The sequence below is a fragment of the Arachis ipaensis genome, chromosome B4, assembly GCF_059453495.1.
Source record: "Arachis ipaensis isolate K30076 ecotype BB chromosome B4, ASM5945349v1, whole genome shotgun sequence".
Taxonomy (NCBI): domain Eukaryota; kingdom Viridiplantae; phylum Streptophyta; class Magnoliopsida; order Fabales; family Fabaceae; genus Arachis; species Arachis ipaensis.
Window position 1 is genome coordinate 80,657,889 of NC_142439.1, and position 72,089 is coordinate 80,729,977.

General features: G+C 39.0%; 3 non-coding genes across 3 annotated transcripts; 2 read left to right on the top strand and 1 right to left on the bottom strand.

Annotated features, from left to right (window-relative positions):
* Positions 1-22,182: 22,182 nt before the first annotated feature.
* On the bottom strand, positions 22,183-22,254 carry TRNAD-GUC (transfer RNA aspartic acid (anticodon GUC)). Its single transcript has one exon. It is a non-coding gene; the product is annotated as a tRNA-Asp (tRNA).
* Positions 22,255-29,581: 7,327 nt separating this feature from the next.
* Positions 29,582-29,685, top strand: LOC148568102 (small nucleolar RNA R71). The gene has a single exon (XR_015881975.1). It is a non-coding gene; the product is annotated as a small nucleolar RNA R71 (small nucleolar RNA).
* Positions 29,686-47,814: 18,129 nt separating this feature from the next.
* On the top strand, positions 47,815-47,918 carry LOC148568103 (small nucleolar RNA R71). Its single transcript, XR_015882809.1, has one exon. It is a non-coding gene; the product is annotated as a small nucleolar RNA R71 (small nucleolar RNA).
* The last annotated feature ends 24,171 nt before the right edge of the window (positions 47,919-72,089 follow it).

A 72,089-nucleotide genomic window follows, 5' to 3' on the forward strand; every position in this document is an offset into this window, starting at 1 on the left:
GGAAGCTATGGAGCAGATAATAAAACAACAGAAGGAACACAGTCAAATGCTGACCCATATGCTTAAAGAACAAAAGGAGCAGGGACGTGACTTAAGGGAACTGAAGCGCCAAAAGTCTTCTGTGATACCAAGTCTCCCAAGGATCAGAGGAACCCCCATACCCCCAGAATAAAGGTTGTTAATTTCCAATTTCTGCCTTAACTCTGTGACAGTGTCCTTAAAAAAGTACCTTAGAAGTCATATAGTAGTAATTAGTATCTATTTTGATTTTATCTCCAATTAAGCTATAGTTTATTTTTCTCATCATCATTAAACATGAATAAAGTAGTAGATCTTTTGAATAAGAAGCAATAAAATTTCGAGTTTAAATAAAACAAATTCTAATTGGTTAAATGTGGTGGCAATGCTTTCTGTCTTCTGAATGAATGCTTGAACAGTGCATATGTCTTTTGAATTTGTTGTTTAAGACTGTTAAATATGTTGGCTCTTGAAAGAATAATGAACATGAGACATGTTATTGATAATTTGAAAAATCATAAAAATGATTCTTGAAGCAAGAAAAAGCAGCAAAGAACAAAGCTTGTAGAAAAAAAAAAAAGCAAGCAGAAAAAGCCAATAACCCTTAAAACCAAAAGGCAAGGGCAATTAAAAAGGATCCCAAGGCTTTGAGCATCAGTGGATAGGAGGGCCTAAAGGACTGAAATCCTGGTCTAAGCGGCTAAACCAAGCTGTCCCTAACCATGTGCTTGTGGCGTGCAGGTGTCAAGTGAAAACTTGAGACTGAGCGGTTAAAGTCAAGGTCCAAAGCAAAAAAAAAAAAAAAAAAAAGAAGAGTGTGCTTAAGAACTCTGGACACCTCTAATTGGGGACTTTAGCAAAGCTGAGTCACAATCTGAAAAGGTTCACCCAGTTATGTGTCTGTGGCATTTATGTATCCGGTAGTAATACTGGAAAACAAAGTGCTTAGGGCCACGGCCAAGACTCATAAAGAAGCTGTGTTCAAGAATCATCAAACTAAACTAAGAGAATCAATAACACTATCTGAATTCTGAGTTCCTATAGATGCCAATCACTCTGAGCTTCAATGGATAAAGTGAGATGCCAAAACTGTTCATAAGCAAAAAGCTACTATTCCCGCTCATCTAATTAGAATCTGAGCTTCAATCAAAAACTCTGAGATATTATTGCTTCTCAACCTATTAGTCTTCTATTTTATTTGTCTAGTTGCTTGAGGACAAGCAACAGTTTAAGTTTGGTGTTGTGATGAGCGGATATTTTATACGCTTTTTGGGGATAATTTCATATAGTTTAGAGTATGTTTTAGTTAGTTTTTAGTCTATTCCTAGTAGTTTTTAGGAAAAATTCATATTTCTGGACTTTACTATGAGTTGTGTGTTTTTCTGTAATTTCAGGTATTTTTCTGGCTGAAATTGAAGGAGCTGAGCAAAATTTTGATTTAGGCTGAAAAAGGACTGCTGATGCTGTTGGATTCTGACCTCCCTGCACTCAAAGTGGATTTTCTGGAGCTACAGAACTCGAAATGGCATGCTTCCAATTGCGTTGGAAAGTAGACATCCAGGGCTTTCCAGCAATATATAATAGTTCATACTTTGCACAAGGATAGACGACGTAAACTGGCGTTCAACGCCAGTTCTCTGCCCAATTCTGGCGTCCAGCGCTAGAAAAGGATCAAAAACTGGAGTTGAACGCCCAAACTGGCATAAAAACTGGCGTTCAACTCCACAAATGGCCTCCGCACGTGAATTGCTTAAATTCTCAGCCCCAGCACACACCAAGTGGGCCCCAGCATACCAAGTGGGCCCCAGAAGTGGATCTCTGCATCATCCATCATAGTCCACTCATATTTTGTAACCCTAGGCTACTAGTTTAGTATTTAAACAACTTTTAGAGACTTATTTTGTATCTCATGACATTTCAGATCTAAACTTTGTATTCTCTGACGGCATGAGTCTCTAAACCCCATTGTTGGGGGTGAGGAGCTCTGCTGTGTCTCGATGAATTAATGCAAGTAATTCTGTTTTCCATTCAAACACGCTTGTCCCTATCTAAGATGTTCATTCGCGCTTAATTGTGATGAAGGTGATGATCTGTGACATTCATCACCTTCCTCAACCCACGAACGTGTGCCTGACAACCACCTCCGTTCTATATTCGATTGAATGAGTATCTCTTAGATTCCTTAATCAGAATCTCCGTGGTATAAGCTAGAACTGATGGCGGCATTCATGAGAATCCGGAAAGTCTAAACCTTGTATGTGGTATTCCGAGTAGGATTCAAGGATTGAATGACTGTGACGAGCTTCAAACTCCTGAAGGCTGGGCGTTAGTGACAGATGCAAAAGGATAGTAAATCCTATTCCAACCGGATCGAGAACCAACCGGTGATTAGCCGTGCTGTGACAGAGCGCGTGAGCGTAGTTTTCACTGGAAGGATGGAAGGCAGCCATTGACAACGGTGATCCACCAACACACAGCTTGCCATAGGAGGACGTGCATGCGTGAATCAGAAGACAGAGGAAAGCAGAGATTCAAAAGACAAAGCATCTCCAAAACTCCAACATATTCTCCATTACTGCACAACAAGTAACCTTTAATTTATGCTCTCTTGGTTATTCACAATTCAACTGATAAACATAATTGACTTCCTGACTAAGATCTACAAAATAACCATAGATTGCTTCAATCCAACAATCTCTGTGGGATTCGACCCTTACTCACGTAAGGTATTACTTGGACGACCCAATGCACTTGCTGGTTAGTGGTACGAGTTGTGAAAAGTGTGATTCACAATTCGTGCACCAGCATCCTTTTCATGGCTCTTTGGGTACAGAGTCCCCTCCTTCTCACTCAATTCAGCAAGGTTTTGAACCAGTTGTTCCATCTGCCTTTCAAGTCTTCTGAGTGAAGCCTCCTGGTTCTTTCTTATCATCTCTTGATGTTTCTTTATTTCTTCCCGCTCTATTACCATCATTTCTTGAATTTTTATGGACCTCTCCATCAGCATTTCTAGAATATAGATTCTTTGAAAGGTTGGAAGTGGTTGTGGCTGTGTCAATTGTGGTGGTTGATGAAGGTCATTTTGAGCGAATGGTGAGGTAGGACGGGGTTGGAAGTGTGTGTGATTGTTGTTGTGGGGGTGTGTTTTAAGTTGGTTTTTGAAGCTGAGATTGTTGCAGTTGAAGTCCCTTGGTTTTTGGTTTTGGTTCTCAACCCCCCTCCCATTAGAATGAGTTCTCCAAGGTGGATTGTACACATCATTCTGAGGCTTGTGTTGGAGCATGCTAGAGTGATTGCTTGGAGATTGTAGTTGCTCATAACTCTGTTGCTCATGGTTAATGACCCCAAAACTGTGTTCAGCTTGATTACTCCCATATGAGCTTTGAGTCAGGTTGTATGTATGTATTACAGCATGTCTCAACTCAGTGATTTTCCTAGCCATCATGTCCAGTTGTTGTAGAGTCTGCTGATGTATCTGCTTGTTTTGGCTTATTACTGCACGAGCACCTTCAATTTCTTCTTGTGTGAATGGATGCACTTCTACCTCTGGCTTAACAATTCTTTGTGATGGGTTCAATTTGACTAGGAGCCCATTCATCAGTTCTGCCCATCCGATAATGCTTCCTTGTGGAAAAGCTTCAAACCATTGGGCAACATCATTCATGGCTATGGATAGTTGCTTCGAACTATGGGTTACATTATCATCCAAGGTGGGGATATTACTCTCATGATTGCTAGAATTTGTTGAGTTCCCCTCCATGATCTGCACAGTCACAAAAATTCAAGTGATGATTGAATATTTTCAAGCTCAGAATGTGATTCAAAAGGTTAGCTAGCACAAAGTATCAAACAGTTGATGGACTTGGGAGATTAGTGGCAGAAATTGCTTCTCTTGTGTAAGCAAGAGCATTTCATAGAGCCAGAAATTTCCCGGAAAACTTTACTTTGATGCTAAACCGAAGTTTCAGTCATCTCAGGCAAAAATTCAAACAGTTAGTGGGTTAGTCGAAATTAGATAAAAATAAAGGGAAAGTGCTTGATCTAGATCACCACCTCACTTAATCATTGTCAATCTATTCAATCCCCGGCAACGGCGCCAAAAACTTGATGAGTATTTTGGTGGAAAAATGAATTTCTCCCAAAACACACAAATCTAACCGGCAAGTGTACCGGGTCGCATCAAGTAATAAAAACTCACGGGAGTGAGGTCGATCCCACAGGGATTGAAGGATTGAGCAATTTTAGCTTAGTGGTTAAATTAGTCAAGCGAATCAAGATTTGGTTGAGTGATTTGTGATTTGCGGAAATTAAATTGCATGGAAAGTAAAGGGAATGGGTAAATTGCATGAAGTTAAAGAGAGCAAGAAATTAAAGTGCTGAATCTTAAAGAACAAGAAATTAAATGGCAGAAACTTAGAATGCAAGAAATGTAAATTGCGGAATCTTAAAGTGCAAGAAATGTAAATGACTTGAATTGTAAAGGGGATTGGGACTTGGATTTGCAGAAATTAAACAAGGAAAAGTAAATTGCATCAAACAGAAAAGTAAAAGAGTGTTTGGGTTGAATCGGATCTGAAGCAAAACAAGTAAATGAACATGAAAAGCAAAAACAGAATGTAAATTGGAATTTCAGATCTCAGGGGTCCAGAGACTAGAAAACCAGGTCTAGATCTCACTACCTTCCTTGATCCAACAAGAACAATTGCAAGGGAAATGTAAATTGCAAAGAAAGTAGATGAAGAACAATTAACCGAAACTGAAATTCAATTAAGCAGTAAATAAACAGAGAGATCCAAGGATGAGATTGAAACAGAATTTCTTCAATTCTTCAACCCAAGATCCAAGACAATTGTAATTGAAATTAAAAGCAATAAAACTAAGAGGAAGAGAAGTGAATTCTCCTTCCCCAAGACTAAGAAATTAAAGATCACTCAATATCCAAAGCTCTCCGAAAACTATTATGAAAATTCAAAGGGAAAGCTCCCCGAAGAACTTGAATTCTATCCTATTTATACACTTTCTTCAAATGATCTTCAAGCCTTGAGTTGGGCCTTTGCTCTTGGTGGAATTGGGTTGAAAGAGGCCTTGGTTGATTGCTCTTGGAGTTTGGAGAAGAACCAAAGTGAACCAAATGAACCGGGTTGGAGTTTTGCAAAAGTTGGAGTAAAAGTTTGAGCAAAAGTTAGGGGTCTAACTTTTGCTCCAACTTTTCATATCAGCTACCATAATCTGCTGATACCAACGTTGGTGCCAAAGTTAGGGGTCTAACTTTTGCTCCAACGTTGGCTTTACCTTGTGCACTTATGGCGCCAACGTTAGCCCAAAAGTTGGGGGTCTAACGTTGGCGCAAACTTTCGCTCCCCCTTTGTATTTCCCATGTGCCAACGTTAGCCCAAAAGTTAGGGGTCTAACGTTGGCGCAAACTTTTGGTGGTCAAGGGGTATTTTCATGTGCCAACGTTAGCCCAAAAGTTAGGGGTCTAACATTGGCTTAAACTTTTGGTGCCCAGGGAGTGATTTTCATGTGCCAACGTTAGCCCAAAAGTTAGGGGTCTAACATTGGCGCAAACTTTTGGTGCCCAGGGAGTGATTTTTAAGTTCCAACGTTAGCCCAAAAGTTAGGGGTCTAACGTTGGGGCTAACTTTTCACCCAAAAGTTTGTGCAAAAGTTTGAGGCTAACTTTAGGTCCAGCTTTTTGCTTCCTGGTTCAATTTCACTTATTCCATTGTTACTCCTAGCCATTCCTTCTTGCTTCAACCTTTCTCCAAGCTTTCTTCACCTATCATAATCAACCAAACACATCAAAGCTATGCTCAAAATCATGAGATATTCATTTTATCTTAATATGTAACAATTATGGCATCAAACCTCATGAAATAGCATGAATTCATACATGGTTGATTAAATCAAAGGAAGCATGAAAATCTACCTAATTGACTTGCTTGTGGCTCAAGAAAGTGCATAATTCAATTGAAAACTAAAGAAAAAGGCTAGTGAAACTAGGCTAAGATGACTTGTCATCAACTATTCATCTCAATAACCCACTAAATGTTTGATATATTGCATCACTCACACTAACAGTAATTCTGACAGATATACTTTCTGCACCTATTCTCTTTGCTTGTACTTGTTGGTTGTATGACAGGGAGAAGAAGCGGGGCTTCAACTTTCTTTGATTCTGAACCTGAGAGAACCTTCCTTAGACTAAGGAGGGAGGCAAGAAAAGAACGTGTAGTTGGTGCTGAAGAAGAGGAGGAACACTTTGAGGAATACTTTGAACCAAACATGGAAGAAAACATGGAAAACCATCATGAAGAAGAGGCTCACAACCATGGCAGAGGAGGTCGAGTGTAACAACCCCGGTTTTCGAGAACGCGAAATCTTTTCTGAAAGTACGGATTTCTCTGGAAGATCAGTAAGGGGAAAACCTTTGATATATCATCAAGTATCTCAATCTTCATTGTCATTATGTCATCTTTAAGTTAGAACCTTTTCCGAGACAAGCTCGATAACGCGGTCACGAAGAACCTGGTTTTTGAACCGTATCGGTTAGAAGTTTTGATTTGGTTTTTTTGTAAATAGTCTCAGTTTGATGAACCGGACTCGATTTATGAGAGAAGAGAGATAATAGGATGATATTATCATTATATTAGTATTATAAGCTTCTTGAATAATATTATAAGGTTACCTGGTCAGTTTTAGTTAAAAATAGAAAATCGGTTTAACCGGGTTTACGGTTTACTGGTGTAGCTTAGCACCAACACTCTCTGATGAATTTAGCAATGCTAAGGCCTCATTATACATGTACTATTCTCATAATAAATATGTTACTAGTGTCATTTATGCTAGTAGCTCAGAAAATAATTTTTAGAGATGTTTTTACGAGTGTTCCGATACACCTAGTTTTAGTAGTTGTACACCAGAGATATTTTAATATTATTTTAATCCACCTCCAAGCCAACCAATCACAACTCACCTTACACCCCCAAGACCTCCAAGGCTGTCTCATTTCTTCATTTTGGCCGAAAATAACAAGAGAGAAAAGAGAGAAACTTTCATGAACACTTAATCTTCAAAGCTTGATTTCTTCTACACTAAAACTCAAATCAAAACTCCGATTTCACCAAAATGATCCTCTCTTCTTCCTCTACATAACCATGTGACTTATCAAGGATGGAAATAAGGTGATATGGCTGTTTCCCTCCCATTTCAATTCGGTTTTCAAGGAAAACCATGCAAAACATGTGTTTTCTTGATGTTCTTCCTTAGGAATCATGCTTAACTTGACTTGAGGGCTAAGAAACGTGAATTTACAGCAAGTCTAAGGTGAGATATCTCTTTCTAACATACTGAGTGAGATTTGGTCAGTTGAGAGTTTTTGGATTTAAAGTTGTTCTTGATGTGATTTAGGAGGAAAAAGTGCTTAAGGACCACCTGAAAGTTTAACCGAATTAGGAGCAGCAAAACCAGGTAGGGTGTCACGAAATTAATCTTGATTAATTGTGTTTGAGATGTGTGAATGTTGTATTATTTGGCTGTGCTAAAAATTGGTTGCATATATGATTGATTTTTGGTGAAAATTTGGTGAAATTCTGATGAAATTTGATGAAATTTAAGCTTTAAAGTTCATGTTCTTGGGGCAGCTGGAAAAATGAAACCCTAAGCTTAAATTGAGATTCAATTTGTGTTAAAATCATGTAGAAAAGATGGGGTTTTAGTGGCTGCTAATTTATTATGAATTATAGTAAAAATCGGTTGTTGAAAAGACTGAAAAACGGGTAAAAACAGAGAAGGAATCTGAAGAATTTATGAAGAACATGAAGAACACTTTGAGTGTGATGAAGAACAATGAAGAACAGGCCTTAGATCTTAAAAAGGGCAAGGAAGTAATTATTTTGGTGTTTGAGGGGTTATTTAGTAATTTCTGGAAGTTAGGGTGGTAAAAGTAGAAATATTAAAAGTTACGGGTGGTAAAAAGTGAATTTTAAAGGTTAAAAGTAAAAGTAAGTTAATTTTCGAAAATTTAATGGTAAAATAATAAAAAATAATAAAATATTAAATAATAATATTTAATTAAAAATAATATTTTAATAAAAATAATAAAATAATGCGAAAAAGGCAGTTTTTTGTAAAAGCTTTAGAAAGACAACTTTAAGCGCAGAATCTCATAATTACCTTCATAAAACACTTAGGGAGTGGTAAAAACATATTAGTGAGGCAAAGATAAAGAAAAGATAAAAAGTTGAAGAAAAGATAAAAATCGAAGAAAAAGTCTGTAAAATTTTAACAACAGAGAAACAGACAAAGACTAGTGAACAAACTAGGGCAACATAGTTAGTTCTTGATTTGCGAATAGGGTTAGGTATTATATGAAAAGTTAAACTGTTTCAGTATAGACTTAATGAACCTATACTTGGGACAGACTAACTATTCATACCGAAATTTACATAAGCTTTAAATACATATGTTAAACAGAGAAATCAGAGTAGAGTAAAGAAACACAGAGAACAGAGTAACCAGAGCAGAATAAAGGAATACAGAAAAAAAAAAGTAATCAGAGCAAAGTAAAAAGACAAAGAGAAAAGAGTAATGTGATAAAGAGAAATGGTTTGAATTAAGATGTTGTAAAAGTGAAAGATGTAAAGTTTGTACAGTATGATTGAACAGAGAAGGAAAGAGGTACTGCATAAAAATGTGAAAATGATGATGAATAATGAGAATGATGATGAATGATGATAATGAGAATGATTATGTGATGATTTGTTGCTTGAGGCAACCCAAGAGATGTGTTTATTCATTTGTTGCGTTAAGGCAACTCCAGATATACTTGTATGATCATCTGCTGCAGTGAGGCAGTCAGATAGATAATGGTGTGATCACTGAGAATGCTTTCCTACGGTATAGATCCATATTTTATTTCTGTAAGGCAGAGGGGTTATTTCCTGCTACAGAAGTACCGTGACCACCTGTTCCATTTCTGTAGTGGCAGAGGGGTTATTTCCTGTATACAGAAGGTGTGTCGGTGTACATCCCTGCAGTGGCAGATGTGTTATTTCCTGCGTGCAGTGGACCCTGTGGTGGCAGAGGGGTTATTTCCTGTACACAGGGGTATAGCCAATAGGAAAGCCTTATCCAGACAGAGGTTGCTGGATAACGTCGGGAGCGGGTTAGTAACCGACAGATGAGCTCATTACCTGCACTAGGGCTAGACATGCATCATACTTGGTTGCGCATTTCCTTTGTTATGTTTGTGGTATGAATGTATGCTTTCCTTGTTTGTATTCCATTCTCTGCGCTTGTGATATTTTCTTGTATTCTTCTGTTTGTGTTCTGCTATCTTTTTTCTCTATCTTCTTTACTTATCTGTGTTTTCTAATTATTGCTTCCTTGTATTCTGCTAATAGTCTGCTAAACAACATAGAATTAATGAACGTAACTAATAACCCCGACCCTACTAAGAACTCCCCAGTTCTTACCCCTTCTCTCTCCCTTCCCCCTTCAGATGGAAGTAAGAGTACCTTACCATAGTTCGCTGATGACCGTTCGCAAGAAGAGGATTCAGCTTTAGATAGTCTTCTGAGTCTAGGGTGAATATCGTTCTCTGATTATATGTAAATACTGTGAGACCAGCTAACGTCTGCACCCCTTCGTATGCGCACTTTAACCTAAATCCTGTGTACGAGATTCCTATTGTGTGGCTACTTCATGAGGTACCAGAGAGACATCCTGTGGAAAAGTCTGATCGTGCAGAGGAGTAGCAGATGATGTTCTATCTTTTGATGACGTTCCACCTGACTTGAATTTTGAAGACCTAGAACGTACTTTCCCTCGCTTTAGTAGTTTAGAGGGACTAGGTGAGTATAGAGTCTAGGCTAGCCTAGGTGCCAGCTTAGGGACCTCTTGAACAGGTCAGGACCTAGGATGTTGTATGTACGTATATGTATATAGTTATTATTTAGCTATATTTATGGGCATTCTAACTAAAGGTCTATACTCTAATAAAGGCTGGATAACTGAATGTTGCTAGCTACTTGTGATGTATTTATGTGTGGTTGCTTATAACTGTTTTATCTGTTATCAGCTGTGAGTTGATTATGAATGATTCCGTCTATTGATCCAAATATTTTCAAAAAAAAAAAAAAGTACCTCGCTAACTAACTACGCTTTTAACAACGAATCAGGCTCATATAATAAATAATAGATAATAATTAGGATGACAAATTGGTAGCACTCAGTTTCTGGTATGTCCTAGGTGTACTGAAAACTGGGTCGTTACAATTTGGTATCAGAGCAGTTTGTTCCCAGTAGAGCCTGGGGAGTGGACTGACTATGCTTCATTGCATACTCTGCTTGTGTGTCTCACGCCATTAGGGTATCTTTAAGATACATTTGGCATGAATGTCTATGAGTGCTCATTTTGGGAATGTTCGTGCCTTACTTGAAATATTAAGACTGATCACCTTAATGTTGATTGTTTGGTGCGGATAGGACCTTAATGACTGCAAATAGACATAGTTTAATTGAGTTCCGAATGACGAATCGATGCGAGGCACAGCTATCCTCATAGCTGTTATGATCTCCATGGTTATGGTTATGTTATATTTGGATGCTGTAAGGAACGAACGCTTATTTTACTTGTGAGGAATCTGGACACACAGCTAGGATGTACCCAAGAAAGTTTTTTCGGAATCTAGTGCGAACCCAGTAACAAGGTCGAGTGTTTGCCATGACTGCTGATGATGCTATGCAATCAGACGCCCTGATCCAAGGTCAGTGTATTGTCAAAGATCGATTTCTAACTGTACTGTATGACTCGGGTGCATCGCATTCCTTTGTTTCTTTAACTGTTGCTCGTGAGTTGGGACTAGATTTCTTTGAGTTGAACTTTGATCTGATTGTCCATACACCTGCATCCCAAAATGCTTTGACCAGTTTAGTGTGCCTGCAAGTACCATTCGCTATTAGGAACAGGACTTTTATACATGATCTAATCTGTTTGCCACTATGTGGTTTAGAAGTTATTCTAGGGTTAGATTGGTTATCTAAGTATCATGTTTTCCTTGATTACTATGAAAGAACTGCTATTATTCCGTCTGATAGCTTAGATATTAAACCATTTCTGTCTCATACTTTATATCGGAATTCTGTAAGAGTTGCATTAGATGGGAGTGATTGTGAGGGGTACGTTCTGTTAGCGGCTAGCTCGAATGATAGTGAACTAAGCTTAGAACGAATCCAAGTGGTGAAGGAATTTCCTGATATTTTCCCGGACGACATACCTGAGTTTCCTCCTCAGCGAGAAATAGAATTCAGCATTGAACTTGTACCTGGAACCGGACCGATTTCCATAGCACCGTACTGGATGTCACCACTGGAACTTGCAGAGTTGAAGAAGCAGTTGGATGAGCTACTTGGAAAAAAATTTATTCGTCCCAGTGCATCACCTTGGGGAGCTCCGGTGTTGCTAGTAAAGAAGAAGGATGGTGGAATGTGACTTTGTGTAGATTACCGACAGTTAAATAAAGTCACTATCAAGAACAAGTACCCACTTCCATGAATAGATGATTTGATGGATCAGTTAAAAGGTGCAACTGTGTTTTCGAAGATTGATTTGCGATCGGGCTATCACTAGATTCGAGTGAAAGAGTCAGATATACCGAAGACTGCATTTAGAACTCGATATGGTCACTATGAGTATACGGTTATGTCGTTTGGACTAACTAATGCTCCTGCGATTTTCGTGGATTACATGAATCATATTTTCCGTCCGTACCTTGATCAGTTCATAGTAGTCTTCATAGATGATATTCTCATCTATTCGAAGACAGAAAGAGTGCATGAAGAGCATCTAAGGACTGTATTGCAGACACTGAGGACTCGGAAGTTATATGATAAACTATCAAAGTGCAAATTCTGGACAGCGAAGGTGGATGGAGTTCCTGAAGGACTATGATTTTAAGTTAAGTTATCACCCAGGAAAAGCGAACGTGGTGGCAGACACTTTGAGCAGGAAGAATTTGAATATCTCTTGGATGATGATAAAGGAAGAAAAGCTACTCGCGGAATTTGAGGACCTTAAGTTGGCTATGACTGAGACGTCAAGTGGAGTCCGTTTGGCCCAATTGCATATAACACCAGATTTTAAGATTAGGATTCAGCAAGCACAAGCAAAGGATTCAGAAATGATGACGATGCTGAGACGGATGAAAGTAAAGGAACCAGAAGCTGTAAGACTAGATCGTAGCAGCCTCTGGAGATGTAAGAGCAGAATTTGTGTGCCTAGCTCTGGAGATTTGTGGCAAAGGATTCTTGCAGAAGCTCATCAAAGTATATTTTCTATGCATCCTGGAGTAACAAAGATGTATCAAGGATTTGAAACAAATGTTCTGGTAGCCGGGCTTGAAGAAAGAGGTAGCTGATTATGTCTCAAAATGTTTAACCAGCCAGAAGGTGAAGGTGGAACACCAGAAACCGTCAGGAACCCTGCAACCCTTGGAAATACCATAATGGAAATAGGAGCAGATCACTATGGATTTTGTCACGGGATTGCCAAGGACCTCAACAGGACACAATGTTATTTGGGTGATTGTGGACAGGTTAACAGAATCAACACATTTTCTTCCGATTCGAGTTGACTATACTTTAGAAAGGCTAGCACGAATATATATTCAAGAAAACATACGACTACATGGGATACCTTCGTAAATTGTCTCAGATCAAGTTTTGAGGTTTACTACTAGATTTTGGGGAGCTTTTCAGAAAGCGTTAGAAACAGAATTGCACACGAGTATAGCATACTATCCTCAGATAGACGGACAGTCAGAGCGAACAATCCAGACATTGGAAGACATGTTAAGATCTTGTGTGATGGATAACCAGGGCAGTTGGGATAGGTATTTTCCATTGGTCGAGTTCGTCTACAACAACAGTTACCAACAAAGTATCGGGATGGCACCATATGAAGCTCTCTACGGAAGGAGATGTCAGACACCATTGTGTTGGAATGATGATGGGGAAGCTAGTGTCTTAGGTCCAAACTTAGTGTAAGAAACTACTGAGAAGATAAAGGAGATTCGTCGAAAGATCCAGACAGCACAAGGCCGACAAAAGAGCTATGCCGATAATAGACGTAGACCCTTAAAGTTTAGAGAGGGATATCGTGTCTTTCTAAAAGTAACTTTGATTACTGGAATAGGTAGAGCCCTTAAGACTAAGAAGCTTAACCCACGATACATAGAACCTTTCCAAATACTTAAAAGAGTCGGTCTAGTAGCTTATCAAATAGCCCTTCCTCCTTATTTATCAAACCTTCATGATGTTTTTTTTTATGTCTCGCAACTTAAGAAATATGTTCCCGATGATAGTCACGTTTCACAACCAGAAACAGTACAGTTATAAAATGATTTGACATATCAAGCATCACCAGTTCAGATCGTAGAAAGAAGTGATAAGCAGCTAAGAGGCAAGACTGTTCGCTTAGTCAAAGTAGCATGGGAACCAAGAGGAGAAGAAGAGCACACTTGGGAATTGGAAGATAAGATGAGAGCTAGTTACTCGCATCTATTCTCAGGTAATTGAAATTTTGAGGGCAAAATTTTCTTTTAGGAGGGTAGAATGTAACAACCCCGGTTTTCGAGAACGCGAAATCTTTTCTGAAAGTACGGATTTCTCTGGAAGATCAGTAAGGGGAAAACCTTTGATATATCATCAAGTATCTCAATCTTCATTGTCATTATGTCATCTTTAAGTTAGAACCTTTTCCGAGACAAGCTCGATAACGCGGTCACGAAGAACCTGGTTTTTGAACCGTATCGGTTAGAAGTTTTGATTTGGTTTTTTTGTAAATAGTCTCAGTTTGATGAACCGGACTCGATTTATGAGAGAAGAGAGATAATAGGATGATATTATCATTATATTAGTATTATAAGCTTCTTGAATAATATTATAAGGTTACCTGGTCAGTTTTAGTTAAAAACAGAAAATCGGTTTAACCGGGTTTACGGTTTACTGGTGTAGCTTAGCACCAACACTCTCTGATGAATTTAGCAATGCTAAGGCCTCATTATACATGTACTATTCTCATAATAAATATGTTACTAGTGTCATTTATGCTAGTAGCTCAGAAAATAATTTTTAGAGATGTTTTTACGAGTGTTCCGATACACCTAGTTTTAGTAGTTGTACACCAGAGATATTTTAATATTATTTTAATCCACCTCCAAGCCAATGATGCCAAGGCATCTTAGGCTAGTTTCACTAGCCTTTTTCTTTTATTTTTAGTTGTTTTATGCATTTTCTTGAGCCTTAAGTAATCATTTGGGCCAAATAGTCATGCTTGTCTTAAATCATTCAACATGAAGATTTTGATGCAAATTCCATGAGTTTTTAGTTATATTACTTGAATGCTATGAATGGAAGATTTCTCATGAAATTTTGCAAGACTTTGATGCAATTGTTTGGATGATTTCAGGGAAGAAGAGGCTAGGCAAGGAAGCAACAAAATCAATAAAGGAAGCTTGAATATCACATGTGGAGTTTAAGTTCCAGTTTAAGCTTAAACTGGAACTTAAACTACCAAGCCATATAATGCTGGAATTGAAGTTTAACCTCCAGTTTAACCTTAAACTGGAGGTTAAACGCCAGAAGTGAGAATCTCACCAGGGGAGCATTTCCACGTTTAACCTCCAGTTTAACCTTAAACTGGAGGTTAAACGCCAGAAGTAAGAAAGGCACCAGGAGCATTCCACGTTTAAGCTCCAGTTTAACCTTAAACTGGAGCTTAAACGTGTTCGACTATTTTTCTCCTCCAGGGTTGCTTTCTCATTTCCACGTTTAAGCTTCAGTTTAACCTTAAACTGAAGCTTAAATGTGCTCGAGCTTGTGCCTCCAGGGAGTGCCAGCGTTTAAGCTCTAGTTTAAGCTTAAACTGGAGCTTAAACGTGTTATATGGAACAGCTTGACCATGCCTTCTTCAAACATAAATAACTTGAGCTACAAAACTCCAAATGAGGTGATTCAAAATGCATTGGAAAGAAGACATCTAGAGCTTTCCAAGCATATATGGCATGCATGGTGGATACTAAAAATTGAGGGAGAAAACAGCCCCGTAATGTGCATAGAAGAGCATAGTACCAACATGCAATCAGGCCAGCTGACCTCTTCACCTTCCATGGAGTATAACTCGAGTTGTAGAACTCCAAATGATGCGCTTTCAGTTGCATTGGAAAGTAGACATCCAGAGCTTTCCAACGATGTATAGAAGTATGGGGTGGACAATGCAACTGAGCTCCCAAAATTGGCATTTTCGAGCACGTTTAAGTGACTTAAACGTTGGCTTAAACGCTGTCAAACCAACCAGCAACCTTGTCACCTTCAATCAAGCATAACTTGAGCTATAGAGATCCAATTGAGGTGCTTCCAGTTGCGTTAGAAAGCGGACATCCATAGCTTTCCAACGAGGTATAATAGTCTATATTTGGCATCAAATTGGCAAGGTTGACAAGAGAACAAAGTGACGACTCAAGAAAGGGGGGGTGCAACGTTTGAGTGTAGTTTAATGGATCATTATCCTTTTTGGATCAATTATGTCACTCTACCCCTCAAGCAAGCAAGGCCCATCAACAACACCAAATCAAGGCCACAAGAATCATCTAGAATAGTTTATTTTTATTTGATTGTAATTTGCTTTGAATTTCATTTTCATTTTGTAATTTAGGGAGCCTATTTAAAGGCCTTAGTTTCTGCATTTGAGACACGGGAGGATTGAAGGGGAATCCAGCCCCTGAGGGGGAAGACTTTTCGACACACGGGAACTTTGGATCATTTTCCTTTAGTTTTGTAATTGAATTCAGAGCTATGACTCACTAAACCCCTTTCATTGGGTTAGGGAGCTCTATTGTAATTCAATGAATCAATAATAGTTTTATCTTCTTCTTCAATCTTTTCTCTTGAATTTTGTTAGAAAGCTTCTCGATCTAATTCCATTGGGTAGTTGTCTTGGGAAAGAAACTACCCATAATTGGAATCCTTCGGAACCTTGGGAAAGGAATGGAGGATTCATGCTAGAGAAGCTTTCTCACAGTGAATTGGATTGGGGTTTGGATGGATATTGTGACATGTAATCCTACCAAATTGTGGTTCATGAAACTGTGTGGTATAATCAGTGATCGAGCATCATCTCTTCTTATGAACATTTAAACCAAGGGATTGGGAATTTGTTTGTTTTTAGAGAGAATTGGTGAGCCAAGGGATTGGGATCCAATCATATAAGATTGCCAAGCAAAATTCAATGAATGCATTGGTTGAGGAAGGGATAAAAGTTGTTTTGATTCGGAGATCTCAATATCTCCTAACACCCAATGAACTCCCCATTTCTGATTTACCAATTTCTCTTTACATTCTGCAATTAAATTCATGCAATCACCCCCATCCCTTTTAATTTCAGCAATTTAGCTTCTCGCTCTTTAATTCATGCAATTTTACATTCCGCAATTCTCATCTAAATCTTGATTCCGCTCAACTAGAACATACTTCTAATCCGAATTGCTCACTCAACCAATCCTTGTGGGATTCGACCTCACTCTATTGTGAGTTTTTACTTGACGATAACCGGTGCACTTGCCGGAAGGAATTTTGCTGATCGTGCAATTTCCTAAATCGTAGCATAACAAGTTTATGCGCATCAAGTTTATGGCGCCGTTGCCGGGGATTGGTTTTCGATTGACAATTCTCCAATTGGAAGTTAACTAGATTGAGCAATTTTTCTTTTCTTTTGTTAATAGTTTTTGTTTCAGTTTATTACTGCTAATTTCTGCAAATTTTAATTTGTTTTCTTTGCTTATTCACTTGTTAGCATACTAACCACTAGCTGTTTGTGATATTGCCTCACTATGGAATTTCCACTATCTTTGGATGAGTATTGTTTGAGACTGAGCACATTGCAAAAAAGAAAGGAGTATCCATCATCTTTTGGTCAATCAAAATTCATGAGAAACTCTCCACCACCACAGAATGATTCATGTTATTATGCTCATGGTGGGTGGGAGTATCAGGAACAGGAAACGGGGTACTTCCCAGAGCCACAAAATGGTGCATGTTTTGGTGAATTTGATCACTACTCAAGTTGTGGCTGGGAAGATCAAAACCAAAGAGATTTCACTTATTCACACCCCATTCATCAAGAGCCATCACCTCTGAATTATCCAACCTCACCTCCTAGTTTTACATATCCAAATTCTTCATCACTTGAGCATTTCTCAGCACAAAATTCCTTCTCAAATTCATACAATTCATTTCACTATCCACAAGACTCATTCCACTACACACAAGAGTCATACCACTACCAACACTCCAACCAAAGACTCTATCAGCCCACACAAAACACATACTCCCAGCCACCATATCACAGCCAAGATAATCAACCTCATCAACCCAATCCGAACCAACAATTTCAAGATCAATTAAACAGGATAGAAGGAATGATTGCAACTATGGGCAGAGATGTGGCCGATTTGAAAAGCTTTAAGGAAGAAGTGATATCCAACTTACAAAATCATGGTGCTGCCATTCAAAAGCTAGAAGCACAAATTGGATATCTATCAAAGCAAATCCCTACCCACAATTCTTCTAGTGATACCATGGCAAACCAAAGGGAGGAATCAGAAGAACAAGAAAGGGAGAAAGTCAATCAAGGGAGATCACACTCCAATGACACAGAGAGTTGCAAAGAGGAAGGGTTCATTGAACCACAAATTCAGGAAGCTTTTGATGAACAGGATACTCCAACTGTCCAACAACAACCAAGTTCTGAGATCAAGGATGTGAAGGCAGTAGAAACAAGCACCAAAATGAGGATTGTGACCGAGAAACAAAGGATCATATCCATGAAGAAGAGAAGGTCGAAGAACAATCCAACTCCTGAGCCAACAAGCAAGTTCACTCAAGCCAATCACAAGGGAAAGCTTGCTGGAAAGAAGCATTCACAACAAGGGGCACTAACTAGCTCCTTTATCCACTTGAAGTCATTCCTCTTAACAAACTGGAAGAAGAGGAAGAAAGTCAGGAACAGCATGTCAAGCTAATGACGTTAAAGAAGCGCTTGTTGGGAGGCAACCCAACCAAAGGTAGTTTTTCTTTTCTAGTTATTTCAATAAAAGAGTTAAGTAGATTTATCTGTATTGCAAGGAGCTAAGTTTGGTGTTGCACACCAAAACAATTCAAGGGTGAATGTGAGATTCTAAGTTTGGTGTTCCACCAAAAAAACTTCATTAAAAGCACATTTCTACTTCAGCATGACTAGTCACTAGCTCCAACCAATCAGGGAAACTACTTAAACAATAGTTTAATTTCTAGTTCATAGTTTCTTTTTCTAGTTCATAGTTATTTTCTTAATAAAAGCACATGAGGTTTTCTGCATATGATCCCAATTGCTGCATATGGCAAGGAACTAAGTTTCGTGTTCACACACAAATCTAAGTTCAGAGGCCTACAAACATCCATGCATGCTAACCAATTCTCAAAGTGCTTGGGGAACAAGCAACTTCTAATAGCTTTGCAGGAAGACAATCAATCTCATGGAAGGAATATACATCATCATCAAAGAGAACACCAAGGCTAGGAAGGATGATGAACAACAAAGAAGATGCTAAAAGGTTGTATTGTCACTTAATTACTTGTACTTTGAATTGCTGATATTTGAAGTTTGCATGCACCCCTGCTTTAAGTTTGAGTCATTGCAGTTTTTGTTTGTCTGTTTGTTTAATTTCCAAATAAGTGATAGTCTAAGTGTCTGGATAAACTTCACTTGCTTAAATGTATGCTTGCCATGCTTGTTCTGTTTCCATAAAATAAAAGAAATGTTTGAACAAAAGTAACTCAATTCCATTTAGTAAGAAATCAAATAAGATTAAGTGGTGGTATGCATGTTTGATTGAATAGTCAGCTCACTAAGAAATAAAGTTAGAATTGTCACTTTTAGTGGAAATTAGGATGCTGTCTATGGATCTTGATGAATAAATGTCTTTGGCCATGAAAAAGAAAGAAAAAGAAGAAGAAAAAGCCACTGAAAAAGGGCAACCAAAAAGCAAAAAAAAATTGAGAAAATAAGCTAGGCACCAATGGTTTGAACTTCTGAGACAAATGCCTGTGGTGTTTATGTATTAAGGATATGCTTGGATGAATAGGTTCTGAGGAGTGTTTCAACACTTGGTAACTTGGGTTAACTAACCCGGGATTATCAACCAAAAGTCCATTATCAAGAGCAACCTAAATACAAAACATTTAGTCACACAAAGAGGTGCTGGGCACCAATGTCTCAAGAAGAAATGTGAACTAAAATGCCTGTAGTGGATATGTGTAGTGCACTGATAAGAAAAAGAAAATGCCAAAGGCTTGTGCAACACATGACACTGAGCAACAAGGAGCAAATAAGCTCAAAGAAAAAGAAAAACAAAGAAAAGAAACTTGCCAAGGATATGTGAATAACAAGAGGCCATAGCAGTGTTTTAGTGGAAACATAAAAAGTGACATTCTTACCTAAGAAACAATAAAGTGATGCTGCAACAACTTTCTGCATGAACACGCCATTAATCAATGTCAATTACTTACTGATATGGCTAATGAATTTACTTTCTGTTTCATTCTTTCTTCTCAATAATTCAGAACTTGCTTGGGGACAAGCAAGGATTAAGTTTGGTGTTGTGATGCCAAGGCATCTTAGGCTAGTTTCACTAGCCTTTTTCTTTTATTTTTAGTTGTTTTATGCATTTTCTTGAGCCTTAAGTAATCATTTGGGCCAAATAGTCATGCTTGTCTTAAATCATTCAACATGAAGATTTTGATGCAAATTCCATGAGTTTTTAGTTATATTACTTGAATGCTATGAATGGAAGATTTCTCATGAAATTTTGCAAGTCTTTGATGCAATTGTTTGGATGATTTCAGGGAAGAAGAGGCTAGGCAAGGAAGCAACAAAATCAATAAAGGAAGCTTGAATATCACATGTGGAGTTTAAGTTCCAGTTTAAGCTTAAACTGGAACTTAAACTACCAAGCCATATAATGCTGGAATTGAAGTTTAACCTCCAGTTTAACCTTAAACTGGAGGTTAAACGCCAGAAGTGAGAATCTCACCAGGGGAGCATTTCCACGTTTAACCTCCAGTTTAACCTTAAACTGGAGGTTAAACGCCAGAAGTAAGAAAGGCACCAGGAGCATTCCACGTTTAAGCTCCAGTTTAACCTTAAACTGGAGCTTAAACGTGTTCGACTATTTTTCTCCTCCAGGGTTGCTTTCTCATTTCCACGTTTAAGCTTCAGTTTAACCTTAAACTGAAGCTTAAATGTGCTCGAGCTTGTGCCTCCAGGGAGTGCCAGCGTTTAAGCTCCAGTTTAAGCTTAAACTGGAGCTTAAACGTGTTATATGGAACAGCTTGACCATGCCTTCTTCAAACATAAATAACTTGAGCTACAAAACTCCAAATGAGGTGATTCAAAATGCATTGGAAAGAAGACATCTAGAGCTTTCCAAGCATATATGGCATGCATGGTGGATACTAAAAATTGAGGGAGAAAACAGCCCTGTAATGTGCATAGAAGAGCATAGTACCAACATGCAATCAGGCCAGCTGACCTCTTCACCTTCCATGGAGTATAACTCGAGTTGTAGAACTCCAAATGATGCGCTTCCAGTTGCATTGGAAAGTAGACATCCAGAGCTTTCCAACGATGTATAGAAGTATGGGGTGGACAATGCAACTGAGCTCCCAAAATTGGCATTTTCGAGCACGTTTAAGTGACTTAAACGTTGGCTTAAACGCTGTCAAACCAACCAGCAACCTTGTCACCTTCAATCAAGCATAACTTGAGCTATAGAGATCCAATTGAGGTTCTTCCAGTTGCGTTAGAAAGCTGACATCCATAGCTTTCCAACGAGGTATAATAGTCTATATTTGGCATCAAATTGGCAAGGTTGACAAGAGAACAAAGTGACGACTCAAGAAAGGGGGGGTGCAACGTTTGAGTGTAGTTTAATGGATCATTATCCTTTTTGGATCAATTATGTCACTCTACCCCTCAAGCAAGCAAGGCCCATCAACAACACCAAATCAAGGCCACAAGAATCATCTAGAATAGTTTATTTTCATTTGATTGTAATTTGCTTTGAATTTCATTTTCATTTTGTAATTTAGGGAGCCTATTTAAAGGCCTTAGTTTCTGCATTTGAGACACGGGAGGATTGAAGGGGAATCCAGCCCCTGAGGGGGAAGACTTTTCGACACACGGGAACTTTGGATCATTTTCCTTTAGTTTTGTAATTGAATTCAGAGCTATGACTCACTAAACCCCTTTCATTGGGTTAGGGAGCTCTATTGTAATTCAATGAATCAATAATAGTTTTATCTTCTTCTTCAATCTTTTCTCTTGAATTTTGTTAGAAAGCTTCTCGATCTAATTCCATTGGGTAGTTGTCTTGGGAAAGAAACTACCCATAATTGGAATCCTTCGGAACCTTGGGAAAGGAATGGAGGATTCATGCTAGAGAAGCTTTCTCACAGTGAATTGGATTGGGGTTTGGATGGATATTGTGACATGTAATCCTACCAAATTGTGGTTCATGAAACTGTGTGGTATAATCAGTGATCGAGCATCATCTCTTCTTATGAACATTTAAACCAAGGGATTGGGAATTTGTTTGTTTTTAGAGAGAATTGGTGAGCCAAGGGATTGGGATCCAATCATATAAGAGTGCCAAGCAAAATTCAATGAATGCATTGGTTGAGGAAGAGATAAAAGTTGTTTTGATTCGGAGATCTCAATATCTCCTAACACCCAATGAACTCCCCATTTCTGATTTACCAATTTCTCTTTACATTCTGCAATTAAATTCATGCAATCACCCCCATCCCTTTTAATTTCAGCAATTTAGCTTCTCGCTCTTTAATTCATGCAATTTTACATTCCGCAATTCTCATCTAAATCTTGATTCCGCTCAACTAGAACATACTTCTAATCCGAATTGCTCACTCAACCAATCCTTGTGGGATTTGACCTCACTCTATTGTGAGTTTTTACTTGACGATAACCGGTGCACTTGCCGGAAGGAATTTTGCCGATCGTGCAATTTCCTAAATCGTAGCATAACTAGTTTATGCGCATCAAGTTTATGGCGCCGTTGCCGGGGAACGAACCCGGGTCACCCGCGTGACAGGCGGGAATACTCACCACTATACTACAACGACTGGTTCAGCTCCATGACTCCCTTAGTGTTGAATTACAATAGAGCTCCCTAACCCAATGAAAGGGGGTTTAGTGAGTCATAGCTCTGAATTCAATTACAAAGATATGAAAACTAGCCAAATGAAAAAGTAAAAGTCCTTCCTAACTTAAATTCTATCCTATTTATACACTTTCTATATTGAGCTTCTGTTATGTTTCTTGGGCTTTGAGGCCTCTCCCTGCTTTCCTTTTGCTTTGGGTTTATGATCCATAATCTTGATGAGGCTGCTGATCCAAATTCTGTAACATTCATTGAGCCAACTTAGTGATAATCAAATAATAATACATGACTCAACAAATTGAAATTTCAGACTCATCAATCCTTCAGGCCCAATCCCATAAACCATGATATTCAATTGGGTTTCATGCCAGAGTAAGTTTAAGTTAATGTTTGTGCTCAAAGACTAACTTAAACCGCAATATTTTTGGCCCAGAAACCTTTTCCAAGAGTGGCGTTTAAGTTGCAGTTTAAGCTTAAACTGTAGCTTAAACGCCAGACACTTCCAGTGATGCCTTTTGTGGAAGCACGTTTAAGCTTCAGTTTAAGGTTAAACTGAAGCTTAAACGTGGAAATGGAAGAAGGCAGCCCTGGAGGGTAACTTAGTCGAACACGTTTAAGCTTCAGTTTAAGGTTAAACTGAAGCTTAAACGTGGAGATAGAAAAGGCAGCCCTGGAGGTCGAACACGTTTAAGCTCCAGTTTAAGGTTAAACTGGAGCTTAAACGTGGAAATGGAAGAAGGCATCCTGGAGGTCGAACACGTTTAAGCTCCAGTTTAAGGTTAAACTGGAGCTTAAACGTGGAAATGGAGAAAGCAACCCTGAAGGAGAAAACTTGGTCGAACACGTCTAAGCTCCAGTTTAAGGTCAAACTGGAGCTTAAACGTGGAAATGGCTCCCTGGTGCACTTCCCATTTCTGGCGTTTAACCTCCAGTTTAAGGTTAAACTGGAGGTTAAACGTGGAAATGCTTCCTGATTGGCATTCTCATTCTGGCGTTTAACCTCCAGTTTAAGGTTAAACTGGAGGTTAAACGTGGAATGCTTCTTTGGTGAGACTTTCATTCTGGCGTTTAACCTCCAGTTTAAGGTTAAACTGGAGGTTAAACTTCAGTTTCAGCATTTCTTAGCCTTCATGATTCTGGCGTTTAAGCTCCAGTTTAGGCTTAAACTGGAACTTAAACTCAACATGTGATATTCAAGCTTCCTTTATTGACTTTGTTGCTTCCTTGCCTAGCCTCTTCTTCCCTGAAATCATCCAAACAATTGCATCAAAGTCTTGCAAAATTTCATGAGAAATCTTCCATTCATAGCATTCAAGTAATATAACTAAAAACATATGGAATTTGCATCAAAATCATACTGTTTGGATGGTTCATTGCTTTGTTCTTCTTTTAACCATTCTTGGTTACTTTAAGCTCAAGAAAATGCATAAAACATCTAAAACTATCAAAAAAATGCTAGTGAAACTAGCCTAAGATGCCTTGGCATCACAACACCAAACTTAATACTTGCTTGTCCCTAAGCAAGTCCTGAGTTATTTGAGAAGAAAGTATGAAACAGAAAGCAATTACATTGGCTATATTAGCAAGCATTTGAAGTTCATCAAAAGGGTTTTATGCAGAAAGTTGCAGCATCACTTTTCCATACTTATCAAGTAAGATCATCACTTTTTCATTGCATCCATCAAACACTGCTATGGCCTCTTGTTATTCTTATGTCCTTGGCACTTTTCTCTTCTTTGTTTTTCTTTTCTTTTTCTTAGAGCTCCTTTGCTCCTTGTTTGCTTGGTGTCATGTGTTGCACAAGCCTTTGGCATTTTCTTTTTCTTATCAGTGCACTACACATATCCACTTCAGGCATTTTAGTTCACATTTCTTCTTGAGACATTGGTGCCCAGCACCTCTTTGTGTGACTAAATGTTTTGTATTTAGGTTGCTCTTGATAATGGACTTTTGGTTGATAATCCCAGGTTAGTTAACCCAAGTTACCAAGTGTTGAAACACTCCTCAGAACCTATTCATCCAAGCATATCCTTAATACATGAACACCACAGGCATTTGTCTCAGAAGTTCAAACCATTGGTGCCTAGCTTATTTTCTCAAATTTTTTTCTTTTTGGTTGCCCTTTTTCAGTGGCTTTTTCTTCTTCTTTTTCTTTCTTTTTCATGGCCAAAGACATTTATTCATCAAGATCCATAGACAGCATCCTAATTTCCACTAAAAAATGATAATTCTACACTCTATTTCCAGTGATCTGACTGAACAATCAAGCATGCATACCACCACTTAATTCTACTTGATTTGTCACTAATTTAGCCAAGTTACTTTTGTTCAAACTTTTCTTTTATTTTTGGAAACAGAACAAGCATGGCAAGCACTTGTTTAAGAAGGTGAAGTTATATCCAAACATCTAGGCATTCACTTTATTCAAAGCAATAAACAGACACTCATACTAAAAAAAAAACTCCACATGACACTTAAATGACTTATGATGAAAGAAAGCTCATAAAGACAATTCACCAATTATCATTTGATTATTAAGGAACGAGACCACCTCTTATTTATTGCTTGGTTCTTCTTAATTCTTGGGATCCTGCTTCTTCTTGCTTCCTGCCTCTTTTTGACCACTTGTGCTTCCTTTGTCTTTTCTTATGAGCTTTTTCCAGAATCCAGCCTTTTTCATCGTTTCTTCCACTCCTTTTTCAAGGATCATTGCCTTGTTTATTTCTCCTTCTTTCCTCCCTTTGAAATACTCATCAAAAGCTGGGAATGCTGGGTCCATCTTGTGTAGATGTTCCCCTATGTAGTTAAGCTTGATTTGCGAACTGATGTTGTAATCAGCTTGGACTGAGTATCTTGCATTCTGTAAAGTGGTGGCTTCCTTGATTGCCAAGACATTGGCATCTTGGTGTTGGCATATGTGGCTGAAGGATTCCTGTAAGTGCAAATTCTGTTCCCTTTGCAGATCTAAGAATCTTGATTCAAAGTTCCTTTGCATATCCATCATTTTTAGGTGAAAGTCCTCTTGTCTCTCCTGAGACCTCATGTATTGTTGAGACATTCCTTCCATGATTTCCTGCATTCTGCTCATATCCATGGGGTCTCTGGGAATTCGTTGTCTTCTTTCTGGAATTGCTTGCTCTTCTTACTCTTCTTCTCTGTCTTCTCCTTCCTGTCCTTCTTGTTCTGCTTCTTGCTCGGCTTCCGCTTGTTGCCTTTCTTCATTTCTTCTTCTTGTATGTCTTGGAGCAGTTGGGCCAAGAGTCATTCTGTACGCAGTTATGGCCAATCCAGGATATAGCCAATTAGGTCTTTCATCTTCAAGTGGTACTTGGGCATCGATGCATAGTCTAATGATAGTGCTAGGGAAGTGGAGCCAGGATTCAGGGTCACTTTTCTCACTAAACTCTTGTATCTGTTCAGCAATGAGTTTATGAACTTTGATCTCCCCTCCCACCATAATGCAATGTAGCAAGATGGCTCTTTTAGGGACTATTTCTGAAGAGTTTGCAGTGGATAGGATAGATCTCCTAACTATTGCATACCACCCTTTAGCTTCAGGTGTTAGGTCTCCCCTTCTCAAGACTCTTGGAGCCCCTCTTGTTTTTCTCACCCATTCAGCTCTGATGGCACAAAGATCTTCAGCAATAGTCGTGTAGTCAGGTTCTCCTATCATCCTTTCCTCATAACTTGCTTGGCTGAAATGTATGTTTTTCAGGCCAAGAGTTTTCATGATTGCCTTGGGGCTGAAGTCAACTTCCACCCCTCTCACATAGCTTTTGTATGTGGGTTTCTTGGTTGAGTCTTTCCTCACTGCATTTGCATAGAACTCCTTCACCAAGTTGATGTTGATTTTAGTGATTGGCTTAGTCAGGAGCTCCCACTTCCTCTTTTTGATCTTCTCCCAAACACCTGGGAACTCATCCTTTTCAAGGTCAAAGGGAACCTCAGCTAGTACCCTTTTAGGTCTCATCCATTCGGCTTGAATCTCATGGAAAACTGATTTGTATCTCCTTGCATCGAATTCCCTGTTCTCCTCCATTGGTTGCTTGTCTTTTCTTCTTTTGTGGCTAGATGAAGCTGCCATTGGTTCTTTAGTTTTGGGGTAAGTGACAAGCTAAAGTTGACAAGGTGAAGCAAGAAGTGTCGTTGGAAATGTGGGAGGTTGTTTTCGGCAAGAGATAGTTTATGCTATGATGAAGAAAATGTGCATGAAGGAGATTTGGTGGTGTTGAACTCGTTCCCCAAGTGGTTCTTTATAGGGCCCTTAAGTGAAAAATGGACGGCTAGGGTGGTTTGTGAAGGGTGGCTTGATGGTAAATATATGAATTAGGGAGAAGGACGAATTGCTTTTCATTTTCTTGGAAGTATTCTGGGTGCATTAGGTTGTACATGTAGCAATCTTTTCTTGCAGAACTTCCTCTTCCCATGTGTTAGCTTCAAAGACTTGTGAACTTTCTTTTTGACCAAGCACCGTACCTCCCTTTGTCTTTTTCCTCCATTTTTGTCTTTTCTTTTGTACCTGCACAAACAAAAAAGTTTGCTATCATTTTTCGGTCCATGTGAATGATGAATAGTACTTGCACATGTAAATCAATGATTGACTCCATGAGCTTATAGCCGTGACTTTTGTATGTATGCACACTTATTATTGGACACCAAACTTAGTGTTTGGTAAAGTCTCCTGATGACATGAAATCCATATTGGTTGTCCTTAATGAATGTGCATAATTCTAATAAATCATAGTCACTTTGGCTCTTTGATTCTAAACAGAGTTACTACCCTAAGTAATTGAAACCAAAGTATTAAAACATGCTAATGGTCTACTTGTCATGAATTTCGAAATCCAGAGGAACTTCTTGCTTTTCATGAACCGTGTTCAAAGAGGAACACCAAACTTAATGTTTGGTTGTGCACCTTGCATGAAAAATTGAATGCATTTTGAATAAAATTTGGGTGCCTTCAGGCACACCAAACTTAGAGACAAATTGTATTTTACATGCAATGTTTAGTGCACTCTTTCAGCAGTTGTCCTGAGGATTCAAGTTCATGCATAAGAAACCATGCTTTATTAGATGCAAAACAAAACAATAAAGAGTAAGGATATTAAAAACATGGGTTGCCTCCCATGAAGCGCTTCTTTAACGTCACTAGCTTGACGGTTGTCCCTTGTTAGGGTGGATTGTAGTGCTTGACGTCTTCTCCTCTCACTATGCAAACGTCCCCACTTGATTCCTTCATGACCTCTAAATGTTCCATAGAAAGAACTTTCCTGATTGTGAACACTTGAGGGAGCTGGGAAGGAATGGTTTTGAGGCCAGGTGGAATTGGCAGATAATGACTTGATATCACTTTATCTCCCGGAGAAAAACCTTCAGTGGGAATTTTCTTGTTTCTCCACCCTCTTGGTAATTTCCCTATCATTCTTCCCTTTCTCTTGAGGATTTCTTCATTGACCCTTATGCTAGGAAGATCCTTCTGATCTGTTTCCATTGATTCTTGTGGCTTTAACTCTTGCAACTCTTGTTTGCCTTCCAAGGATTGTTTTAGAGTTTCAGCTGCTGGATTACTTTCCTCCAAACACAGATGGCTACTATCATCCTTAGGCTTTTCAGGTTCTGGTTCAGGCTCAGATGCAGGTTTGAAAACTTTGAAAATGAGCTGTTCATCATGTATTCTCAGAATTAGCTCTCCTTGTTCTACATCTATGAGCGCTCTAGTAGTGGCTAGAAATGGTCTTCCCAGAATGATAGGGTGTAAGTAGCTTTCCTCCATGTCCAAAATGACAAAGTCTGTGGGGAAGTAATAATCTCCCACTTTCACCAGCACATTCTCAACCACCCCTTCAGCTTGCTTCTGAGTTTTGTCAGCCAGTTGTATGATTACATCAGTGGATCTCACCTCATTCAGTTGTAGCCTCTTCATAAGAGTTAGAGGCATCACATTTATGCTAGCTCCTAGATCACAGAATCCTCTGTCAATTTTTGTTTCTCCTATGATGCAAGGAATATGAAAACTTCCTGGGTCTGTTTTCTTAGAGACTGTGTCCTTCTTGATGAGGGCACTGCATTCTTTGTTCATTGTTACCGTTTGTCCTCCCTTCAAAACTCTTTTCTTGCTCAACAATTCCTTTAAATACTTGATGTGTGTAGGCATTTGATGGAGAATCTCAAGAAAGGGAATATTGATATGGAGAGACTTAAATGTCTCTAAAAACCTTGAATAGGTTTTCCCTTTTTCACCTCCTCCTAACCTCTGAGGAAATGGTGCTTTTGGTTGGTATATTTCCAGCATGCCTTTTTGCAGTTCCTTGGCTTGCTCAGTTCCACTTTCCTGCTTAACTTCTTCCACACCTTCCTTCAAGATTTCTGGCTCCTGCTCTGAGGGCCTGATTCCTTCTTCTTCTGAAACTTCCTTCAATATGGTGATGGCCTTGCATTCTTCCCATCTCACTCTCTTTTGTTCCCCTTTAGGATTCTTTTCTGTGTCACTAGGGAACACTGCAGTTGATTTGGGGGCCTGTTGAGATAGCTCTCCTACTTGAGACTCCATCCTCTTGAGTTTTTCACCATGGTTTCTTAAGGTAGCTCTCACATCATCCCTGAAGCTTTTCAATTCGGTTATGTCTTGACTCATGGTTGCCATCATTCCTTCTATCCGGTTTAATTGATCTTGAAATTGTTGGTTCGGATTAAGTTGGGTAGGTTGATTATTTTGGCCATGATATGATGGTTGGGAGTAAGTGTTTTGTGTGGCTTCGTATGATCTTTGGTTGGAGTTTTGGTATGTGGAATTGTTATGTTGGTTGTGGTTGTAAGGTTTGTGGTTTTGTGGTTGGGTTTGTTGGTTCCCCCACCCAAAGTTTGGGTGATTTTTCCATCCTGGGTTGTAAGTGTTGGAATGTGGATCATATGATTGCCTTTGTTGGTTTCCCACATAGTTGGCCTCTTCCCAATCACCTCCTTCAATGCTTACTTCCTCTTGATCTTGTGTGTGAATTGCAGCCACTTGCTTTGTTTCTAATTGCCTGGTAAGCTCTGCTAGTTGCTTGGCAAACACCTTGTTTTGGGCTAGAATTGTATCCACATGGTTCAGCTCCATGACTCCCTTAGTGTTGTGCCTCTCTGATGCATAGTAGTACTCGTTCTCAGTCACTGTCTCAATCACTTCAATGGCTTCTTCCACAGTCTTTTTCCTGTTCAATGAACCTCCTGATGAATGGTCTACAGCCTTCCTTGATTCATAAGAGAGTCCATCATAGAAAATATACAATTGCACCTAATCATGGAACATGTCTGGTGGGCATTTCCTTGTCAAATCCTTGAATCTCTCCCATGCCTCGTAGAGAGTTTCACCATCTTGTTGTCTAAACATCTGAACCTCAGATCGAAGCCTATTGACCTTTTGTGGGGGGTAGAAACGTGCCAGAAACTTGCTTTCCACCTCATCCCATGTTGTTAGACTCCCCCTTGGGAATGATTCCAGCCACTTAGCTGCTTTGTCCCTAAGTGAAAATGGGAACAAAAGCAGTTTATAGGCATCTTCCTGGACTCCATTGGACTTCACAGTGTCACAAATTCTCAGGAATTTTGTGAGATGTTGGTTTGGGTCTTCATTAGCACTTCCACCAAATGAACAATGATTCTCCACAAGTGATATTAGCTGTGGTTTGAGCTCAAAATTGTTGGCCTGGATGGGTGGTTTCTGGATGCTGCTACCACAATTCCCAGAGGTTGGGTTTATGTATGAACTAAGAACCCTCCTCTCAGGAATGGCATTGTTTCCATCAGCTCTCTCATGGTTGTGAACTTCTCTATCCATGTTGAGATCTAAAGCTTCCTCAAAATTGTCCTCAGATTCTCCTTCAGATTCCTCTTCTCCCAGTACTCTCTTCCCTCTTGCTTCCCTTCTCAGTCTATGAAGGGTCCTCTCTGGTTCGGTATATGGAGGAGTTGATGTCTCTCCTCTCCTACCTGTCATACAAGAACACAGCACAGGCAACAAACAAGTGAAATACTCTTGGTTAATGGAAGAGTATGGTTAGAGCAGTTGAGGAATTAATTCAAACAGTTAGTGAGTCAGTGAGTTAGTTGCTTGAATTTAAAGGCATAAAGAAAGAAAGTATGTAACAGAGTGCAGAAATTAAAATTCAACAAGTAACTTGTACTGAATTAATCAAAACAAAAAAAAATGCTCAATCTAGTTAACTTCCAATTTGAGAATTGTCAATCGAAAACCAATCCATGTGGAACTTAAACTTCAGTTTCAGCATTTCTTAGCCTTCATGATTCTGGCGTTTAAGCTCCAGTTTAGGCTTAAACTGGAACTTAAACTCAACATGTGATATTCAAGCTTCCTTTATTGACTTTGTTGCTTCCTTGCCTAGCCTCTTCTTCCCTGAAATCATCCAAACAATTGCATCAAAGTCTTGCAAAATTTCATGAGAAATCTTCCATTCATAGCATTCAAGTAATATAACTAAAAACTCATGGAATTTGCATCAAAATCATACTGTTTGGATGGTTCATTGCTTTGTTCTTCTTTTAACCATTCTTGGTTACTTTAAGCTCAAGAAAATGCATAAAACATCTAAAACTATCAAAAAAATGCTAGTGAAACTAGCCTAAGATGCCTTGGCATCAACTTCTAATCCGAATTGCTCACTCAACCAATCCTTGTGGGATTCGACCTCACTCTATTGTGAGTTTTTACTTGACGATAACCGGTGCACTTGCCGGAAGGAATTTTGCCGATCGTGCAATTTCCTAAATCGTAGCATAACAAGTTTATGCGCATCAGCCAACCAATCACAACTCACCTTACACCCCCAAGACCTCCAAGGCTGTCTCATTTCTTCATTTTGGCCGAAAATAACAAGAGAGAAAAGAGAGAAACTTTCATGAACACTTAATCTTCAAAGCTTGATTTCTTCTGCACTAAAACTCAAATCAAAACTCCGATTTCACCAAAATGATCCTCTCTTCTTCCTCTACATAACCATGTGACTTATCAAGGATGGAATTAAGGTGAGATGGCTGTTTCCCTCCCATTTCAATTCGGTTTTCAAGGAAAACCATGCAAAACATGTGTTTTCTTGATGTTCTTCCTTAGGAATCATGCTTAACTTGACTTGAGGGCTAAGAAACGTGAATTTCCAGCAAGTCTAAGGTGAGATATCTCTTCCTAACATACTGAGTGAGATTTGGTCAGTTGAGAGTTTTTGGATTTAAAGTTGTTCTTGATGTGATTTAGGAGGAAAAAGTGCTTAAGGACCACCTGAAAGTTTAACCGAATTAGGAGCAGCAAAACCAGGTAGGGTGTCACGAAATTAATCTTGATTAATTGTGTTTGAGATGTGTGAATGTTGTATTATTTGGCTGTGCTAAAAATTGGTTGCATATATGATTGATTTTTGGTGAAAATTTGGTGAAATTCTGATGAAATTTGATGAAATTTAAGCTTTAAAGTTCATGTTCTTGGGGCAGCTGGAAAAACGAAACCCTAAGCTTAAATTGAGGTTCAATTTGTGTTAAAATCATGAAGAAAAGATGGAGTTTTAGTGGCTGCTAATTTATTATGAATTATAGTAAAAATCGGTTGCTGAAAAGACTGAAAAACGGGTAAAAACAGAGAAGGAATCTGAAGAATTTATGAAGAACATGAAGAACACTTTGAGTGTGATGAAGAACAATGAAGAACAGGCCTTAGATCTTAAAAAGGGCAAGAAAGTAATTATTTTGGTGTTTGAGGGGTTATTTAGTAATTTCTGGAAGTTAGGGTGGTAAAAGTAGAAATATTAAAAATTACGGGTGGTAAAAAGTGAATTTTAAAGGTTAAAAGTAAAAGTAAGTTAATTTTCGAAAATTTAATGATAAAATAATAAAAATAATAAAATATTAAATAATAATATTTAATTAAAAATAATATTTTAATAAAAATAATAAAATAATGCGAAAAAGGCAGTTTTCTGTAAAAGCTTTAGAAAGACAACTTTAAGCGCAGAATCTCATAATTACCTTCATAAAACACTTAGGGAGTGGTAAAAACATATTAGTGAGGCAAAGATAAAGAAAAGATAAAAAGTTGAAGAAAAGATAAAAATCGAAGAAAAAGTCTGTAAAATTTTAACAACAGAGAAACAGACAAAGACTAGTGAACGAACTAGGGCAACATAGTTAGTTCTTGATTTGCGAATAGGGTTAGGTATTATATGAAAAGTTAAACTGTTTCAGTATAGACTTAATGAACCTATACTTGGGACAGACTAACTATTCATACCGAAATTTACATAAGCTTTAAATACATATGTTAAACAGAGAAATCAGAGCAGAGTAAAGAAACACAGAGAACAGAGTAACCAGAGCAGAATAAAGGAATACAGAAAAAAAAAGTAATCAGAGCAAAGTAAAAATACAAAGAGAAAAGAGTAATGTGATAAAGAGAAATGGTTTGAATTAAGATGTTGTAAAAGTGAAAGATGTAAAGTTTGTACAGTATGATTGAACAGAGAAGGAAAGAGGTACTGCATAAAAATGTGAAAATGATGATGAATAATGAGAATGATGATGAATGATGATAATGAGAATGATTATGTGATGATTTGTTGCTTGAGGCAACCCAAGAGATGTGTTTATTCATTTGTTGCGTTAAGGCAACTCCAGATATACTTGTATGATCATCTGCTGCAGTGAGGCAGTCAGATAGATAATGGTGTGATCACTGAGAATGCTTTCCTACGGTACAGATCCATATTTTATTTCTGTAAGGCAGAGGGGTTATTTCCTGCTACAGAAGTACCGTGACCACCTGTTCCATTTCTGTAGTGGCAGAGGGGTTATTTCCTGTATACAGAAGGTGTGTCGGTGTACATCCCTGCAGTGGCAGATGTGTTATTTCCTGCGTGCAGTGGACCCTGTGGTGGCAGAGGGGTTATTTCCTGTACACAGGGGTATAGCCAATAGGAAAGCCTTATCCAGACAGAGGTTGCTGGATAACGTCGGGAGCGGGTTAGTAACCGACAGATGAGCTCATTACCTGCACTAGGGCTAGACATGCATCATACTTGGTTGCGCATTTCCTTTGTTATGTTTGTGGTATGAATGTATGCTTTCCTTGTTTGTATTCCATTCTCTGCGCTTGTGATATTTTCTTGTATTCTTCTGTTTGTGTTCTGCTATCTTTTTTCTCTATCTTCTCTACTTATCTGTGTTTTCTAATTACTGCTTCCTTGTATTCTGCTAATAGTCTGCTAAACAACATAGAATTAATGAACGTAACTAATAACCCCGACCCTACTAAGAACTCCCCAGTTCTTACCCCTTCTCTCTCCCTTCCCCCTTCAGATGGAAGTAAGAGTACCTTACCATAGTTCGCTGATGACCGTTCGCAAGAAGAGGATTCAGCTTTAGATAGTCTTCTGAGTCTAGGGTGAATATCGTTCTCTGATTATATGTAAATACTGTGAGACCAGCTAACGTCTGCACCCCTTCGTATGCGCACTTTAACCTAAATCCTGTGTACGAGATTCCTATTGTGTGGCTACTTCATGAGGTACCAGAGAGACATCCTGTGGAAAAGTCTGATCGTGCAGAGGAGTAGCAGATGATGTTCTATCTTTTGATGACGTTCCACCTGACTTGAACGTACTTTCCCTCGCTTTAGTAGTTTAGAGGGACTAGGTGAGTATAGAGTCTACGCTAGCCTAGGTGCCAGCTTAGGGACCTCTTGAACAGGTCAGGACCTAGGATGTTGTATGTACGTATATGTATATAGTTATTATTTAGCTATATCTATGGGCATTCTAACTAAAGGTCTATACTCTTAATAAAGGCTGGATAACTGAATGTTGCTAGCTACTTGTGATGTATTTATGTGTGGTTGCTTATAACTGTTTTATCTGTTATCAACTGTGAGTTGATTATGAATGATTCCGTCTATTGATCCAAATATTTTCAAAAAAAAAAAAAAGTACCTCGCTAACTAACTACGCTTTTAACAACGAATCAGGCTCATATAATAAATAATAGATAATAATTAGGATGACAAATTGGTAGCACTCAGTTTCTGGTATGTCCTAGGTGTACTGAAAATTGGGTCGTTACATCGAGCAAATCATGCTGGGGAGGATAGAAGAGTTTTAGGCTCTTACATCAATCCAAACCCAGGAAACTGTGGAAGTAGCATTCAAAAGCCAACCATCCATGCCAACAATTTTGAACTGAAGCCACAGCTCATCACCCTTGTGCAGAACAACTGTTCGTTCGGAGGGAGTGTCCAAGAGGACCCAAATCAACATTTAACCACCTTTCTGAGAATATGTGACACAGTGAAATCTAATGGTGTTCATCCTGACGCCTATAGACTGTTCTTATTTCCATTCTCACTCAAGGATAAGGTAGCCAAGTGGCTGGAATCTTTCCCAAGGGAAAGCTTGACAACTTGGGAAGACGTGGTGAACAAATTCTTAGCAAGATTTTACCATCCTCAACGAATCAATAGGCTGAGAGCTAAAGTCCAAACTTTCAGGCAACAAGATGGTGAGACTCTATATGAAGCATGGGAGAGGTTTAAAGACCTAACAAGGAGGTGCTCACCAGATATGTTCAATGAATGGGTGCAGCTGCACATTTTCTATGAAGGGCTCTCTTATGAGTCAAAGAAGGCCGTAGACCATTCATCTGGAGGATCTTTGAACAAGAAGAAGACTATTGAGGAAGCCATAGATGTCATTGAAACAGTAGCAGAGAACGACTACTTCTATGCTTCCGAAAGAGGGAACACAAGAGGAGTAATGGAGCTAAATAATGTAGATGCTCTGCTGGCCCAAAACAAGCTCATTACCCAGCAACTGGCTGACCTCACTAAGAAGATGGAGAGGAACCAAGTAGCAGCAGTCTCCACTTCATCAACAACCCAAGAAGGAGTGAATGAAGAAGCAGAGGGTAGTCAGGAGCAAGCCAACTACATTGGGAATTCACCTAGGCAAAACCATGATCCATACCCCAAGACCTACAACCCTAGATGGAGGAATCACCCAAATTTTGGGTGGGGAAATCAACAAGACCAAAGCCTTGATCAAAGACGCCCAAATCCAAACAATGCAGCCACCCAACACTTCACATCTAGACCATATCAACACCCCCCATAACAACAACTCCCCACATTCATATCAAGGCCAAAATAACCTTACTCAGCCTGACCTGTCATCATTTGATGAAAGAATCTCAAGGATTGAGAATCTACTTGAAGGCCTAAGCAAGGAGATTCAAGACAACATGGTCTTCAAGGAGGAAGTGCGAGCCAGTTTCAAGAACCAGGGAGACACAATCAAGAGGTTAGAATCTCAAGTAGGATATCTCTCTGAGCAAATTCCCAAACCCACAGATGGATTCCCAAGTGACACAGAGAAGAATCTGAAAGGTGAAACAAAGAAGGTAAGATGGAAAGATTGCAAGATGGTCACTATAAGTGATAAGGAGACTGAGGACAAGCCAAGCAAGCTGTCAGAACAACCTGAAGATACCTCAGTAGAGGAGGTGGAAAAAGATTACCAAGAACCAGAAATCTCAAAACAGGAGTTGCTGAGACTCTATGCACTTTTTCCCCAACTGCTCAAGGGAGCTGTGGAGAGGAGAATATACTCAAGATTTCTTGACTTATTTGCATCTCTGCATGTGAACATACCATTCATCAAGACTATCCAACAAATGCTTGCATTCATCAAGTACATGAAGGAGTTGCTTCCCAGGAAAAGCTCACTCAAGGGAGGCCAAACTATAGTGATGAACACGGAGTGCAGTGCCCTCATTCAAATGCAGTTGCCTACAAAAAGAAAAGATCCAGGTAGTTTTCATGTCCCCTGTGCCATAGGAGAAATAATGTTTGATAGAGCACTCTGCGATTTGGGAGCAAGCATCAACTTAATGCCTCTATCCCTGGTGAAGAGGCTACAGATCAATGGGATATTGCCCACAGATATAGTCATCAGGCTGGCTGACAAAACTCAAAAACAAGCAAGAGGGGTGGTGGAAAATGTGTTGTTAAAGGTGGGGAAATACTTTCTTCCCACAGACTTTGTCATCTTGGACATGGAAGAGAGTCACACTCACCCAATCATATTGGGAAGACCATTCCTAGCTACAGCCAGAGCACTCATAGACGTGGAGCGAGGGGAGCTAATATTGAGGATCCATGATGAACAACTCAGCTTCAATGTCTTCAAACTCTCCCAAGAAACTGACCAAGAAAACAAAGAACCAAGCAATGATCATAATGGGATGCTGACAGAAGAAACAAGCACTGAGGCACCATCAACACATCTGTGAACCCCACTAAATGATGAACAAGGCAAACAGCAATTGTCACAGCTCAAGGAGAAGCTGGAGGAACCTAAACCACCAGAGGCATGTGAAGCAACAACAAAATTCACTTAAAAGAAGAAGTCGCCAAGAGCAGGAAAGCATCAAAAGGGACAAAGATGAAGGTACCTAGGGGATGGAGGAACAAGAAGATCCCTACGGAAGGCCTCTCTCCAGGAGATAAAGTGATTTCAGCTTACTTCCCAGATATCCCCCCTAATCTCCCCACTGTACCATCTCAGTTACCTAAGGTCTTCACTATCAACAGAGTTCTTTCCTTGGAACATGTAGAGATCATTGATACAACCAATGGATATAAGTCCAAGGCAAGAGGGGAGGACTTGAAGCATTATCAACCACCCTGATGAAGGAGAAACGTCAAGCTAGTGACGCTAAAGAAGCGCTTCATGGGAGGCAACCCATGTTTTATTAGCTTTTACTAGTGAATAAGTCAATATTCATAAATTCCAACCCAAACTTGGTGAAGTCCTTATATTGCAGTATATAGTGAAGAACAAGTTTGGTGTTCAAAGCGTACCAAGAAAGCATGAATGCAACAGAGAGCATTCTAGTCTTGGAGCTTTGAACAGAACTTTTCATCACAATGCTTCAAACTAAGTTTGGTGTCACCCCATGGTGCCACCAAAATGCATAAAGGGATACACAGTTAGTTAGTTAGTTGGAGTTCATGAATAAACAATCTAATCTTTTCTTCTCTTTATTATTTTAGCCGTAAAAATCTAAATTGATTTTTTTATGATATTTCTTACTTTTCTTGTTTGATCTTTATAGGGAAAGGAAAGGAGCATTGAAAGAGATTGATTGGACAATTTAATGGGAAAGGTTTGGCCACTTCATGAAGAGGGCACTACACACGTGCCTCACGGGGGAATGCATTGGGAATGGTTGCCATGCAACATTGGAGGAAGAACAAACTTGGAAAGCGAACCAACTCCATCATAAAGTTGAGAATCCTCGTGCTTACTCCATATAAAACCCCATCCGTTCATCATACACAAATCCCATCAATCCACACCTTTCATCTCTTCATCACTTCTCTATATAAGTGAATCAAATCCACACTGTCTCCACATTCGAAATTCATACCCCTTGCACTTCACTTTCCAGCAACCAATGCTTCAACTTCCCACTCTCTAAATCCCACATCTCTTCCCTTCACTACACCCTTTTGCTTTAACTTCATTCATGGCATCATCAAGCTCCAAGAGGCAGAAGAGGAAGGAACTAACGGAGAACATTTCTTTCAACGAGAAGAGATTCAAGACTGCCTTCCATGAACGAGAATTTGAGCGGATAAAGCTCAAAAAGATACTGCCCGAGTTAACCTTCCAAATCAATGAAGACGAATGCCCACAGATTCGGGAGAAGATTGAAGAAAGAGGGTGGCAATTGCTCACCAATCCAGAGTAGAAGATCAATGCAAACATCATCAAAGAGTTCTACGTAAATGTGGTCAGAGAAGACAAAACCAGAGCCCCAACCTTCAAAAGCTATGTAAGGGAAAAGGAGGTAGACTTCAGCCCAAATTCTATAATAAGTACTCTTCACCTAAAATCACCACACTTTGATGAGCCTAGCTATCATGCAAGGATAAGTAAAAGCCAAGACAATGATGAGCTCACCGAGATAGTGACTGACATCTGTGTTATAGCAGCTGACTGGGAGAGGTATGGAGATGGGAGACATCGGTTCATCAAGAGGGGAGACCTTAGCCCAGAAGCCAAGGGGTGGTTTGAACTCGTGAGGAGGTCTATTCTCCCAGCTGCAAATAATTCAGAGGTAAATATTAATCGAGCAACTATGGTACATTGCCTAGTACAAGGTGGAGAAATCAACGTGCATGAACTTATAGCTGAGGGAATTTAAGATTCAGCTGAGAAGCTTGAATCAGGTGCCAGGCTTTGGTACCCCAGCACCATTCTCCGATTGTGCATAAAGACCAAGGTGGTCTTTGAAGATAGTAATCCAGACTGGGTTAACCCAGGGAGGCTAATGACAACCCAGCGTATGGCCTATACTACACCTACTCAGTAACAAAGAAGGCCACAAATAGGAAAACTAAAAGCAAAGGAAGGAGCTCACCAAGAGGAGTCTCATCAGGAAGAATATCAACAGGGATAGCATCCTTACCCAGCAGATTTGAATATGAATCACCTTCTAAGAGCTATCGAAGATTTGGGGATGAGACATATGGAAGGACAAGAGCAAATATTGAACTGGATGAGCCAACAAGAAGAGTGGAAGAAACAACAAATGGAGCAGCAACAGGAACAATACTCCCAGCTCACTCAAACCATCCACCAAGTTACTGAGAGGTAAGAACGTCAAGATAAGCATTTGCAGGAACTCAATCAGCGACAAATAGCCCAGATGAAAGCATTCAATGAGTTCACTGTACTTAATGAAGGACGGCAACTACATCGGGAGGAGTTCAACGTCAACACTCAAGCCAAGTTGAACTACATGTCCAGTAATATGCATCATCTACACTATGCCATCCCTACATATGATGAGGTGATGCACGGAAAACTTGTCTCTCAACAAATCTCCCTTCGGCAAGTGTACCGAATTTGTCGTCAAGTAAAAACTCACAATAGAGTGAGGTCGAATCCCACAGGGATTGATTGATCAAGCAACTTTAGTTAGAAGAATGTTCTAGTTGAGCGAATTCAGAATTTGGGTTGAGAGTTGCAGAAAATAAAAATGGCGGGAATGTAAATAACAGAAAAGTAAATGCTAAAATTAAAGGACTGGAAGTAAATGACTGAAAATAAATTACAGAATTGTAAATGGGAATGGGGGATTTGCTCATAAAAGTAAATGGCAGAAATTAAAGAGAATGGGTAAGATAAGAGATGGGGAGTTCATTGGGCTTAGGAGATGTTGCAATTCTCCGGATCAAGTTCATTTTCATCTCTTCCTCAATCAATGCACTCATTGATCTCCTTGGCAATCTTGAGTGATTGAATTACAATTTCTTGCAATTTAATCTCTCTAATCTTGATCAACAGCCAATTCCTTGGTCAATTGCTCATGAGAAGAGATGAAGTATGGTCACTGATTATACCACATGCATTTCCCAAATCAAGTATTGAGAGGGTTATAGTCACATACCCATCCAAACCCAATTTGGTCCAGCATGAGAAAGCATTTCTAGCTTGATCTCTTCATTCCTCTTTCAAGGTTCAAAAGAGATCCAAGTTTGAGTAGCTTCTCTTCCAAGATAACTACTCAATTGGATGAAGATCGAAAGCTTTCAAGTAAAATCAAGAGGAAAGATAGAAGAAGAATAATGAAAATTAGTATTGATCCATCAAATTACAACAGAGCTCCCTAACCCAATGAAAGGGGTTTAGTTGTTTATAGCTCTTGAAAATGAAAACAAAGATGGAGAATACATCATAAAACTAGAAATTTCAAAGAAAGTAAAATACAGAGAGTAGTTCTCTTTTTTTCAGCCTCCAGAACTCCTTCTCAATTCAAAGCTACTCCTATATATACTACTCTTCTCAGCTTCTAGTGTGATTCTTCAAGTCTTGGGCCTTTGGATCTTGAGTTTGAAGCAGTTCCTTTCTTTATTTGGGCTTGGCTTTACTTGCAGAGAGAAAGTGCGAAGTGGGCGGAGACTTTAGTTCAGGACGTTAGGGGTGTTAATATTTAGTGAGAATATAAGTTCGAGAACGTTAGTGACACTTAACATTGTCACTAATGTTCCAATGCACCCCTTTGCCTCACGTTAAAACCCACGTTAACTAGGTTAACGTGACTTTTAACGTTGCCTTGTTAACCTTGGAGAACGTTAGTGACACTCAACATTGTCACTAACGTTCCAGTGTGCCCCTTCTTGCTTCACGTTAAAGCCCACGTTAACTAGGTTAACGTGGCTTCTAACGTGGCCCTTGCCATCCTTCGAGAACGTTAGTGACATTCAACATTGTCACTAACGTTCCAATGTGCCCCTAGGTCTCACGTCAGAGTCCACGTTAACTAGGTTAACGTGGCTTCTAACGTGGCCATCTTTAGCCATCCCAACGTTAGTGACAATGTTGAGTGTCACTAACGTTGGCTCATCCTTCATTCCTCATCGTTAGCTTCCACGTTAACCAAGTTAACGTGGAAGTTAATGTGACTCTTGGGGGTTGTGTGGTTGCTTCAACGTTAGTGACAATGTTGAGTGTTACTAACGTTGTCGACAACTCTTCATTCTCTACGTTAGATCCCACGTTAACCAAGTTAACGTGGGAGTTAACGTGGTACTTAGCACCATAGGCCAACGTTAGTGACAATGTTGAGTGTCACTAACGTTGGCTTCTCTCCCTCCCCCTTAACGTTAGAGGCCACGTTAACTAGTTAACGTGGCTTCTAACGTGGCCACTTATGAGTAAGTGCCAACGTTATTGACAATGTTGAGTGTCACTAACGTTGGCTCAACTTCTTTTCTCCACGTTAGAGTTCACGTTAACTTGGTTAACGTGACTCTCTAACGTGGGCATTGATGGCTTTTTGAGAGTGTTATTGGCAATCACTTTTCTCATTAATCTTTGCAAGTTACCTCTCCTTTTCTTGCTTCTTTTTGGTCCTGAAATCAAGCAACAAAGTGCATCAAAGCTCTAGTCCAAGTCATGAGTAATGCAACATAATATTTGTCACTAAACTTATGCAAAATCCTCTTGAAATCATGTAAAATTCACAATGTATGCTTGAGTTAAGGCATAAGTGAATATTTATCCAAAACTAGCTTATTTCCTAAAGAAATGCATGAAACTATCCTAAAAACAGTAAAGAAAAGGTCAGTGAAACTGGCCAAAATGCCCTGGCATCACAACACCAAACTTAAAGCTTGCTTGTCCCTAAGCAAGTACTGGAACAAGAGAATGATGAATGGAATATCCAGAGGAATGAGTCATTTTTGTGGAAGTCATGTTACTGATTTTATGGTGGTTTCATGCATAGCAACTTAGGTTCATTCCATTACTGGCTTTCAAACCTTTATCATGTCTCTAAACACTTACTTTGTTTATATCCCATGAGACTTTTATTCATTGATCCTTTTATTGTTATTTCAAGGGTTGTTTGTGTTATTTAGGCTAAGTGCTCTGTAAGGGGGCAACTCTTTAAGATAAGTTTTCAGCCAACACTCCCGAACCAGTTGGTTCAAGGTGCTAGGTGTTGAAGCACCCCTAAGGACTTACTCCCTCAAGTCTCTCCCTCATGCATACACACCACAGGCATATAGTTTGTTTATTTTCTTTTCTTGAGACCTTGGTGTCCAGCACCTCTTGGGGTTACTAAATGCTCTGTAGTGAAGGTTACTCTTGATAGTGGACTTTCAGCTGATAATCCCGAGTTAGTTAACCCAAGTTACCAGGTGATAAGGCACCCCTAAGAGCTTATTCATCCAAGTAGATCCCTCACACAGGAGCACCACAGACACTTGCCTCAAGATTAAAACCATTAATGCCTAGCCTTATTGCTTACTCTTTTTCTTCTGTTTTTCACTTTCATTGTTCTTTCCCTTTTCTCTTATTAGGATCTTGTTATTAACTTAGTCTCATGAGTGTATCCAAAGCAAAGTATTCAGGCCAGACAATTGTCATCCCAGCCTTGTGGTTAAACCAACTTAGCTAACTTATGACTACCCCAAAGATTCATGAATGCACTTCCACATTATGAACTCTACTTCTGGTCTTTTAAAAACAATCATTCTCTTTTTATTTGATTTAAAGGGACAGCATACAAGTAAGTTAAGTGATGGTGCAGTAACATAAAGACTAGTGTACATAGACCTATTCAGAACTTAAAAGACAGAATTTAAAAAGGGTTCAACTATGAGTAACTACAAATCAAAAGTGCATTTGAACTTCCAACTTTCAACAATTCTGAGTACAATGGAATTAGGTAACAATACAACCTTCGGGTGATGATCTCTGGTCCCCCTCTCTCTTTGTCATCATCCTAGTTTTTGCTGCCTCGCTTCTTTGGGTGAAGGTGCACCATTTCCTTATAAGATTCCTGCAAGGTTACTGGAAGTTGCTTGTTCCCAAAGCACTTGAGACATAGTTAGCTTACATGTATGCTTGTGCCTCTTGAACTCAATTTGGTGTGTGAACACCAAACTTAGTTCTTTGCCCAATACAAAACATTGCATATATGCAGAGACCCTCATATCTTGTTATCAACAAAGCAATGATCACCTATAGTCTAACTACATCTAAGTGGTTTCTCTTGATTGGATGGAGCTAGCAATGTTCTTTTGGAGTGGAGTGTAATTCTAACCAATGTCTTTTAGTGGAACACTAAACTTAGAACTACACTACCACTCTTGGATTGTTCTGGTGTGGAACACCAAACTTAGCTCCTTACAATACAGGGGAAACAACTTGTGATTTTTATTGAAATAAAGATGAAAGTGAAACTACCTGAGGTTGGATTGCCTCCCAACAGAGCGCTCTTTTATCGTCGCTAGCTCGACGAGTCCTTAATTACTTGAGATGGTACTTTACTCTGGGGTTTTCCCCCATGTTGCCCAGGTAATGCTTGAGTCTTTGTCCATTCACTGTAAAAGTCCTCTCTGAACCTTCATCCGTGATTTCGATGTGGCCATATGGTGATACTTTTGTAACTATGAAAGGTCCGGACCACCTTGACTTGAGTTTTCCTGGGAACAGCCTTAATTTAGAATTGTAAAGGAGTACTTGCTGCCCTTTTTCGAAACTCCTGGGTGCCAGATGCATGCCATGTTTTCTCTTTGCCTTTTCTTTATACATCTTAGTGTTTTCATAGGCTTGTGACCTGAATTCTTCCATCTCTTGCAGCTGCAAGATCCTTTTTGCACCAGCAGCAATGCTGTCAAAATTTAGTATCTTGATAGCCCAAAGAGCTTTGTGTTCCAGCTCTAGTGGTAAGTGACAAGCCTTCTCATAGACTAGTTTATATGGAGACATTTCAAGTGGAGTTTTGAATGCTATTCTGTATGCCCAAAGAGCATCATCCAACTTCTTCGACCAATCCTTTCTAGATGCGCCCACAGTCTTTTCCAGCATCCTCTTCAGCTCTCTGTTGGATATCTCAGTTTGCCCACTTGTTTGAGGATGGTAAGGTGTGGCTACTTTGTGTTTTACCCCATATCGTAAGAGGAGAGCTTCTAGTGGTTTGTTACAAAAGTGGCTCCCTCCATCATTGATGAGAGCTCTTGGGACTCCAAACCGGCTAAAGATATTCTTCCTGAGGAAGTTCATGACTACCTTGTTATCATTAGTTGGGGTTGCAATAGCCTCTACCCATTTGAAAACATAATCCACTGCTACCAGGATGTACTTGTTTGCATATGAGGTTGGGAATGGTCCCATGAAATCAATTCCCCACACATCAAACAGTTCCAGTTCCAAGATGAAATTTTGTGGCATGGCATTTCTTTTGGGCAGGTTTCCAGATCTTTGGCATTCATTGCAGCTTTTTACTAGTTCCTTGGCATTCTTGAAAAGGGTGGGCCAAAAGAATCTGCTTTGTAACACCTTTGCTGCAGTTCTGTCCCCTCCAAAGTGCCCGCCATAGCATGAACCGTGGCAGTTCCACAGGACTTCTCTCCCTTCCTCTTCCGAAACACATCTTCTAAGAATTCCATCTGAACATTTCTTGAAGAGATATGGCTCGTCCCAGACAAAGTATTTTGCATCATTCATGAGCTTCCTCTTTTGATGTTTATTGATCCCTGGGGGAAATGCCCCAGTTGCCTTGAAATTTGCAATATCTGCGAACCATGGTGCTTTGTGAACTGTCATCAATTGCTCATCAGGGAAGAGCTCGTTCACATTTGTATCATTCTCTCCACCTTGATCATGAGGGATTCTGGATAGGTGATCTGCCACCTTGTTCTCCACTCCTTTCTTGTCTCTGATTTCAATATCGAATTCCTACAAAAGTAAGATCTACCTTATTAGTCTTGGCTTTGATTCTTGCTTGGCAAACAAATATTTAAGTGCTGTGTGATCTGTAAAAACAATCACTTTAGCACCAATGAGGTATGATCTAAATTTGTCAAATGCAAAAACTATTGCTAGCAACTCCTTTTCAGTAGTGGTATAATTTCTTTGAGTTTCATTAAGGACTTTGCTAGCATAGTGTATCACACAAACTAGGTTATCTTTCCTTTGTCCTAACACTGCCCCAACTGCAAAATCAGATGCATCGCACATCAATTAAAATGGTAGGTTCCAATCAGGTGGGGAAATGATAGGAGCAGAGGATAACTTCATTTTCAAATGTGCAAATGCTAGCATGCATGTTTCATCAAAGATGAATGGTGTATCAGATACAAGGAGATTGCTTAAGGGCTTGGCTATTTTTGAAAAATCTTTGATGAACCTTCTGTAAAAACCAGCATGCCCTAAAAAACTTCTAATTGCCTTGACATCACTGGGTGGGGGTAGTTTTTCAATAAATTCTACTTTAGCTCTATCAACCTCAATGCCTTGGTGAGAGACCTTGTGACCAAGGACTATTCCTCCTGTCACCATGAAGTGGCATTTTTCCCAGTTAAAGACCAAATTGGTCTCTTGGCATCTTTTCAATACCAAGGCGAGGTGATGTAGGCAACTAGGAAAAGAATCTCCGAATACCGAGAAATCATCCATAAAAACTTCAATGAATTTTTCTATCATATCTGAAAAGATAGAAAGCATGCAGCGTTGGAAAGTTGCAGGGGCATTATATAATCCAAATGGCATGTGCCTATAGGCAAACACTCCATACGGACAGGTAAATGAGGTTTTCTCTTGGTCTCTTGGATCAACCACTATTTGGTTATATCCTGAATAACCGTCGAGAAAACAATAATATGCGTGCCCTACAAGTCTTTCCAACATCTAATCCATGAATGGAAGGGGAAAATGGTCCTTTCGTGTAGCCTCATTGAGTTTCCTGTAGTCTATGCACATCCGCCATCCTGTGACGGTCCTTGTAGGTATGAGCTCGTTCTTCTCATTGGTAACCACAGTGATCCCTCCCTTCTTTGGCATAACATGTATGGGGCTAACCCAAGGGCTGTCCGAAATTGGGTATATGACCCCTCCTTGCCAAAGCTTCATAACCTCTTTCTGTACCACTTCCTTCATGATTGGGTTCAGCCTTCTTTGGGATTGAATTGATGGCTTGACATCATCTTTCAACAGTATTTTATGCATGCATATGGCTGAACTAATTCCCTTCAAGTCAGCAAGGGTCCATCCAATGGCATCCTTATGCTCCAGCAGCACCTTGAGTAGTTCGTCCTCTTGATCTTGACTGAGGGATGAATTTATGATCACTGGGTAGTTTTCATTTTCTCCTAGATATGCATATTTGAGAGTGGGTGGCAATGCTTTGAGTTCAAGTTTGGGTGCTTCCGATTTTTCGTTTCCTTCCTTTGGTGCATCTGGTATATGTATTTCTGCTGTAGCTACCTCTTCACTTGATTCAGATTCTTCCTCCACCAATCTCTCGTTCTCTTCAGGTTCATCTTCTTCAAAATTCTCCTCCACTTCATCCTCAAGTGCATCTAACCTCATGCATTCCCCCAATTGTTCCGGTGGATAACTCATGGCCTTGAACACATTGAATGTCATCTTTTCATTGTGTAATCTCAGGGTGAGGTCACCCTTCTGAACATCAATGACAGCTCCAGCAGTGGCCAAGAATGGCCTTCCCAAGATGATGGAGGTCTTGGCATCTTCCTGCATGTCCAGCACCATAAAATCTGCTTGGAATATGAAATCTCCTACTTTTACTAGCAAATCCTCTACTATCCCGTGAGGGAATTTGAACGACCGGTCTGCCAGTTGTAGAGCCATTTTTGTTGGTTTAGCCTCCTCAATTTTCATCTTTCTCATCATAGCTACTGACATCAAATTGATGCTGGCCCCTAAGTCACAAAGAGCCTTTTCTACTGTAATTTCTTCTATAATGCAAGGGATCTGAAAACTCCCAGGATCCTTCAGTTTCTGAGGTAGTTTATGCTGAATGATAGCACTGCACTCTTCAGTTAGTATCACAGTCTCATTGTTCTTCCAGCTTCTCTTCTTAGTCATTAGCTCCTTCAAAAACTTGGCATAAAGTGGCATTTGTTCTATGGCTTCAGCAAATGGTATGTTGATTTGTAGCTTCTTGAAGATTTCCAAAAATCTCAAGAACTGGTTGTCATCTTCCTTTTTCTTCAATAGCTGGGGGTATGGAGCTCTTGAGATGTTCAGTTGGGGTATCTTTTTTTCTTTCTGCAGACTTGACGTGGGGGTTTGCATTCCATCTTGCTCTTCTCCCTTTTCATTTGAGCCTTCTTCTTGTGGTTTTTGGGGATGTTCCTTCAGTTCCTTCCCACTCCTAAGTGTGATAGCTTGACACTACTCCCTTTTGCTTGAATAGGCATCATAGCAAAAATTGTGGTTAGGAACCTGCTTAAATAGATAGCTGATTTGTGTTTCCAGTTTTTGTGATGGAAGCATTTTGATTCTGCATATTTGACTGCACTTCCTCTCTGAATGCTTTACTATCTTGAATGTCTCTGCATATTCCTTCAATGAAGGTTTCGATCTTAGAAAGCTTGTCATCAATTGATGAGTGGTTCGGAGCAGATGTGCTGTTTTGGTTTTGATAAGTGTGTGGAGAAGTGTTGTTGTGGGGGTGTTGAGATGTCCTCTGGTCTTGGTTTTGATCTTGCTTACTTCCCCACCCAAAGTTTGGGTGGTTTCTCCATCCAGGGTTGTAAGTCTTGGAGTATGGATCATAGTTTTTCCTTGGTGAATTCCCAATGTAGTTGGCTTGCTGTTGACTCCCGTCTGCTTCTTCATTCACTCCTTCTTGGATTGTTGATGAAGATGAGATTGCTGCTACTTGGTTCCTCTCCATCTTCTTGGTGAGGTCAGCTAGCTGCTGGGTAATGAGCTTGTTTTGGGCCAACAGAGCATCTACATTGTTTAGCTCCATCACTCCTCTTGTGTTCTCTCTTTCGAAAGCATAGAAGTAGTCATTTTCTGCTACTGTTTCAATAATATCTATGGCTTCCTCAATGGTCTTCTTCTTGTTCAAGGATCCTCCAGATGAATGGTCTACGGCCTTCTTTGACTCACAAGAGAGCCCTTCATAGAAAATGTACAGCTGGACCCATTCGTTGAACATGTCAGGTGGACACCTCCTTGTTAAGTCCTTGAACCTCTCACATGCTTCATACAGAGTCTCACCATCTTGTTGCCTGAAAGTTTGAACCTCAGCTCTCAGCCTATTGATTCGTTGAGGAGGGTAAAATCTTGCTAAGAATTTGTTCACCACATCCTCCCAAGTTGTCAGGCTCTCCCTTGGGAAAGATTCCAGCCACTTGGCTGCCTTGTCCCTGAGTGAGAAAGGAAATAAGAGCAGTCTATAGGCGTCAGGATGAACACCATTAGATTTCACTGTGTCACATATTCTCAGGAAGGTGGTCAAATGCTGATTGGGGTCTTCTTGGACACCTCCTCCAAACGAACAGTTGTTCTGAACAAGGGTGATGAGCTGTGGCTTAAGTTCAAAGTTGTTGGCATGGATTGTTGGCTTTTGGATGCTACTTCCACAATTGCCTGGGTTTGGATTAATGTAAGAGCCCAAAACTCTTCTATCCTCCCCAGCATGATTTGCTCCACCTCCTCTGCCATGGTTGTGAGTCTCTTCTTCATGATGATTTTCCATGTTTTCTTCCATGTTTGGTTCAAAGTATTCCTCAAAGTGTTCCTCCTCTTCTTCAGCACCAACTACACGTTTTTCTTTTGCCTCCCTCCTTAGTCTAAGGAAGGTTCTCTCAGGTTCAGAATCAAAGGAAGTTGAAGCCCCGCTTCTTCTCCCTGTCATACAACCAACAAGTACAAGCAAAGAAAATAGATGAAGACAGTATTTGTGTCAGAATTGCTGTTAGTTGTGGGTGATGAAATATATCAAACAGTTAGTGGGTTAGCAAATAGAATTGAAAATAACAAAGAAAAACAAACGAGTAGAGGGGGAAGGGAAGAAGTTTAACTAAAACATAAAGTAAATCACTGAAACAAAAAAATGAAATTCACAAAATAAAAATGCTCAATCTAGTGATCTTCCAATTTAATCATTGTTGATGCACAGTCAATCCCCGGCAACGGCGCCATAAACATGATGCACGGAAAACTTGTCTCTCAACAAATCTCCCTTCGGCAAGTGTACCGAATTTGTCGTCAAGTAAAAACTCACAATAGAGTGAGGTCGAATCCCACAGGGATTGATTGATCAAGCAACTTTAGTTAGAAGAATGTTCTAGTTGAGCGAATCCAGAATTTGGGTTGAGAGTTGCAGAAAATAAAAATGGCGGGAATGTAAATAACAGAAAAGTAAATGCTAAAATTAAAGGACTGGAAGTAAATGACTGAAAATAAATTGCAGAATTGTAAATGGGAATGGGGGATTTGCTCATAAAAGTAAATGGCAGAAATTAAAGAGAATGGGTAAGATAAGAGATGGGGAGTTCATTGGGCTTAGGAGATGTTGCAATTCTCCGGATCAAGTTCATATTCATCTCTTCCTCAATCAATGCACTCATTGATCTCCTTGGCAATCTTGAGTGATTGAATTACAATTTCTTGCAATTCAATCTCTCTAATCTTGATCAACAGCCAATTCCTTGGTCAATTGCTCATGAGAAGAGATGAAGTATGGTCACTGATTATACCACATGCATTTCCCAAATCAAGTATTGAGAGGGTTATAGTCACATACCCATCCAAACCCAATTTGGTCCAGCATGAGAAAGCATTTCTAGCTTGATCTCTTCATTCCTCTTTCAAGGTTCAAAAGAGATCCAAGTTTGAATAGCTTCTCTTCCAAGATAACTACTCAATTTGATGAAGATCAAAAGCTTTCAAGTAAAATCAAGAGGAAAGATAGAAGAAGAATAATGAAAATTAGTATTGATCCATCAAATTACAACAGAGCTCCCTAACCCAATGAAAGAGGTTTAGTTGTTCATAGCTCTTGAAAATGAAAACAAAGATGGAGAATACATCATAAAACTAGAAATTGCAAAGAAAGTAAAATACAGAGAGTAGTTCTCTTTTTTCTAGCCTCCAGAACTCCTTCTCAATTCAAAGCTACTCCTATATATACTAATCTTCTCAGCTTCTAGTGTGATTCTTCAAGTCTTGGGCCTTTGGATCTTGAGTTTGAAGCAGTTCCTTTCTTTATTTGGGCTTGTCTTTACTTGCAGTGAGAAAGTGCGAAGTGGGCGGAGACTTTAGTTCAGGACGTTAGGGGTGTTAATATTTAGTGAGAATATAAGTTCGAGAACGTTAGTGACACTTAACATTGTCACTAACGTTCCAATGCACCCCTTTGCCTCACGTTAAAACCCACGTTAACTAGGTTAACGTGACTTTTAACGTTGCCTTGTTAACCTTCGAGAACGTTAGTGACACTCAACATTGTCACTAACGTTCCAGTGTGCCCCTTCTTGTTTCACGTTAAAGCCCACGTTAACTAGGTTAACGTGGCTTCTAACGTGGCCCTTGCCATCCTTCGAGAACGTTAGTGACATTCAACATTGTCACTAACGTTCCAATGTGCCCCTAGGTCTCATGTCAGAGTCCACGTTAACTAGGTTAACGTGGCTTCTAATGTGGCCATCTTTAGCCATCCCAACATTAGTGACAATGTTGAGTGTCACTAACGTTGGCTCATCCATCATTCCTCATCGTTAGCTTCCACGTTAACCAAGTTAACGTGGAAGTTAACGTGACTCTTGAGGGTTGTGTGGTTGCTTCAACGTTAGTGACAATGTTGAGTGTCACTAACGTTGTCGACAACTCTTCATCCCTTACGTTAGTTCCCACGTTAACCAAGTTAACGTGGGAGTTAACGTGGTACTTTGCACCCTAGGCCAACGTTAGTGACAATGTTGAGTGTCACTAACGTTGGCTTCTCTTCCCCCCTTAACGTTAGAGGCCACGTTAAATAGGTTAACGTGGCTTCTAACGTGGCCACTTATGAGTAATTGCCAATGTTAGTGACAATGTTAAGTGTCACTAACGTTGGCTCAACTTCTCTTCTCCATGTTAGAGTTCACGTTAACTTAGTTAACGTAACTCTCTAACGTGGGCATTGATGGCTTTTTGAGAGTGTTATTGGCAATCACTTTTCTCATTAATCTTGCAAGTTACCTCCCCTTTTCTTGCTTCTTTTTGGTCCTGAAATCAAGCAATAAACTGCATCAAAGCTCTAGTCCAAGTCATGAGTAATGCAACATAATATTTGTCACTAAACTTATGCAAAATCCTCATGATATTATGTAAAATGCACAATGTATGCTTGAATCAAGGCATAAGTGAATATCTACCCAAAACTAGCTTATTTCCTAAAGAAATGCATGAAACTAACCTAAAAACAGTAAAGAAAAAGGTCAGTGAAACTGGCCAAGATGCCCTGGCATCATGAGGTCCAAAAAGATTTTGTAGAACAAGAAGAGAAGAAAGTGAAACAGCAAAAGGAAACACTCAAGAAGAAGATGGAAGATGGTGGTTTCTGGAAGAAGCTGGTTGGAAAAGGCAAGGAAAGTGGCAGCACAAGCAATCAAGAAGGAGAGCATGGACATCCAGAAGAGTAAAAGGTGGTGGAGTTCCTTCTTTGGTCCATCTTTCTCTATGCTTTAAATAAGGAAGATCTTGTATGAAATAGAACTTGCTTCCATTTCAGTTTAAACATTTCTAAATTCTTTCTTTTAAGTTTTTGTTGAAAAGGTTTATGATATCTAGTCCTTATGTCACTGCATCCTTACTTTGCTTACTTGTATGTTTGTCCCTTTAAATCAAATAAAAAGAGAATGAGTGCTTTTAAAGACCAGAGAAGAGTTCATACTATGGAGTAAGCTCCTGAGTTTATGGTATAGTCATAAGATAGCTAAGTTAGTTCAACCATAAGGTGGGAAGACAACTATCTGTCATGAATACTATGCTTGAGACACACCCCATGAGACTAGATAAATAAGAAGGTCCTAATAAGAAAAAGGGAAAGAACAATAAAAGTTGAGGAATAAAAGAAAAATGGTAAGCAATAAGGCTAGGCACCAATGGTTTTGATCTTGAGACATGTGTCTGTGGTGCTCCTGTGTGAGGGATCTACTTGGATGAATAAGCTCTTAAGGGTGCCTTATCACTTGGTAACTTGGGTTAACTAACCCGGGATTACCAGCTGAAAGTCCACTATCAAGAGTAATCCTCACTACAGAGTATTTAGTAACCCAAAGAGGTGCTGGACACCAAGGTCTCAAGAAAAGAAAATACATACACTATGTGCCTGTGGTGTGTATGTATGGGGGATAGACTTGAGCAAGTAAGTCCTTAGGGGTGCTTCAACACCTAGCACCTTGAACCAACTGGTTCGGGAGTGTTGGCTGAAAGCTTATTTTAAAGAGTTGCCCCCTTGCAGAACACTTAGCCTAAGAACACAAATAAGCCCAGAAATAACAACAAAAGGATCAATGAATAAAAGTCTCATGGGATGCAATCAAAGTGAGTGTTTTATGACAAGATAAAGGTCTGAAAGCCAGGAATGAACCTAAGTTGCTATGCATAAAACCACCATAAAACCAGGGACATGACTTCCATAAGAATGACTCATTTCTCTTGGCATTCCATTCATCATTCTCTTGTTCCAGTACTTGCTTAGGGACAAGCAAGCTTTAAGTTTGGTGTTGTGATGCCAGGGTATTTTGGCCTGTTTCACTGACCTTTTCTTTACTATTTTTAGGGTAGTTTCATGTATTTCCTTAGGAAATAAGCTAGTTTTGGGTAGATATTCACTTACATCTTGATTCAAGCATACATTGTGCACTTTACATGATTTCATGAGGATTTTTCATGAATTTAAGGACAAATTGGATGTTGCATTTCCCATGACTTGGACTAGAACTTTGATGCACTTTATTGCTTAATTTCAGGACAAAGGAAGCAAAGAAGAACCACATTAGTGGCTACGTTAGTTGCACTAACGTTAACACTAACGTGGAATGGGAGTAACTTGCAAAGTTAATGAGAAAAGTGATTGCCAATAACGCTCTCGAAGCCATCATTGCCCACGTTAAGAAATAGAGCCAACGTTAGTGACACTTAACATTATCACTAACGTTGAACCAAGATCATGAGTGGCCACGTTAGAGTCCACGTTAACCTAGTTAACGTGGCCTCTAACATTAAGAAGGAAGGGGGGAGCCAACGTTAGTGACACTCAATATTGTCACTAACGTTGGCCAAAGCACATTAAGCCACGTTAACTCCCACGTTAACCTAGTTAACATGGAAGCTAACGTGAAGGAACAAAGTGGTCGACAACGTTAGTGACACACAACATTGTCACTAACGTTGGAAGAACACAAGCCCCCAATGAGCCACGTTGACTCCCACGTTAACCTAGTTAACGTGGAAGCTAACGTGAAGAAAGAAGGTGATCACCAACGTTAGTGACACCCAACATTGTCACTAACGTTGGAAGGAGCCACACATGCCACCATGAGCCATGTTAACTCCCACGTTAACTTAGTTAACGTGGAAGCTAACGTGGATAAGGGAAGGATGAGCCAACGTTAGTGACACTCAACTTTGTCACTAACGTTGGAGATGGCTAGCAAGGCCCGTTAGAAGCCACGTTAACCTAGTTAACGTGGACTCTAACGTGGAAAATAGGGGCAATTTGGAACGTTAGTGACAATGGTAAGTGTCACTAACGTTCTCGAAGGATGGCAAGCCTATGTTAAAAGAGCCACGTTAACTAAGTTAACGTGGGCTCTAACGTAGGGAAGGGGGAGGCTTCTCAACGTTATTGGGAAAGTTGAGTCCCAATGACGTGTGCGAAGGACATAGTGGAAACGTTAGTGGCAACGTTTGTGCCACTAACGTTGAGGTTAACGTGGCCTTTAACTTTGGTGAGGAACGTTAGTAAAAAAGGTGATTGTCACTAACGTTCTCGAACCCATATTTTTACTGAACGTTAACACCACTAACTTCCTGAGCCAAAGCCCCTGCCCACTTCATACTTTCTCTCTGCAAGTAAAAGCTAAGCCCAATGAAGAAGAGAACTGCTTCCAACTCAAGATCCAAAGGCCCAAGACTTGAAGAATCAACTAGAAGAACAGAAGAGTAGTATATATAGGAGTATCTTTGAAATATTTTGGAGAGTTGGAAATTATAGGGAGACTCTTAGCACTACAAAAAAAAGGCCTATGGTCACGGTAAAAAACCGTGACCATAGCTAGTAAAAAGGGTGACCATAGATCTATGGTCACAGTTTTGGACCTATGGTCACGGTTTTTTACCGTGGCCTATTCTCTCGTGGCCATAGGTCTATGGTCACGGTTTTTTTATCTATGGTCACGATTTTTATGGTCACGGTTTTAATTTTCAAAATCTGACACTTTAGGCCACGTTTTTTTACCGTGACCATAGGTTAATCTATAGTCACGGTAAAAAACCGTGACCATAGCCTTATCTATGGTCACGGTTTTCACCGTGACGATAGCCTCTATGGTCACCCCTTCTTAAAACCGTGACCATAGATAAGGCTATGGTCACGGTTTTTACCGTGGCCATAGCCTCTATGGTCACCCCTCCTTAAAACCGTGACCATAGCTCTACCTAAGGTCACGGTTTTTCACCGTGGCCATAGCCTCTATGGTCACCCCACGTAAAACCGTGACCATAGCCTTATCTATGGTCACGGTTTTTCACTGTGGCCATAGCCTCTATGGTCACCCCTCCTTAAAACCGTGACCATAGCCCTATCTATGGTCACGGTTTTCACCGTGGCCATAGCCTCTATGGTCACCCCCTCTTTAAAATCGTGACCATAGCCCTATCTATGGTCACGGTTTTTTACCGTGGCCATAGGGCTATGGTCACGGATTTTCACCGTGGCCATAGACTCTATGGTCACCCTCCTTAAAACCGTGACCATAGACCATCTATGGTCATGGTTTTCACCGTGGCCATAGCCTCTTATCCCTATCTATGGTCACGGTTTTTCACCGTGGCCATAGCCTCTATGGTCACCCCTCTTTAAAATAGTGACCATAGCTCTATCTATGGTCACAGTTTTTTAAAACGGTGACTATAGCCTGTTGTTTATGAGATTCAATTTTTTTAAATTATAATCACAAAATAAATCTAAAAATAAGAAATTAAAGAAATCTAAATCATAAAAGTTTCATTATAAGATAGATATGTTTTATCTTTAGTCTAAACAACACAAATCCAAATAGAGTGAAAATTTTTCAATTACATGTAATACCTCAAAAAGTACATATCACATCAAAATATTACATTTACATAAGTAATTAAGGTCATTGTAAGACCCATCCCATGTGATATTTGTATGGAACATATTTTCTTCATCACATCATGTCTTCCTGCACGTAAAAGAAATAAACATGTTAGATATTTAGCAAAAATGGTTTTGATGATGCAATACATATGCAGCAAAAGAAGGGAAACATTCATCCACAGTAACACTCAAGAATTATTCACAATCAATATTCACTTCAAACAGCAGCTATTGCAAGAATGCAGCAGTATTGATAGCTAACACTCAGAAATTCACTACTGCACAAATAATTCAGAATTTGTTCATTCCAGCAGCAACCAACACAAGAATAAGGCAGCAATAATACTATGCAGCAGCATCATATAAACCAGTTTAGCACAAAAATAAAACAATGAAACAGCAACATAGGATCAATAACAGTTTAAACCTAATCAACAGCACCAAGCAAACTAATTTAGCACAGGATAGATCAATGAAGCAGCAGCATAAAACTAAATTAGAACAGGGCAAGTCATTACCAGCACAGGAAAACCAATTTCAAATAGAATAAACATCAGAGTTCAAACCTAAATCCACTACAAAATCAATTGACTACCTAACCACCTAATTCAACTAAGCTAACCTAATCAAACAACAACCTAATATATCAAGATATTTGTTTCCATTACGTGCTCTGCTTTATTAAAGCATTACTATGCCACTCTAAGGATCAAGTACATCTCAGTAAAAATCTTGTGATGTGCAGCTACCAATATCTTCTTCAAACCTTCCTGCCCAGTACTCTGAAGAAACAAAAAATGTGCCAAACTTCACCTCAATAAAGTTGATACAAAATTCTCATCATAAGCTTCAAAATTCAAATTGCAATATTAACAAACTTGACTCATTGTTCACTGGTTGCATCATACAACAATATAAAAAAAATTTATATTTATATCTTTCTTGAAATTTTGGGAAAAGGGGGGAGGGAATGTTCTTAAAATTGAAACGATAACAGTAAAAACTTGTTTCACTGATTAGAATAAAGTATTAAATTAGCAAATTAGAAAACTTATATACTAAAACTATAAAAACCAGCCGCATTTAAAAGGAGAATGTAATGGGAGACAAGCATGAATGCATCATACATATAATATTCCTCTAAAATAACTAGACATATTAATAGAAGCAGCAGCAGCAGTAGTGCTACAATAGATTACAAGTATATGCCCGTAGCTAATGAATGAACAAATTACAAGCCTTAAAAGTTGAAAGTTAAAATTCAAACTTGCATTCCATTCATGCTTGGATTACAGGGTATCCCTATATGTATTATAGTACACTTTCAAGTAGAATCATAGGATACGATATCTAGCTAAAGAGCAACCTAAAGGGACTCTCCGAATGCAGATCAATGCTCATTAGAATTGAAATTATGAGATCAAATTGAAAAAAAACTTGGCTAATTGTAAAAACTAAACTAATTAAATTGAAATGAAAAGAAAGAAACTTACTTGGAATACTCAATGGAGTGAATGACTACTGACACGAAGAGCTTTGAGGGCTATGCACACCAGCGGGGCTGATGCCCAGCTTCGGGGAATGGAGCAAGACTTCGACGGACGGTGGCCTTCGAAGCTGGTGACCGGCGACTGAGTTTTGCCTGTAACATACAACAAAAACCCTCAGGCCTCAGCAACCAATAAACTCAGCAACCAATAACAAAATAAATTAAGCTCAGCAACAAAAAAGCTCACCAAACAAATCATGAATAGAATAACAATAAGCTCAGCAAGCAAATAATAACCTCAGAACTACAAAATCATGAACAGAAAATCATAAATAACAACCAAATCATGAATACATTAACAATAAGCTCAACAAACAATAAGATCAGCAAGCAAATAATAACCTGGGCAAAAAAATCATGAAAAGAAAGTCAGAAAAAATAATAAAATATTAAATTAGCAAATTAGAAAACTTATATACTAAAACTATAAAAACCAGCCGCATTTAAAAGGAGAATGTAATGGGAGACAAGCATGAATGCATCATACATATAATATTCCTCTAAATTAACTAGACATATTAATAGAAGCAGCAGCAACAGTAGTGCTACAATAGATTACAAGTATATACCCCTAGCTAATGAATGAACAAATTACAAGCCTTAAAAGTTGAAAGTTAAAAGTCAAACTTGCATTCCATTCATGCTTGGATTACAGGGTATCCCTATATGTATTATAGTACACTTTCAATTAGAATCATAGGATACGATATCTAGCTAAAGAGCAACCTAAAGGGACTCTCCGAAGGCAGATCAATGCTCATTAGAATTGAAATTATGAGATCAAATTGAAAAAAACTTGGCTAATTGTAAAAACTAAACTAATTAAATTGAAATGAAAAGAAAGAAACTTACTTGGAATACTCAATGGAGTGAATGACTACTGACACGAAGAGCTTTGAGGGCTATGCACACCAGCGGGGCTGATGCCCAGCTTCGGGGAATGGAGCAAGACTTCGACGGACGGTGGCCTTCGAAGCTGGTGACCGGCGACTGGGTTTTGCCTGTAACATACAACAAAAACCCTCAGGCCTCAGCAACCAATAAACTCAGCAACCAATAACAAAATAAATTAAGCTCAGCAACAAAAAAGCTCACCAAACAAATCATGAATAGAATAACAATAAGCTCAGCAAGCAAATAATAACCTCAGAACTACAAAATCATGAACAGAAAATCATAAATAACAACCAAATCATGAATACAGTAACAATAAGCTCAACAAACAATAAGATCAGCAAGCAAATAATAACCTGGGCAAAAAAAATCATGAAAAGAAAGTCAGAAAAAACAATAAAATATTAAATTAGCAAATTAGAAAACTTATATACTAAAACTATAAAAACCAGCCGCATTTAAAAGGAGAATGTAATGGGAGACAAGCATGAATGCATCATACATATAATATTCCTCTAAATTAACTAGACATATTAATAGAAGCAGTAGCAGCAGTAGTGCTACAATAGATTACAAGTATATACCCCTATCTAATGAATGAACAAATTACAAGCCTTAAAAGTTGAAAGTTAAAAGTCAAACTTGCATTCCATTCATGCTTGGATTACAGGGTATCCCTTCATCATTATAGTACACTTTCAATTAGAATCATAGTATACGATATCTAGCTAAAGAGCAACCTAAAGGGACTCTCCGAATGCAGATCAATGCTCATTAGAATTGAAATTATGAGATCAAATTGAAAAAAACTTAGCTAATTGTAAAAACTAAACTAATTAAATTGAAATGAAAAGAAAGAAACTTACTTGAAATTCTCAATAGAGTGAATGAGTGCTGACATGAAGAGCTTTGAGGGCTATGCACACCAGCGGGGCTGATGCCCAGCTTCACGTGTTGGAGCAAGACTTCGACGGACGGTGGCCTTCGAAGCTGGTGACCGGCGACTGGGTTTTGCCTGTAACATACAACAAAAACTCTCAGGCCTCAGCAACCAATAAACTCAGCAACCAATGACAAAATAAATTAAGCTCAGCAACAAAAAAGCTCACCAAACAAATCATGAATAGAATAACAATAAGCTCAGCAAGATAATAACCTCAAAAAAAAAATCATGAACAGAAAATCAGAAATAACAACTAAATCACGAATAGAGTAACAATAAGCTCAACAAACAATAAGCTCAGCAAGCAAATAATGACCTGGGCAAAAAAAATCATGAAGAGAAAATAAGAAAAAACAAATAAATCTATTCCAGCAAACAATAACCTCAGAAAATCCAGCTACTCAGCAAATGAATTACTAACAAATTACTAACAATAACCTAAGCTAATCCAGCTAATCAAAAAATCAACTTCTAAACCCTAAACCAGTAAGCAGACGCCGAGGAAATGGCTGCAAAGTTTGTGAACAAATTATTACTTACCGATGGTGAGGAGGAAGGCGAGCAACGGCGACCGTAGAGGAGGCGACACCGGTGAACACAGAGAAGGTGAGCTCGGCGACGACAACGACGCAGTGGGGGCTGTGTTGGTCGAACCCGTCGCTGCGGTGGCTACAGGACGCAGCAGCTACTCGATTCGTGGCTTCTATGGACTATGGTCCTTAGAGAAGAAGAGAGGAGCGGTGGGGGCTGTGGTGGTCGAACCCGTCCCTGCGGTGGCTACAGGACGCAACAGCTGCTCGATTTGTGGCTTCTATGGACTATGGTCCTCAGAGAAGAAGAGAGGAGCGATGGGGGCTGTGGTGGTCGAACCCATCACTGCCGTGGCTACAGGACGCATGCAGCAACTACTCAATTTGTGGCTCGATTTGAGAAGAAGAGAGGAGCGATGGATTTGTGTGTTTGTGAAGAGAGAAGCGACGGCTTCTAATGGACGTGCATTGAAACGGCTTCTATGGTTCTCTAATTTCTTTTAACCCTAACTTAGGAACTTAGAAGATGATGAGGAGGGAATGGGAAAATTTGGGGAGGGAATGGGTAAATTTGGGGGGGACACTCTTTTTAGATGCACTCACTTTTCCAATTCGATAATAAAATTATAAGACAATACAAACATATCAGTATAAGTTAAAATGATATTGTACAGCTAAATACATTTCTTTTATTGGTTTTTCTAAAATTAATCATCACATTATTAATAAGAAAAATCCACAACAAAGATGAAGATTTCATATTTTATATATAGTAATAATATAAGGGAAATGCACACAAACAGACACACACTAAAGTGTTGATTACAAAAAAACTTAATTGGCTATCTAATTTTACTTTATGTATGTGAATGGAATTTATTAAAATTTATAAAAATAATAATTACTTAAGAGTTAAGAATGTAACTGCCATGCTATTTAATAAAAATACTAGTATTTATTTATTTTTTGTGATGAATGCTGAATGGTTTGAGTAGTTTTTAAGGTGTGGCAATACAAAAAATTAAACGTCAATGTAATCTTTTTTTTGCACCGTATGTATATACATTAAATTAATTATATTCTTAAAAATGGATTTGCTAAATATAAATTAAATAATAATAATAAAGATAATTTATTTAAATAAAATAATTAGCTTTTATATTTAAGCAAATAGAACATAGATACTTTTAGGTCACTCTCAAAAACCGTGACCATAGACCCTTTTAGGTCACTCTTTCAAAAAACCGTGACCACAGACTCTTTTAGGCCACTCACCAAAACCGTGACCATAGACCCCTTTAAGCTACCCCCAAAACCGTGACCATAGACTCTTTTAGGCCACCCCCAAAACCGTAACCATAGACCACTTTAGGTCACCCCTTAAAACCGTGACTATAGACCCTTTTAGGTCACCGTTTTTTGAAAAACCGTGACCATAGACCCTTTTTGGTCACTGTAAAAAACCGTGACCATAGACCCCTTTAGGTCACCCCCAAAACCGTGACAATAGACCTTTTTAGGCCACCCCAAAAACCGTGACCATAGACCACTTTAGGTCACCCCCCAAAACCGTGACCATAGACCCTTTTAGGCCACCCCCAAAACCGTGACCATAGACCACTTTAGGTCACCCCCCAAAATCGTGACCATAGACCCTTTTAGGTCACCCTTTTTTGAAAAACCGTGACTATAGACCCTTTTTGGTCACTGTAAAAAACCGTGACCATAGACCCCTTTAGGTCACCCCCAAAACCGTGACCATAAACCCTTTTAGGCCACCCCCAAAACCGTGACCATAGACCACTTTAGGTCACCCTCCAAAACCGTGACCATAGACCCTTTTAGGTCACCCTTTTTTGAAAAACCGTGACCATAGACCCTTTTTGGTCACTGTAAAAAACCGTGACCATAGACTCCTTTAGGTCACCCCCCAAAACCGTGACCATAGACCCTTTTAGGCCACCCTTTTTTAAAAAACCGTGACCATAGGTACTTTATGGTCACCCTTTTTCTTAAAACCGTGACCATAGAGGGTCTATGGTCACGGTTTTTTACCGTGACCAAAAAAACTGTGGCCATAGACCCAAAATGTTGTAGTGTAGTATAAGACTACTCTCTGTATCTACTTTCTCTGTACTTTTAAGTTTTCATGATGTATTCTCCATCTTTGTTTTCATTTTCCAGAGCTATGAACAACTAAACCCCTGTCATTGGGTTAGGGAGCTCTGTTGTAATTTGATGGATCAATACTAGTTTTCATTATTCTTCTTCTATCTTTTCTCTTGATTTTACTTGAAAGCTTTCGATCTTCATCCAATTGAGTAGTTATCTTGAAAAAGAAGCTATTCATACTTGGATCTCTTCTGAACCTTGAAAGAGGAATGAAGAGATCAAGCTAGAAATGCTTTCTCATGCTGGACCAAATTGGGTTTGGATGGATATGTGACTATAAATCTCTCAACACTTGGTTTGGAAAATGCATGTGGTATAATCAGTGACCATACTTCATCTCTTCTCATGAGCAATTGACCAAGGAATTGGCTATTGATCAAAATTTGAGAGATTAAATTACAAGAAATTGTAATTCAATCACTTAAGATTGCCAAGGAGATCAATGAGTGCATTGATTGAGGAAGAGATGAAAATGAAATTGATCCGGAGAATGCAACATCTCCTAAGCCCAATGAACTCCCTATTTCTGATCTTACCCATTCTCTTTAATTTCTGTTATTTACTTTAATGAGCAATTCCCCCATTCCCATTTACAATTCTGCAATTTACCTTCCGTCATTTACTTTCAGATCTATAATTCTAGCATTTACTTTACTGTCAATTTCCTTCCCGCCATTTTATTTTCTGCAATTCTCAACTCAAATTCTGGATTCGCTCAACTAGAACAGTTCTCTAATTAAAGTTGCTTGATCAATCAATCCTTGTGGGATTCGACCTCACTCTATTGTGAGTTTTTACTTGACGACAAATTCGGTACACTTGCCGAAGGGAATTTGTTGTGAGACAAGTTTTCCGTGCATCAATGGTGGGGAGGAGGTAAATTCGTTTTTGTTTCACATTTTTATTTTAATTTTAATTTTCATATTTCAATTCATGATTTCTTGCATAAACATGTTAGAAACCCTAATTTCTAAAAACCCTAATTTCTAAAAACCCTACTTTAAAAATATCAAATGTATTTTAATCCATAAACACAAATTCTCTTTCAATCCAATCCAACTCTTTTTCAAATTTTCCAAAACAAATCTATCTCTTTTCCTTCTAAAATCTTTTCAACTCATCAATATCTTTTTCAAATCTTCACATTATCTTTTTTTCAAAATCCAAATTTATCTTTTTCAAATATCTTTCATATCTTTTCAATCTTAAATCACATATTTTCATATCATACTTATTTTTTATAAATCATATCTTCTATCTTATCTTTTTAACATTTTCGAAAACCCACCCCCTCCCTTTTAAAGCCACATTCGGCCTCCCTCCTCCCATCCACCATTCGATACTAGCTCTCCTTCTATCCCTCTCCTTTCTTTTCTTTTGCTTGAGGACAAGCAAACCTCTAAGTTTGGTGTGTTTATCCGTGATCACTAAACCACACCCACTAAGATCATGGCTCCTAAAGGAAAATAACCCACTCCAAGAGGCAAGAAAGAGAGTATTCCAAAACCACTTTGGAATCAAGGGAAGTTCTTAACCAAAGAACATTCAGACCATTACTACAAAATAATGGGTCTAAGATCAGTGATCCCGGAAGTCAAGTTCGATCTGAAAGAAGATGAATATCCGGAGATCCAAGAGCAGATTCAAAACAGGAACTGGGAAATCCTAGCTAATCCTGAAACAAAAGTGGGAAGAAATATGGTTCAGGAGTTCTACGCTAATCTATGGCAAACAGACAGACAGAGAATATCTGAAACTGCCCTATATGACTATCGGACTTTGGTCAGAGGAAAGATTGTTCACATCCACCCTGACAAAATCAGGGAGATCTTTAAGCTACCTCAGCTGAAAGATGACCCAGACTCCTTCAATAGGAGAATGATAAGAACAAACAAGGGCTTGGATAAGATTTTAGAGGATATATGCATCCCTGGAGCCAGGTGGACCACCAGCAGCAAGGGTGTCCCAAATTAACTCAAGAGAGAAGATCTCAAACCAGTCGCCAGAGGATGGTTGGACTTCATTGGGCATTCTATATTGCCCACTAGCAACCGTTCTGAAGTCACCGTTAAAAGAGCAGTGATGATCCATTGCATTATGTTGGGAAAAGAAGTGGAAGTTCATCAACTGATCCCATCTGAATTGTACATACTTGCAAACAAGAACTCCAAAGATGCTAGGTTGGCTTATCCAAGCTTAATCTCTATGGTCTGTAAAGATGCTGGAGTAAGGATGGGAATAACGGAGTACATCTCAGTAGAGCAACCAATCACTTAAACCACAATGGAAAAACAACAAGTGCAGGATGACCCCATCAAGAGGAGAGCACAGGAATTTCTCCCAGAAATCCCTCAATTTGAATATTGGGAACATCTTGAAGCATCTGTTACTAAATTGCAAGAAGCTATGGACCAAATAAAAGAAGAACAGCAAAACCAAAACAGCATGCTCTGCAAACTGCTCAGGGAACAAGAAGAGCAAGGGCGTGACTTAAAGAAACTGAAGCGTCAGAAGTTATCTCTTGAAGGACCAAGCACCCCACAGACTAGAGGAACATCCACATCCCAAATTCAAGGTTGTTGAGTTTTAATCTTAGCCTTAACTTTGTGATAATTGTTCTTATTTGAGTTTTACCTTAGAAGTTATAGTAGTAGTTAGTAGTTATTTTATCTCCAATTAAGCTATAATTTATTTTCCTCATCATCATTAAACATGAATAAAATAGAAGATTTTCTTTAGAATAAGGAGGCAATATTTTTCGAGTTTTAATAAAAGAAATTCTAATTATTTACATGTGGTGGCAATGCTTTCTGCCTTCTGAATGAATGCCTGAACAGAGCATATGTCTTTGGAATTTGATGTTCTTGAATGTTAAATATGTTGACTCTTGAAAGAATGATGAACATGAGACATGTTATTGATAATATGAAAAATCATAAAAATGATTCTTGAAGCAAGAAAAAGCAGTGAATACAAAGCTTACAAAAAAAACAAAAGAGAGAGAGAAAAAGCAAGCAGAAAAAGCCAATAGCCCTTAAAACCAAAAGGCAAGGGTAATAAAAAGGATCCAAGGCTTTGAGCATCAGTGGATAGGAGGGCCTAAGGGAATCAAATCCTGGTCTAAGCGGCTAAACCAAGCTGTCCCTAACCATGTGCTTGTGGTGTGAAGGTATCAACTGAAAACTTGAGACTGAGTGGTTAAAGTCAAGATCCAAAGCAAAAAAAAGAGTGTGTTTAAGAACCCTGGACACCTCTAATTGGGGAGTTTAGCAAAGCTGAGTCACAATCTGAAAAGGTTCACCCAATTATGTGTCTGTGGCATTTATGTATCCGGTGGTAATATTGGAAAACAAGGTGCTTAGGGCCACGGCCAAGACTCATAAAAGTAGCTGTGTTCAAGAATCAACATACTGAACTAGGAGAATCAATAACACTATCTGAATTCTAAGTTCCTATAGATGCCAATCATTCTGAGCTTCAATGGATAAAGTGAGATGCCAAAACTGTTCGGAAGGAAAAAGCTACTAGTCCTGCTCATTTAATTAGAATCTGAGCTTCTCAAAAACTCTGAGATATTATTGCTTCGTGACTTATTTGTATTCTATTTTATTTGTCTAGTTGCTTGGGGACAAGCAACAGTTTAAGTTTGGTGTTGTGATGAGCGGATATTTTATACGCTTTTTGGGGTTAATTTCATGTAGTTTTTAGGATGTTTTAGTTAAGTTTTTAGTATATTTTCATTAGTTTCTAGGAAAAATTCATATTTCTGGACTTTACTATGAGTTTGTGCATTTTTCTATAATTTCAGGTATTTTCTGGCTGAAATTGAGGGAGCTGAGCAAAAATCTGATTCGGGCTGAAAAAGAACTGCTGATGCTGTTGGATTCTGACCTCTCTGCACTCGGAATGGATTTTCTGGAGCTACAGGAGTCCAATTGGCACGCTTCTAATTGGGTTGGAAAGTAGACATCCAGGGCATTCCAGTAATATATAATAGTTCATACTTTGCTCAAGGATAAATGATGTAAACTGGCGTTCAACGCCAGTTCCATGTTGTAGTCTGGCGTCCAGCGCCAGAAACAGGTTGCAAGTTGGAGTTCAATGCCAGAAACAGGTTACAACCTGGCGTTGAACACCCAAAACAGCCGAGGCACGTGTGAAGCTTAAGTATCAGCCCCAGCACACACCAAGTGGGCCCCAAAAGTGGATTTCTGCACTATCTATCATAGTTTACTCATTTTCTGTAAACCTAGGTTACTAGTTTAGTATTTAAACAACTTTTAGAGATTTATTTTGTATCTCTTGACATTTTAGATCTGAAATTTGTACCTTTTGGCAGCATGAGTCTCTAAACCCCATTGTTGGGGTGAGGAGCTCTGCAGCGTCTCGATGAACTAATGCAAGTATTTCTATTTTCCATTCAAACATGCGTGTTCCTATCTAAGATATTCATCCGCGCTTAATTATAGAGAAGGTAATGATCGGTGACACTCATCACCTTCCTAAATCCATGAACGTGTGTCTGACAACCACCTCTGTTCTACATCAGATTGAATGAGTATCTCTTAGATTCCTTAATCAGAATCTTTGTGGTATAAGCTAGATTGATGGCGGCATTCATGAGAATCCGGAAAGTCTAAACCTTGTCTGTGGTATTCCGAGTAGGATTCTGGGATTGGATGGCTGTGACGAGCTTCAAACTCGCGAGTGTTGGGCGTAGTGACAGACGTAAAAGGATCAATGGATCCTATTCCAGCATGAGTGGGAACCGACAGTTGATTAGCCGTGTAGTGACAGCGCACGTGGACCCTTTTCACTGAGAGGACGGATGGTATCCATTGACAACGGTGATCCACCAACACACAGCTTGCCATGGAAGGAACTTTGCACTTTTGCATGCATGAGGGAAGATGAATACAAGAAAAAATTTGAAATTCAGAAGACAAAGCATCTCCAAAACCCCAACATATTCTCCATTACTGCATAATAAGTATTTATTTCATACTCTTTTATTCTTTCGTAATTCAAACTGATAATTATAATTGATATCCTGACTAAGAATAACAAAATAACCATAGCTTGCTTCAAGCCAACAATCTCCGTGGGATCGACCCTTACTCACGTAAGGTATTACTTGGACGACCCAGTGCACTTGCTGGTTAGTTGTGCGGAATTACATAGTGTGAAGTAATTTTCATGCACCAAAGGAACAAAGGGGGTTTGGTTGATAGAAGGGGCAACAAAATAAATGATAATAATTAACAAGAATTTATCTTATTTCGTCATCCCCAATGTTGAAAGAAGGTTTAAGTTATTTTCCATTAGAGAAAGTCAAACAAGACTAGTTAACCTCAATCCAAATGTCCTAATCAACTCACTAATGGAATTAGCAAGAGATTAGAGTCAATGGAAATCATATTAACTAACAACTCTAGATCACCAATCTAAATTGGGTATTAATGACTCAAGATTGCCCAATTACTCTTCCCAAGCCAAAAATGCTCAAAATCTACTCTAAAGTCCAACCAAGCATTTTGTCAAATAATTGGTGGGTACAAATGGAAAGTATGGTAAATGTGCAAGAAATAGTAAAATCTAACAACTACCAATTGCAAGGAAAGTAGATCACAACTCAATTCAACAATTAAAAGAACATCAAACATTAAATTGAATTAAAGAGGTCCAAATCCAACATGAGCATTCATAAACATAAAGGAGACATAAAAGTAAAATTGACAAGAGAACTAAGAAGAATAGAGTAGTAGAAACAAGGAATTATGAAGGAAACAAGATGAGAACATAAAAATTGACCTAGATCTAAGATGGAAATATCCTAAGAACCCTAATTCTAGAGAAAATGGGGAGTTTCTCTCTCTAGAAACTAACCTACATGATGCCAAAACTACAAACAATTGCTCCCCCCTTGTCCAAGCTTGAATTTTGCATGAAATAGCATTAGAAATGAGTTATACTGAGCCCAAAATGAGTTGCAAATCGCTGGCCACGATTTCACTTTAGTGAACCACGTGCTCCATCGGCGCGCATGCATACAGTGCGCATGCGCGCCCCTATACATCAGGCAACTATGGTAAACATTATATCATTTTGAAGCTCCAGATGTCAGCTTTCCAACGCAACTAGAACCATCTCATTTGGACCTCTGTAGCTCAAGTTATAGTCGATTGAGTGCGAAGAGGTCAGGCTTGACAGCTTTACGGTTCCTTCATCTCTTCATGAGTTCTCCCACTTTGCATGCTTTTCTCCTTACTTCTTCCATCCAATACTTGCCTTATGAACCTAAAATCACTCAACAAACACATCAAGGCATCGAATGGAATTAAAGTGAATTAAAATCACCAATTTAAGGGCCTAAAAAGCATGTTTTCATATTTAAGCACAAATCAAGGGAGAGTTGCAAAACCATGCTATTTCATTGAATAAATGTGAGAAAAGGTGATAAAATCCCCCAAATTAAGTACAAGATAAACCACAAAATTGGGATTTATCAGTACGCGTGGGTGGCTTTGGAAGCAAAAGGACGCGCACGCATCAGGGACGCGTACACGTGGATGACCTTGTGCCTCTAGCACAGTTCCAGCGTGGGGGCAGCACAACTTTCTGTCCATCATGCTATTTATGCAGTTTTTCCTATCCACGCGTGTGCGTGCTTGACCCGTATGCGTGGATTTCACTTGTGGCAGATGACGCGCACGCGTCATAGACGCATAAGCATGGGTCAAATTGTGCGCAGAGCACACCAACCCCACGATTCCATCACATCTTTCTGTTCGTTAGATGGGGAGCGAGATTGCTATCGACGCCCACGCGTAGCCTACTCGCACGCGTGGTTTGCCCCCTTTTTTTTATGTGTATGCAGAATGCAAAATACAGAATGCAGGTGAATATGCAGAAATTATGAATGAACACTAGTAAAAATAAAATAAAATAAGATTAAGAATAAAAAGGAACAGTTATACCATGGTGGGTTGTCTCCTACCTAGCACTTTTAGTTATAGTCCTTAAGTTGGACATTTAGTGAGCTCCTTATTATGGTGGCTTGTGCTTGAACTCATCCAGGAATCTCCACCAATATTTGTAAATCCAATGCCCTCCAGGATCCCAAACTTGGAGCAGAAAGCCTTCAAGCAAGTTAAAGCAAGTGACAAGACCCCAAGAGTGTTGATTATTGGAATGACTTCCGGGATCCCAAACCTTGCTTTTGCACCCATCTTCTTGTTGACCATCTTTGTTCCAACCGGGTGGTAAGCAATCCGAATTCTCACTGAGGCATCCAAACAGCTTCCTAGACCCATACAATTTAGTATTCTTCCAACCATGATAATTCAGTCGTGAGCTTCCTACCACAATGAACCTAGGATTGTGTTGCCAACTACTAACCATCTCCCTCTTACTCTTATAGCCACAAAGAGCTCTAAGTTGTCCATCCGTCTCAAGCAAAGCATATTCAAGTGGGCTAATTAAGCTTAGAGATGAGAGATTTACCCACTTGAATGAAGGGATGGATGGTGATGGCTTTGGGGGAGATGTCTCCAACAACTTTGTCAAGGTGAATTCCAGCTCCATTTCCTTGAGCTCTTCTTTGACAACTTCCACCTCTTTGCAAGTTTTTTCAATATCAACCTCTTCTTCTTGGTAGCTTTCTTCTAATTCGATCTCTTCTTCATTGTTCACCAAGGGCATGGGAGGTTGTGCTTCTTCTTCTTTAATCTCCGTGTCTAGTCCAATGGGAGAGGATTCAATTGTAGATAAGGCTTCATCAATGCTTGAATCCATCCTTTGATCAACCTCTCCAAAGTCTTCAACCATGATATACCTTGGAGGTTGTACACCCTCCTCAGCACCAATTTCAAGCTTCTTGGAGGGAGGTTCTATGACTGGAGGCTCCCATGGAGGTTCCGCATCTCCTAAGTCTTCAACCAATTCTTCTTCTTCGATAATTCCGGCTTCCTGCACTTGTTCCAGTACAAAGTCATGCTCCTTACTGTCCACCAAAGTTTCTAGTGTCTCCTTCATGCTACGTTCTTCATTATACTCTCCACATGAAGCCATGGGGGTTCCTTGAGTGTCTGAACGTCGGGAAGCTAATTGATTTATCGCTTGCTCCAGTTGATGAAGGGTTACATGAAATTGATCTACTGTTTCCTTGAGACGATCCTGTGATTCTTGTTGCGCTTGGCTATCATAAGTAGGATCATAGTGCTCTTAGATTGATGGATATGGACAAGGTGTATATGGAGGTAGTAGTTCTTGGGAGTAATTGGGTTGGAATTGGGGTAGCTCTATGTATGGTTCATACGGTTCATAGGGTGGTTGGTATGGTGGACATGGGTTTGGGTCATATGGAGGTGAATGGTGTAAAGGGGCTCGTGAGTATGGTGGTTCAAAGGTATGTTGGGGAGGTGGTTCATAAGCATATGGTAGGGCTTGTTGGTAACTACAAGGGGGTCTACCATATTCATCATCTTGATACGCTCCCTGGAATGGCTCTTGACCATAGTAATTTGGTGGAGGTTGGTTGTCATGAAAAGGTCCACCATAACTATTCTCTTGGTATGCATCATAGAATGGTTGTTGATAGTCCATTGGAGGTGGTTGTTGCCAAGAGGGTTGATCAGATCCTTGTGGCTCCTCCCATCATTGATTTTCCCATCCTTGATGCATATTCTCATTGTAATTTCCTCTTCCTGCAATATAGTTGTGACCAAACTCATAGCAAAATGGGTGAGAGTTTATAGTAGCTAAAGAAAATAAAAACAAAAACTAACAAAAATAAGCAACTAAATCCTAAAACTAACAAAAACTACCAAATAAGCAAAAAGCAAATATTTACAATAACCAATAATAAGGCACACGTTTGCAATTTCCCGGCAACGGCGCCATTTTGACGAATCGAATTTCTGCTAGTAAAGAAATTCAAAAAAGTAATCGCGTTGTAAGTAAAGTTTCTAAACCAATAGAGAATCCTTTCGTGCAAAAGTTTTGGTTGTCACTAAAGCAAACCTAGTAAAATTGATAACCGAAGTATTTAAACCTCGGGCCGTCTCTCAAGGAATTACATGGAGGTGTAATTTATTATTGGTTATGGAAAGGTATATTTTTGGGTTTTTGAATATGAAACAAGAAAAGTAAATTGCAAGAAAGTAAATTAATAATTAAGAAAATTCTTAGCAATGTATGAAAACTGGAAATGCTATCCTAGTTATCGTTATTAATTGTGATGAGAATTGTTCATTACTCCCAGTTAGTTAACTCTTACTAAATAAAGGAAAGTCAAGTGGACTAATCAATGAGATTCCTCAAGTCCTAGTCAACTCCTAAGGAAAGACTAGCTTTAGAGGAATCCAAATCAACCAGCAAATTCCAATTATCAATCGACAGTGGAGTTAGATAACTCAAGTGTCACCAATTAATCAATTCAAGCTAAGAATGTAAAAAGCTAAATTAAAATCATAAATCTGAAATACCTCAATTTGCATTAAATAGAAATTCAAATCTAACATGGAATTCATAAACCAAATTGGGAAAATAAACAAACTAAAGTAATAGAATAAATAAAAGTAGAAGAGAAACTAAATTAAAGGAACATTGAACCTAGAATTGAGAAAAGTAGTCCTAAAACTAAGAGAAATCCTAAATCCTAAAACCTAGAGAGAGGAGAGAGCCTCTCTCTCTAGAAAACTACATCTAAAAACCTAAAATTGTGAATATGAAAGTTCTCTCCATGAATGAATGGATTCCCCAACTTTATAGCCTCTAATCTGTGTTTTCTAGGCTGAGAACTGGGTTAAAAATAGCCCAGAAATCACCTCCAGCAATTTCTGATACATCTAGCACGCGGCAAAGTCACGCGTACGCGTCGTCCACGCGTACGCGTGGATTGAATTTTCTCCAGGTCACGCGTACGCGTGATCCACGCGTGCGCATCACCTATCCTCAGGGAAGCTATAGAAAATTATATATTTTTGCAAAGCCTCAGATGTTAGATTTCTAACGCAATTGGAACTGCCTTATTTGGACCTCTGTAGCTCAAGTTATGGTCAATTTAGTACTAAGAGGTCAGGCTGAACAGCTTTAGCAGTTCCTTCAACTTCTTGTATTCCTTCCACTTTTGCATACTTTCTTTCCATCCTCTAAGCCATTCCTGCCCTATAAACCCTGAAATCACTTAACACACATATCAAGGCATCGAATGGTATAAAGGAGAATTAATTTTTGGTAATTTAAAGGCTTGGGAAGCAAGTTTCCAATTATAGAACAAAATTAGGAAGGAAAATATAAAACCATGCAATTTATATGAATAAGTGAGTAAAGAGTTGATAAAAACCACTCAATTGAGCACAAAATAAACCATAGAATAGTGGTTTATCATTACTTTAATATGCACATGGAATTTTCTGTAGCAAAAGCACACAAATTCCAATATTACAAGTTAGAAAGCAAAACTTTTCAATTTTTGTTTAATATTTAATAAAAAACAAAGAATATAAATATGTTTATTATTTTTTATTATTAATTTTAATTATTAAGTAAATTATTTTAGTTTAGTAATTTAATAAATTATTTTAACCTACATATATTTTTAAGCATTAATAACTAATTACTAAAAAATGATATTCTTCTTTGATCATGAGTAGGTAGGCCTAATGCTTTACAGGCTAATTCTCGATGGGAAAAGAGACAATCGAAAGTTTTGGTAAGTCCCAATTTCAAAAATAATTATTTGAATAGACATCTTAGCTTTGATATGAATGAATTCAAGCATTCCAATTCGGGTTTTAATTCTATTTCAGAAGATGCCAAGATCAACATTCAATGTGGAGCTTGATGTTACCAATGCAACTTGGTTTTTCATTAATATTTTAGATTATTTTATCTTTAAGTGCTAAGTGTAATTTGTGACATCAGTTAATGAAGGAGATCCATGTAATATTGGGATAGTCATATTATTATTTTTTTTTTGGTATCTTTTTATTAAGATAGTGAGA